A 71,481-nucleotide genomic window follows, 5' to 3' on the forward strand; every position below is an offset into this window, starting at 1 on the left:
CAAACATAGACTGCGTTCATCTGATTAGAATGCCGAGATGAAGCACACCCGGGAGGGGGGGGGGGGCGGGCGGGGGGCTACAATAAGAGAAAAGAATGCTGATGAAGAGAAAGCAGAAGACTCAGAATAACCAACTGAATTCCTCGCAGGCCGAACGAAGTTGCTGATGCGCGGTGTGCTTCGCTCCTCGCAGATCCACACCCTTAATTCTCATCTCGTCAGATGGTTCTAATGGATCTGCATGAAAAAAAAAAAAAAAAAAAAAAACCTTCTGAAATAAGTGCCGCTCAGTAAGAGCACAGATGGGGGACAATACGGCTCCTCAGCCCTCCGGACCCCCTCCCCCCCCCCCCCCCCCCCACGGTGTCAGATTCTCCGTAAATGAAAACTGTAATAGCTCGTCGGGAACATCTTCGAGGCTAAGTGCAATAGCGCGCGGGGGGGGGGGGGAGACGTGCTACCACGTGTTCTTTCACTTTACTCCCTCCGAGGCCCCCCCTGCCGAAGCCCATTGCGCAGTCATCGGCGTGCGTGAATCAAAGAGCAAGTTCGCCGCTCGTCGGATTAAGGTTGGCCGGATGCGGGCTTTCGTTGGGAGCCGCGCTGTGAAGCGTAGACAGGGAAGGGGGGCGGGGAGGGGGTGCGCTTTCCCGGGACGCGGGAGCCAATCGCAGAGCATGACAAGTGCACATGAGCATGTTTTATACGGCTAGTTTAGTGCCTCGCCGTGTTGACATCAATCACGTCGGGGGGGGGAGCGTGCCCTTCGAAAGCAGTAGGTTAAGGTACCGTCTCGCGTCAGGCTGAGAAGGATGGAGAACAGGCCTCTTTTTTTTTGGGGGGGGGGGGGGGGGGAGGCAGGTTCTGAGGCCGATCATACATCCCAAAATGCTGTGATTGATTCCCATGACGGAGAACAAATTCAGGGATAACAGCCGACAGAACAATATGCAAAAAAAAAAAAAAAAAAAGAAGAAATATGTGTATATCATCCTATTGGTGTTGTTTATATCATTTTTCTTTGTCATCCGCGGAGGGTTGTGCCTCCCTATGGACTTGTGTTGCACAGACAGAGTCACTTTGTTGCATTCGCAGGGGTTACGGAAAAAAATACCACCCACACCGACTCATGCGGCACGTCTGCATAAAACAAAATAATTGCATTGCATCCATCTCCTGGAAATCTACTTACTACTCTCCCTTTTATCATGTCCGCCCCCCCCCCCCCCCCCCCCCCCCCCCACACACAACCAGGGGAAAATACACAAACAAGAAAAACAATAACGCACAAGCAGACAACAGAGGGGACAAAAAAAATAAGCATTGTCTTTGAGGCGAGTGCAGACCAACCAAAGCCATCACAGGGTGGGTGGAATAGTGACTGCAGGCCACTCTCCTGCGGCGGCAGCGGATTCCTTATCGCCGCCGCCGTCTAATTAAGAGAATTCTCTCCGACGTGTGGTTTGTTTGTGAAAGTTTCGTTTTCTTTATGGATCCGGTGTGCCCGCACGTCGTGGTCTTTGATCCCAGCCGGGCGTCACTGCCGATCCCCTACGACCCGTCTCTTTAACCGTCCCCGGTGAATGGGATGTGTCCATTAGCAACTCTTTAACATCGCAGGGAGAGAGAGGGGGGATTATAAAAAAGAAAGCTGTGCGCCTGGCGGTGCAAAATGGGGGCGTGGGGCGGCGGGCGTTTCCGCAGCATTGGGCTTTGTTGCCACCGCTGTCAGGTGCAGGTGTGCATATTTCCTCTTCTTTTATACAAGATTTGTTGTTGAAAGGCGAGTCACGGAGTGCATTTTGATCCCAAAGGCCATAAACAGATTTTATTGTTGGTCCAGGGTGACTGAATCTTTTGATGTATTTGATTTTTTTTTTTCCTTTTTTTTTTCATCCTTCAGGCTTCTAGTGTCTCCATCACTCTGTCTTTTGCGGGGCTGGTTGTCTCTGAGGCAGCAAAATTCGGTGTTAATGCATCACTACCACTTGTCAGGCCTGGTATAATAGATTTTGAAGAGGATTTGTAAGGACACAAAGCCCGGAAGGAGGAAATTAATGACCCGGGGGCTACATTTCGGCCTTCACACATCTCACTGCTTTTTGATGCAGTCTATATAAGATCATCCAAAGCAACGGTTAATGATATATATAATATGACGGAGGGCATTTGGTTTGGCAGAGAAAGATAAATACAAACTAAAAAAAGCTAAACCATATGAAAGTACGGAAGGCTTTTCGGTGCTAAGGACCTCCGCTGCAACTTAAACGCTAGCATCAAAACCTTCATTTGGGAATTTTTGTCAGTGATCCCTTTGAAATCTAAACCAATTCATTAGAGTTTTTTTTTTTTCTTTCACTTTGCTCGATTATCCGTGTCAGCTTTCATGGCGCACTTTGAATTAAAGTGTTAAAGTGTTGAATCTGTGGAGCTCAAAAACAATAATATCCCAAAACAGGTATGACGTGACCTCTGAAAATCCCGAGGCAGCCATTTGATTGGCTGTAAATAAATGGCCTCCCAAACCCTCTCTGAAGGGTACAGTACTCGAGACGGACTCATTTTTTTGTTTTTGCCTAAATGTCAGACAAGTGGGCTTGTTACGGAAAAACAACCTGACAGCCTTTTAAAGATTTCTCTTTTTTCGGGGGTTAAGGAGTTTTGTTATTTTTCCCCCTCTGCACGAACCCCGGCGTACTTCTACATTCACAACACCGGTCAATGTAATGATAATAATTCCGTAGATTTGTGCCGGTCCTTCTCTATCGCTCTCAGAAGTTGCCACTCGAGTGTTTCTTTCTTGAGCTCGGTCCTTCTTTCACTGGAGCCTTTTGTCCCGCCCTCCTCCCTCTTTCTCTCATCTTCTTCCGACTCTAAAGTCCGTCAATGGCTTTGTCCCCCTCTTCGTCTTTTTCAATCTCACCCCTCAGCTCGATCCATTCTTTTGCAATGTTCCATTTCCACTTCCTTCAAATCCCCATATATATTCCCCTCTGTCTTTCCTTCCCGGGCGGTCCCCATCTCCATTCACTGTCAACTTTCTTTCTAGCCATTGTCTCACTCCGTCTATATTGTTGTACTTTAGTCTGCTCTGGTGTCTCTGGCTCTCTGATGCCATCAGACAGGAGAGCTTGCTGTAATGTGCATGCGGGCTTGAGAAGTAAAGCCTTGCGTAATAAGGCTTCGGAGGCTGGTTGAGACGTTTTTGTAGGTGAAGTGGGTCCAGAATTGAATTTGGGGTCATCTTCTCTCCGTTGTCGTGTCTTCTCTTTTTTCCTCTGCCGCCCGCGGCTTCATCCACAGATGAGGATGTTCCATAAACGTTTGGTAATATCGGAGTTTGAGTGACACATTTCAGCTCAACGCAGTGGCATGTACACTATTATCACTTTGAGATACCAGGAAACAAGGCTTATTCGAGGTGACTGCATGAATGGCCTGAGGTGCCACTCTTTGATTCCCAATTAAATGCTCAAATGCTTTAATGTATTCTTTGAGCAAAATATGAACCTCAGTTATTTGATGCTCCGGCACCTTAATACAGCGGTGAGCACCGTCACCTCACTAAAAAAAGGTTCCCTAACCAGCAACAGTATGTTACATTTACACAAACTGACCAGTTCTTCTCCCTGAGTGAGTAGGTTGCCCGATGTTACTGCTCTTATTATTTGATCATATGAACCCTTAATATTTGGTAAAATGCTATAAGTCTTTAGCGTTTAACACATTTACACAGTGCCACTTTTACTTTTTAGACACAATCTGTTATAGACGGTTACTGACTATTTCCCTTCATTAAATAATGATAGCTAGTGAATTAAATCATGAGACGCCGTCCCATAAATAACAGTCTGAAAATCTTTCATCAACCAGAATTTTTTTTGGTAGTCTTAAAGTTCAATTTGTTGTTTAATAATAATCTATTATAATATGGGACCATTCCGGAGTTTGGACGAGTGTCAATTTATGGACTGAGGCAAGAAAAAAAATGTTAAATTTCAGCTGTTGGACTTTAATTATGTGCCATGATGTGGTTGGTATTTACTCACATACCTGCAGCTGCCCTTGTGTGGTAATTTGCTATTCTGGCCGTGTGTGTTGGTCTTGTGGATCACAAATAACAATGTGATTAATTTTACTAAATGTCAGAGGGTTTAACTCTTGTTAGAAAATTAATTAACTACAAACTAAGATTACAAAGTTAAAGATCGGCTCCCCAGAAAGCCCCCGCCAGTGCTTTGAGCGGGCATCTTTGATGCACAGGATAATCATATACAGCCGTCTTCGATTACAGCCGAAGTACCGATTTTTTGTGACGTTGCCTTCAAATCACTGGTGCTTTGACGCATTCTCCGATGCACACATCGCAGTGTTTCTATAACGACACCAATGACTTTTTGGCCTGCTCGCACTTCAAGACACATCTCATTCTTTCATTTCATATTCAACGTGAGATTGATTGTTTTGTCTTCATATTGTCGGCGTTAGGTGCTTGATTTCTTTCTTGAGTGCCGCTCCGTAAGTAGCACAAGGATACAGTAACCAGAGTGCATCAGCGCGGCGTTTGATTATGAGACTGTTGGTCACCTGGATACACCTGAAATGGAGTTAAAACAGCAGTATTTCTTCACGCACAGGGGGGCAACAGGCAGGTGCTCATCAGGTCGCTGCGGTGGGGCGGCGTAGAGTAGAGCGGACCTCACTAAACACCCTGAAACATCGTGCTGTGCAAGCATGAAAGCTGAAGTTTGTTGTGAGGGTTATTCCACTGTCAATCATTCACCCCCGTTGGGAATTTGATAATCGTTTGAACAAAAGCCGAATACAAGCTCCTCCGACGCCACTTTGCAGAGTAGAGAATTGTACGCGTGATGCTGCTCGCCACAAATGCTAATGATGAAATGAAGGTGAAAGGTGCCCAGCTGATGTTAGATGTTTGCCTTGTAATGAGGACAACCGCTGTCTGTTTCACCTCGTTGTCCCTGTCTCCCTTCCTTTCTGTCTCAGCGTCCGTTACACACACACACACATAAACACACACACACACACACACTAGTAAGGCGTGTCTTTAGCCGTCCTGTGACGTTGTTGCTAGGTCACGTTAAAGGCCCTTCTGCCACGGGGTTCAACTAAAATTAGCCTTGTGTCCGACTAAACGACTCCCCTGCCCACACATACACACACACACATACACACACACACACACACCACCACGCATACACACACGCACACGCGTTGCCAGGCAATTACGCACTTGTCTGACATCAGGGTTTCTGGTGGGTGATGAAGATCATTATAACATCCTGGACAAGGGGATGTCAAAGCGTGATAGGTTGCTATTGGCAGGCGAAATGGGCCTCATTCGGCCTCTGAATTCATTCTTTCCTTTGATCATATTAAATGCAACCATTTGACCACATGGGGTTGACAAAACAAAAGGGCAGTGAAGTACAATGTGACCGTACATCCCGTGTTTGCAGCGGTTCCGATCCGTTGTTAGCTCAGATAGAACGTGCACGACACCCTGAGGCAACAGCAAAGATCCTTGGAAGAGAGCTGTGGCGTTGCAAGCCCAGAGCTTTCGTAGGGTTGATCAAACACATCAGAAAGATGGCGCAATACTGGTCCTGCCACATTGACGACAGTCAAATAACAGTGCGGACACTCAAATAAAGTGTTATTTATGTGGGGGGGAAGATGAAAGAAAGATCCATCCACAAAGAGACAAACGGCCTTGGCTTCATCAATGTTGTTTTTCATAATTAATACCCCTCTAATACAATGACCCATCCATCTGTGTAAGGACGAAGTGGAATAAAGGAACATGCTTCAAGTCAAGTAATGGGCGGAAAACAGAACAGAACTGTTTATACTGTGTCATAAGGGTCTAAATGTAACTGAAATAACAAATGGTTCCATATTATACATTTCTCAACAAATCAAGGCGATTGATGATTGCAACGGGACAGAGATGTCAAAGAATTAAGTTGTTTTGCAGTTTTTAGATGATCACATTCCTAACGTCGTGTTCCCGCAATAGCACCATCATGCAATGTTAAATAGTATTACCGGAATGCATTTAGAATTATATTTTCATATGACTGGAATTGCACAGTGAAGTGGGCAACAAAATGATGACGTGTAATTTACACGCGGTTTAGAAACCGCTTCAAAGTAATGAACCATTCAATCCGTTATAAAAAAAAATCGTAAAGCGTGGAAAACAGCAGATTAATGGCACGAGACTCCCCCAACAGCTCTGGATCTTTCTGTTCAAACCCGAGAGAAAATGCAAATGAACACAAATCACCCCCCTTTTTTTCACAAGGTTATTTCGTGGAAACATGCATGTTTCTCCGGGGGGGGGGAACTCAACACTGATTAGCACCATGCGTGCGAGAACGTCACGGTGCAAATGCGACATGTCATTTTTGTTTCGATGCCATTTTGAGCACCTTGTTCTTTTTAGTTTTTTTTTAGTTTTTTTTTTTAATATAATATAATAATAAATGTACACACTCACGAGTCACCTCGCATGACTGGCGGACCCCGTGTCTGCTCCCCTGGGCACCGTGGTCCCATTTACTGGAGAATGTATTCTATCAGACTTTTTAATGTTAAAGTGCAATAAAGTCATTTCACGCAATGTTGAGCAACTTTGCCACATTATTGTAAGGTCTCTGTGGCTTGTTAAGGCGGGACCAGACTCACACACACACACACACACACCTTCATGTACCCCCTCCGTGACAGGTAGATGAATAGAAATGAACAGATGAATAGCTCAGTAAACCCCTGTGTACATTCCGAGGGGAGTGGAGTCAGCGGCAATAGACTACGCCTTGTTTGAGTCTGTGGAATATGGATTTTGCTGAGATGTCACAGCGTATTTTACAGTGTGCCAACAGCACGTTGGGGGCTTTCACAGTCAAACCGATGTCTTCACTTAATAAAACAAAGGACACATTGACACAATGCTCGCTGAAAAAGTTACGGCTGTGTGGTTGAAAATAGCTTTTCGTTATGTCATCAGGTTTCTCCCCCCGTCAGGACGTTTTCACTGCGGGATCAAAATCATTTTTAAGACTTCTGCTCGCAAACTTTGCACAGCAGGCACTCATGGGAGGCTACTAAAAAGACAGTGGTGAAAGCTGATGAGCTATGCAAACAAACCAGTCAGGGGAATGCTCATTATTGTGCGTTTTTTTGGTTTGTTTGTTTTGTTTCTGTGGCTCCTCTCTCCCCATCCTCACTCTACTGTTTATCCCTCAATGGCAAACAGAGTTGTCTCATCTAGAAGTTGCTCATCTCTTGGTGACATTGCACTTCTCTCTCTGTTTGATATGCACGCCGAAACGTTGTTCTGCTCGGTGCCAATACTGACATGGCGAGTTATCAACGAGGGTTCCAGTCATTTCTCTGGCTCCATCCTCTCTCCCATTTCATCCGGCTTCTTTGTCAAAGGCTATTTCCAAGGGAGGAGGTCTAATGACAGCCACAGCAAAGGCAGGTTAGAAAAAAATGTGAACCTTTTAATGTAATATATCAATTTATTTTGTTCAATTGGAGCCTCGAGTACTGATGGTGGAACAGTGTCCGTCATTGTCTATTTGACTGACAAGCTCGTTTTAGTGGGCACTTTGATTACTTTGCTCCCATTATAGGATAATGGCGGCATGTACCTGTTCCAAACAAAGCAAAACGAGGTGTAGCCTTCGGAGTCTCTCTTAAATCTTGGGCCCAACGCTAATGGCTCTTCACTGGTTATTCCATTTTCACATTGCAATGACTTCACGGAAAAGGTTCATAAAAAGAGCCTAACCGTCTTCTGGAGAGCCCTAAAACACTCAACAACGTGTGAGTGGGACGGCCCTGTAAACCCTCACAGAGTCAAGGTCCGTGAGTCCGTTAGTGGAGATCGGTACCAAATCTGTGTCCACATTTGTTACTTACGTTGTAGTTAGATGACATCATGTTTTTGGCACTACCATCCCTTCAACTGGTTAGTTTTTCGCTGCCTTTGATTTAAAAACTTGAGTGATATGGGAAATTGCCAAAATCCAATACTCATTGTGGCTAAAACCACGCGTACGCTGGCTGGAAGCATGTGTACATGGGTGTCCATATTCTCCCTTTATGAATTACAGTTCATGTGAAAAAGCATATGCATCATTTATACAACGGATCCGAGGTGTTTTCAGCTCAGTAGATAACTGTTGATTCCATCTGTAATCAAAGAACTTGGTAAAAAAAACACACACACAATTACAGAATGATGCCCGGATAATATTGAACTTCCCAATCAGCGGACCTCCAGATCACCTTCACACAAGATTGGATGCAGTCAACCACCTCGGCACAGTGTATTTAAGCTTTCCCCTTCAGCTAACCGAATCCCCTCTGCCACCCGAAGGCATCCATTGTTAACTTCAATTAGGCACGACCTGGCAGCCCCAAATTAAAAAACACATACCTCCGTGCCTCCCACTCAGATGCAAAATAGCGGTAATAACAATAATATTAACGAAGCCCTCAATGACAATATCTGAGGAATATTTAAATGTTTTGCCCCAAAAAAAGCCATGATTCATGTATCTGTTGCCCGTAACGCCTTCGGGCGTCGCAGCTTCCTTCCAAACTTGTCAAATGTTGAAACGTTGAAACGATATTCAGGTTGGACTGTTGGTTTTTAGCCACATTTCTGTTGGTGAGTCAACACATGGTTTGGATAGTCATTAAAACAGGATTATAGAAATGTTGCAATTAATACAATTATAATCAGCTTAAACCAACCACCTGACTTAGTTTTGGCAGCAATGGTGTTATTGTCATCTGTGTTTCTATTATTATGCTCCCGTATTTGTTTGAGGAAAATAATACAAATACAAACAGAATTTTTTTTCTTCATTTTAACTTCCATTGTATCAATTTCCATGAGACCTCCAACAAAGTCAGGAACAGCACACAGCATTTAGTGGGTAGTTGCATTGCAAAAAAACAAATATGTGGGATACCATCCAAAAAATTCCGGTTATCTTCCATTGTTGAGCCATCTGTCATTTTATCATGCTTTGATTTGCACAAGTGTCTAACAGCTAGTTTAATGACTAATACAACTAACAGAGAAGGAAATAATTAATGGCAATGCTCATATATTCCACCCTCAGAGGGCTCAGCGTGCGAGCAACCGAGCGCCTTTAGTGCTTAATGCTGGTCTTGCAATTGCCGGAGTGAGGGGGCATCTATCGCAACCCCTAAACAAAATGGACAAGACAACTCATATCAAACGCATTTAAAGCCTTTTTGTTGCTCATTGCTTCACCCATGCGCATATGTGTGCATGTGTGAATAACCACCCACGTGTCTTTGTGTGATGGTACTGTACACTGCCGCGTCTGCGTGGGTGTAGTCGCGCCAGTGTGTGTGTGTGTGTGTGTCCCTAGTGCTGCAGTGCTGTGATCGTCCTGACCTAGAAAAGCACCACTGAGACAGAGAACGGAGACGCTCTGTGCGGTGAAAGAAGACCCTCCTCCCCCCCCCCCCCCCCCCCCCTAACCCTTCTCCCCTCCAAGCCGAATCGCTGCAGTGGAACACCGATGCTCACGTGCACGAAGCAGAAGTTGGCGTGGAACTGTCTTACAAACGAATTGGAAGCCCGCTTGCATCACACTTGTCTGCCGCATCAAAGACGCTCGCTGTTACTCTGCAGCAGATCAAACGCGATCGCGCTCGCCTTCCAGCTCTCTCCGGTTCAAGTTGCATTAATATTATATGCGTTGAAAAGCAGCGTCTTTCATGCATGTTTAGAAATCTCAATGCCAATCATCCTCTTTTAACACTGTGCACTGTGTCCACGCGGGTCATATTTTCAGTGCAGATTACTTTTCAAGCTGCTAAAGAGGACAACAAGGTACCGGCAGACCGTGCCTAATACACTCTCAGAACCTTTTCTGCGATAGCATTCGGTGTTCTCAGATATCTATAATTGAGCCCGTCCCCTTCTTGCAAAATACTGTAAACAGATAAGGAAGGTGAGGCGAAAAAAAGGGGGGGTGGGGGGGGCACATCTGTGATGTGTCCCGGCAACCGAGGCAGATGAGGAGAGGGTTCGACACAGGGAGGCCCATTCACAGCTGCACAATGGATGAGACACACACACCCTCACAAAATACACTACGGCACACGATATCCCCGCAACACCCATCGGGCCAAGAGGCAGGCGTATTGTCTCTGTGATGAAAAGGTCCTTCGCTCCACGCGAGGAGTCAAATGAACTTTGTTTAATTACAGCCCGAGCTGCCCACCGAGCCCGACAAAGAGGAGCGGCTCGTACCCCCAGGCGTCCCGTGTGCGCATTGTTCACTGACTGATGATGACCCGTGACTTATGAGCAACGTGACGCACAGGACTCAGGTGTTTCTTCGTTTTTCCTTTTTTTTTTTTTTTTTTTTTGTATGAAGGGGCATCCAATCATACACAGCAATCAGAAACACTGACATCTAACTGACCCATAATCTCCGTGACTCCACTCACGATAATGTCAAGTGCTTTGTGTATCTGGACCCCATTTTGAGGGAGAGTAAATTAGATTCTTGCTTCTTAAAATAGCCCTCAAAAAGCGGGAAGACTTAAAGTCTTCAGAACACTTCATTCTCTATGTGTAAAGGAGAAAGAACACCACAAGAAAATATATTCTTCTAATGTCAGACTAGCTTTAAGGTCTTTGGCTCCTTGGGGCATTTGAGACGTTTGTTCTTCTGAGATAAAACAGCTAAACTGCTACGCTGTCCAACCAATTAGCATCCTCTCTTTCCACAAACGGGATGAAAGTTGGCACTGTGGTTCGGTTTGGTTTGTGGCGAATGTTGTTGATTTATTGCACAGTCCCTCTCACTCATGCACCCTTTAGCCAAAGACGCACAAGTGATTACTCCGAGCGGGGAGGATAACCCAAACTTAACAAAACAAAGATATACTGTATGTTAGCCTTTGATATTTCTTGCAAAACAATCACACGCACACAGCGTTGCTCGTAGCCATGGCCGGTTCGGATCTCCGTGACAAAAAATGAATTGTAATTGTAAATGCGTTAGTGCCACGTACGCACTAAACAATTACATGACAATTACCGCCAAGCGCTAATGATTGTATTCAAGCCGGAAGGATTTCTTCAAGAAAACTGAGATTTCATTTTGTGACACAAAGCAGGACGAGAACAGTGTCCCACCAACACAAAGCCAGCCGGAGCTCGCTGAATATCAGATGGTGGAATGAATAAAAAATGATCTTAAAATAACTTCCAAAGAAGATTGTTCCATTTAATAAAGCACATTAGGAAGCCATTGTATTCCATTTGTCGCAAATGAATTTACTGGAAAATAAAAAAGAAGGAAGCAAAAACATTTTGGGGTATTTAGATCGCAGGATAATGATTTCTTGGCCAGGCGACATCCTGGTTGTGTTCACAGGCAAACTCCTGGTGTCAAAAATATCCCTTTAAGACTCAATAGCAACTGTGCCATGGAGGCATTATGTCAACTAAATGATGATGAACAGCTTAAATGATGTCAATACAAATGAGATATTTACCATCTTACAGGCTTTGAATTCATCTAAAAAAAAGAAGAAGCACCAAACGGAGTCTGCCCATAATGAACTTCCCTAAAACCATAAAAAGTTCTTCTTTTTTTTGCTTTATCCTTTGAGAAATGGCAGCCAGTTCTGATACAAATGATGCAAATGGATTTTTGTGTTATTTTGTGACACAAAAGGAAAGTCTCAAATGTGAGAAATATGCACAAAATAGCTTCGTAGCTGAATCCATTTTGTCTATCTCTCACAAGTAGACACATCCACTCATACAACACAGTATAATACAAACTCTATGCACTGGGGCCATCTCACTGCAGGGTCAGGCTGAGAAATGGACGGGGGGGGGGGAGAAAAGCAGTAAAAGATTCCGATAATGAATCCACGCAACAGAATGATGAACGATCGCAATGAAATCAGAATTGGTTTAATGACAGCATAATGAAGATGGGTGAAATTGAGGGTAGAAGGGAAGGGTTAGAGAACATGAAAGTCAAAGCAGAGAAGAAAGCGCCAAATGTAATGAAAGTGGCACAAGGGAAAATCTATACAAGACAGAGGGAGCGGAGAGAGACGGAATGGTAGTCCTCTCTTCTGCAATAAGCCTCCAGCAGTGAGGGTAAGAGGCAGAGAGGCCCGTATTCCTGACAGAGCCTTATCTCATCTTCGCTCTGGAATAAAACCCATTTTCCAGCCCCCCGAGACAATAAAGCACAAGGTTACCGAACCTCGCACCCCGTGACACCCCTATTAAGAGAGGGGGCCCTCGCCACCCCGACATAAAAATGCATAACACCGCCGGCCGTTGCCCGAGAGGCAGTGTACGACACGCGGGGGGGGGGGGGGGGGGGGCGCACGTCTGCTTTATTGTCATGCAACAGAAGTGTGTTAAATTCCAATGTGGCGTTAGAGCAGATAGTTTATTGGAGGTACACACTCCAGCGCTCCCGGCCTAGCTGCTGCATGTTCTGTTGGTGTTGGTTGGCATTTACTTCAGGGGCTGATTGCACCGCGCCGTTCATAAGCTGCGGCGCGTGGGTGTGCGCGTGTGTGTGCGGTTGTGAGAGTGCGCGCGCATGCATCGGAAAGCAATCGATTGATTTCGCCGTGCACACCCGCACCACGCATTTTTCCCCCTTCCCCTGGGATTCCTCCGCGTTGACGTGGATGCGACGAGTGGGCCCTCGAAATCATGTGATTCTCGAACTGTCGCAATGGGTGACAACTGTTTCCCGTCGGCCCCCCACCCCCCCCCCCGCCGTCCCCTCATCCGTCCATCCATCCGAGAGCGGCGTCTCTCTAAGCTTCGCCCGGGGAGGGGGGGGGGTAACGTGGAAGCAGCGGCGAGAAAGTCGTCAGGGGAGAGCAAGAAGAGGGGATGGATGGATGCGTTGCTTGGAGCCGGGGGGGGGAGGCCCGCGAGTGTTTCTTGTCTCATTCGCTCACAAAGAGAAGGCAGGAAAGTGAAAGGTCTGCTGTCACCAGAGAAATGGACTCTGGCAAACGGAGGGGCGGCTTAGGCTAACATTTGCCCACAGCCAGCGTTTTGCATCCTGCTTCCTCTCTGTCTGTCTCGCACACACACACACACACACACACATGGATATGAAACCATACTACTGAAACGAGAAGCAAAAAGAGAAGCAGCACACCACCACGTGCAGAGCATTGCTTCCTCTCTCTCTTCACGCACTAATGCTAATGTGGTGAATTAATCCAACTCACGATTGGCATCGTGGAGCAGTTTGTGCAGTTTGCATTGAGAGTGAGATGTCAAACCAATCTGCGATTATGTGGCAAAATTGTCCTCAGATTGGCTGAGGAGCCCGAGCTGCTCCGCGTCACGGGCCTTACCTTCTTCATCGGAGGAAGACGTGCAAAACGGGCCGAGGGCCAGCCACATCCCGCCTGAGGAAAAGAGGCTTCTCTGGCGCACAGATTCAAATGGAATAGCCAGACTCTGGCATTCACAAGTGCTTGAAACAGTGTAAACCATCAAAAGGAGTTATTTGACTGGGAAGTAAACTTATTTAGTTTCCTGTGAACTATTTTGCTTGGAAATACAGCTCTGGGAAAGCCGAGACAATCAGCGGCGTTTAGCACACACCGAGATCGATGTTGGGCAAATTTCAAAAAGCGGTTTTTGGGTGTGATGTGAACATTGGAGGATTGTGAGTTGGGACTTGGCACCGCCGTCAAAGATCCTGAGATTCTTTCCTTCCACCTGGAGAAGGAGCTTACAACGACGGTGTCCTTTTTACATGAGGACCACGCGTCTTGTTCCCGATCTGAAGGTCATCATATGGCTGTGGTATAGACATTGGCATACTATGCGTCATTTGTTACATATATATACATATATATTATAAATATATATGTATGCATACAAATCCGTGGGAAAAATGAAAGTGTTTGGGCCATCTTCATTCTGCATTCTACGCGATTGAATGCTGCAGGCGCCACTGATCTCCAAAGTGATTTAACAGCCATTAAAACTTGACTGCTATTACAGCGTGACCTATTCTCTCATCATCGGCAACGGACGCAGCGCTCGAAGGCATGATGCACTTGTATTTCCAGCACGTTGCCTTTGCGAAGTCAGAGTTTACAAAGTGTACCTGAAGGCAGCACTGTACCAGGAGACAATTTGCAGTGTGAAAAATAGCTTCACTCAGCTGGTGTTATTTGACAATGATGAAATGTTGGCTCTAGATTTTCTTTTAGGTGTTTGAGACAGTGCAGAAAACTGTAAAGAGGTGATGGAGGCTTAACTCCTTTCCCAAGCATTTGGGACTCAAGCCCAGCGACTCGGTGTGTTTCTTTGGCAGTGCACATGGGTGAGGTGTGTGTGTGTGTGTGTATAGAAGCCCTTTATCAGATCCTAGCAGAGTAGAGCACAGGGAGATCGATAGAGCTTTGGCCTGAAACAGGGAGACAGTACCTGGATCTCAGCCGCTCTCCACCCTGCCTCTCATTGATCTTCATTACCTCCACAGACTGAAGCTCGCGCAAGAAAGAGCTGGACGCAGTGGCCCGGACACACAGGAACACAGACTGTCACGTAAAACGTGCGCACACACACACACACACACACACACGAGCGCGGGCCAACACCAAGGCGAGCTCCAGTCACAGTAATCTCTCTTACTTTGTAGGGGACCTAAAGTGCAGCGAGGCGTTTACATCCAAATTAAAAACAGCTTGGCATCATCGGACACAAGCACAGAAATCCCGAAATCTGTTATCATTATGTGTAGTCATAGAGGAGTTAGTATTTCTTTCCTGTTCTCAAGATTTCAACAGTATCAACAGTACAGACTCTGGACGGTTTCCTTGAGCCAATCACAATCGCTGCTGTCAAACTGCTCTCCTCTCCCGCCGCTGTCAGTTGTCCTATCAGCTCAAATCAGACGTGACCTTCCTCCACCCAAGTCACCTCCAGTGAGCATCACAGTCGTGCTCATCATTCTTCAGCGGATTGCGGGCCCCCTCCCTTCATCGACACCAACACCAGTGTCTGGACTCCAGGGGGTCAAAAAGGCCTGACATCAGCATCACTACCCCTCGGTTATCCTACTTTAGGATGAAGTTAAAATCCCTAAAGACTAAAGGCAATGTTTACGCACGTACTGTTTCACCAGCTATCACAAAGTGCATCATTTTAAATGAAGATGATGAACAGTCCAACAGTCATTTTCTTTCTTTTTTTCACACTTTCATTATTCTCAGCCTCACGTGTAATTTCTGAAATGAAGATAAAAACCACAAATTCCATTTAAACTTCATTAAAAAAATGCTTTACTTTTTTCAAATGTATTCTCAGATCGTATGCTCTCATCTTTCAGAGTTTCAGACATGGTCAGATGATCAGATGTACCTTGCTTTTAGAATTGCTGGTAGACAACTGCCAGGGTCTGAACACTTTTGTTAAATTCTGCATTACTGCAGAAGGTTTGTTTGGACCAAAACATTTAAAATGATGAAATCTCTTTGCAGAGAGGCAGAAAGAAGGTAGAAAGTAATGTGTATGTGAGTTTGTCTTCCGCCTGTCATGTTGCTGCTCCCCACTGGGGTTGGTACCCAACACTTTGAGAACCAATGTCCTATGCCAACCACTGTCTGTATAAATTATGGACGTAGTCTTTGGGACCGCCCGTCAGGTTTTTGATGTCAAGCTCAAAGTGGGTAGCACCATTTGGGCAGAGACAAAACTCTATGCTTATCCAAAAGTGAGCAAAAAGAGGCGGATCTTTGGAGGAGCTGAGGCGGCCCTGGGGACTGCTACAGCATCCACCTCAGTCACTCTCAACGATGCTTCAATTTAAGCCTGGATACAATTTAAAAACCGGGCACAACGTACTAAGACAGAAACAAAACCCATTTTTTGTACGTAAACATGTTGACGCCTGCTGTAAAGTTGTGCATTTTAACGTGAGGCTTCATGGAGGTCGACTCGCTTTGATGGCCTGCAGCACGCCGTCATCTGAAGGACTACAGCTTCCGGCAATTCTCTCTTAGTTACATTTCTCAGGACCTAAGCTTCCACAGACCAACTCACACTGCTGGTGTAAACTGAGCAATGTAGGGTTGGTTTCCCTTTAATGTATTGTTAAAAAAAGAAGCAATTTTGGGGCGTAATGAGGATTGATTACTGATATTTCATGTTTGAACAGGTTTCATAATTATATCAAAGCAACAATGAACCGTACAAAGGTAAGCTGTTATGTTTTGATATAGTGCGATTAATTAATTACAATAATTGAATCACATACTCTTAAACGCTAACACATTTAACACATTATACTAGTTGAAATTTTAAAAAAAAGGAAGTGATTATGGTTGTTGTCAGTGTTGATTAGAAAATATTTTTTTTACACACAGCTCAGCATCACTCACATGGCCTAAAACTTTGTGGATCCAAATATCAACAGGCGATACAGCAGAGGTTGAACAAAAAGGAAATAATTCAAACCATGAGTCTGTTTACCAAAGCATTGTCTGAATAATAGATGTGTCGTCATTTACAGTAAATCCCAAGTGGGCACTACTTTGCTATTTCTTACAATAACAACAAAATTGGATGTAAACACAGTAGGTTTTAAAAGTATAATTACTGTATTCAATTCCATTATCGAAACGAATGTCCTTGATGGTGCGAAAACAAACAAGCGAAGTGAAAGCTTTTTTTTTTTAGTCAGAGAAACAGCTCAAAACGCCCATATAATCCTTTAAAGATTGTTAAACACTCGGAATCCCATACAGTTTACTGTCAACAAAAGAAAAACAAGTCCACACAGCCGGTAAAGACGCCAGGTCGGGCGCACGGATTAGAGACGTTGTTTGTGCATCGCTTTGGTGTCTCTTGTTCACCTTGTCTCCAAAAAGCCAGGCATTTAAAGCACGCGTGGGAAAATGAGTTTAAAAAAAAAAGGAAGAGGAAAATGCAAAGGAAAGGCAGCGAGTGAATGAAAGGTGGTTTATTGAATAACCAAAGCTCTCAGGTGCACTTCTCCCCCCCAACCCCCCCTGTGACTTAAGTTAATTCAATTTACCGCCTCCCACCCGTCCCATCGAGCCTCGTCTGGAGGTAGACGGCATCAAAGCAGAGCAGGAAAAGACTAAATGATCCTAACTCAATTGTCGGCGGTCCATCATTGATTGTTTGCCGGGAAAGAAGTTGGAAGAGAGAGATGAGACACTTATTTTCTCCACCTCTCCAACCCTCGGTTATCACTTTTGGGAAGGATGTGTGCGCGCATTTGCGTGTTTGCACCTATTAATGTGAAAAAAAGCTTACTCACGTAAGGCACACAAAGCGTCACCAATCAGGAGAAAAGTTGCATTAAAATTTAAGAGCGCTCTTCGTTCGGCCAAAACATTTTGAATGCTTTCAAATACTTAAAATGTGCCATTTTCTGTATAATTACAGAAAAAATGTGTGTAGCTGTGGTGAAGACACATTTCCTGTCTAGAATTAATACTGAACTGTATTTTGGTCAAAATACTGAAGGGCCGGAGAAAGGCCTCAGAAAACCGTAATTTACAATAAACATTTTATCAAATCACATGATAAACAAATAGATTGTGTAGGAAGAAGGAAACCGGTGCAGGGCACTCGCCTTATTTGTCTTTTTCATCCAGGTTGTATCTAGATGTATTTTTAGAATGTCTGGAAAGCAAATAAAAAAAACCTCTCAGAAGGAAAGGTGAAGGTGGTTGGTAATGTGATTCTCATTGTATCTCTACAGATGCCTCAAATCGGAACGAGGTCTGCAAGTGCTGAGAATGTTCTCTGCTGTGGAGAAGAACCACTTGGAGGACAACGAAACCACCGTCGTCCTCCAAGTGGACCGAGCAGGTGGCAACCTTCCAGTTTCCTAAAAGTAGAGCCAAAAGTGGAAGTTTCTTAAACTTGTATTTTGTTTCCATCGCGGGAATCGGACGACACCTCAGCGTGCAAAAAAAAGGAGTCAGATTGTCTAAACAGTAGAGAATGTCCTTCTCACTTGATTCTTAAGCATGATGTTCATATAATAAATCACAAGTAGGTACATTTCAGGTTGAAGCTACCTCGTGTGTGAAAAGGTTGCAAACGGGGCAAAAGAACAGCAAGGAAGCAACAGCAGGTCACCTCTGCCTGTTAATAAAACTAGAGACCTGTATCTTCTCCTCTACTGCTTCAATTTTTACCATCCTTTTGTTTCAGGCTCTATTATTATTCCTCCAAATTAGAGAAAACGTAATTGCTAAATCACTCAATACCCCTCCATCTAATATATCCACCAGCGTGTCAACCCGAATTAAACATCATTCACGTCCATCTGATCCATATCATTTGATTTAATGTTTACAATTGTGTTATAATAAATCAAAGAGCATCCAAGAAAAGAGAGGGAGAGAAATCCATAAATTCAGAATATAAACGTCCATAACAATAGGTTAGAGCTATTGCTAAAGGCGAGTCCTCTATAAAATACTTTATTTGAAATGTTTACAAGCGGGTGTCCGAGAGAAAAAGGGCTCAACGCCGGACCGGGAGATAAATGCTGTGGAAGCTTTGTCATCTGCAATAAGAAGTGCGTCACAGGTGAAAAAAATGGACTTGAAGAGCACGATGGAGCTGTCAATGCTGACATGGGTGGGTGGGGGTGGGGGGGGCAGAGAGTATCATTTCACTGTGATCGTTAAGCATTATTAAAAAGGTATTGCTGGAAGAACCTTAAATCTGAACACTTTATCGTCTCTTCTAACTTTGCTAGACATTGTTCAACAAGCCAGTTTGTAGAAATGCTGTTTGTATGCTGCTGGTCCTTCAATGGTGAGAAAAAGGTCAAAAGGAACCAAGAATATTTAGTACTTCTACTGTCTATTTATCTATTTAATAATGTGCAATAATACAGCAAGATAGTGCTGAATGGATGATAATGTCCTTATTAATCAAATAAGCAAGGTTGCATTTTTAAAAAGAATGACACGATTTTAGCAGCTGAATTGGGTTTAGCATGAATTCAATGACAAGAACAAGTCATATGGCAGTGGATGTTGTTAAAACGGCACTTTACTCGGCGCCTCACAAGCGGCGAAGTAGGAGACCGCAAAGAACAACATGAAAACAGGAAACACAAAAAAAATGTGTGATTGGTCTGAAAGAATAAAACCAAGAAAAACTTAACCTCAGGATCAGTGTGGATTGTAAAAAGTAAAGCACACGCTCTCTCACTTACTCACACACCATTAGCAGAACAAGCTTCTGTAGACGGCATAATCAAACTCCACCGAGCATGTCATGGCAATTAAAGGGGCAAGGCCCTGAATGTCTACCACTATTGTGTATGTGTTAGTACGTATGCATGCGCATGTTCTCACTGCAGGAGAGAACCAAAGCTAGAATCAAGAGGGAAAGCATCATTCAAGTGATAACAGACTTTTCTGCCATTGAAACATCACAAAGGACATTTTTACCTCTTTTTTTTTTTTGCATTCTGAAAGCTGCCTTTAATGTGGCTGACGAGGCGCTAAATGGGAGGTACAAAAAAAAAGCAAACCAATAAAATGAGTAAAAGATATTATGCAAAAACGTTATCTATATTCTCAAAACATGTTTGTTGGAGATAAAATGGAAGATGAGCACAGCCAAACATGTTGGTCAAAGTCCCTCATTGCATTGAGCTGGTCTTTGGAATATGACGGTGAGTTTTTGGATAAATGTTTCACCGTCCATCTGGGTTCTCTTTTCCAAATATTTGGCTAAACTGGGTGCATGTTTCAAACCTGTATGATCATCTGACTGCCGCCATTATGTCTCTCCACATGTGATTTGTTTTAAGTAATGCTTGGACACGGATCATGCATCTTTTCATCTACAGCAGAGCCGGCAGTCAGTTTGCAATTCACTTGAGACACTTCTTAAAAATACGAAATGAAAAATGATGACATGCATTCATGCAACCCTCAGGATGAATTCCAATCAATTACGATTTTGAATTCGTCAAAAACCTTAGTGTTTTAAACCCAGCATAATAAAAATCCAACATGCAAAAGGCACTGTTTCTCTGTCATGGAGGGACAATGTGAATAGAAAATAAGAATAGTACCAACAGAGAGGAATTTTTTCATTAACATTGATGATGATTTCTAACCCATAGATTTGTAGAATGATGCAAAATGTGAAAGGCAATGAGTTAAAATGAGTGTTTCACCCTCCCTCTGTAATGGAAATCATCTTTAGATTTACTAACAGCACTTCTGTGCCTCCAACATCACAACCTTTGAATTGGCTTTAAAGGAGGCGTAGAGTGAGATTCACAAATGAATGTTTGTAAAACATCCAGATAATCCAGAAATTCAAAAAGGAATCCCCCCCCCCCACCACCACCTCTAAAAAAAGACTCAATCAGACCCAATGGCACCCAATCAGTACAATATCTATCATAATATCAGCTTTGAATTCCCATCACTCGACATCATGCACTGGATCATTATGCAGGGTCACAGGCTAAACGCATCATTAATTATCACTGATATCGCTCAGATAATTCCTGAATATCGCCATGCATTATTCATAATACGGGAGGTTAATACAATAACATGTTTTCAAATGAAATGCGTTCTTTTATTCATTTTCATCTTTCGTGGGAATATAAATTACATACGCAATTTCAGTTGCAATTACTATCAGCCATCACAGGCTACTACGAGGAGACGACGTGTCTGTCCGAGCAGACAGGGAAACGGTGTGGTGTAGTTTTATATTCCAATCACCACTTTCTCTCTGCCAGACCCACAAACCAAAAGGAACAGTTGCCCTTTGGAATAGCGAAACCCGACCTAATCAACATCAGAGAAACAACCAGTGCCACAGAAATGTTTTCCAAATCTAGCACAGATAAGTGTTATCGGGTTTGCAATGACAGAACTAAATAAACTAGAAATGTGTAGTCATTTCTGAAACAGTGGCTCTAGTTTATCACTTAAAAGTAAACAAACGCAGGTTTCTCATTAGTCCAATGGATTTTGTTGCCATGAATTACTATTTTCTCTCGCAAATGTAATCAGCAGCAGCTTGGATGAGAATAAACCTTTAAATAGAGTTGTTGTTTTTAGAGTTACTTTTTATGAGGGCTTACTTTTGAATGTTTCCAGTTGATTGATATTTCAAGCCCTCAGCCTGTAGATCTTGAATATGCACCTTTGGGCCACACAAATGTGATTAAAACAACACTGAGGCTAAAATTCTCTTTTTGTGCAGCATTGTCAGAATACTATGGAAGCCCATTTCCGCCACAAAAAAAAAAAAAAATGGGTTAGAAAGTCGAAATTATGACTTAAGAAAGTCGAAATTATGACTTAAAAAGTCGAAATTATGACTTAAAAAGTCGAAATTATGACTTAAGAAAGTCGAAATTATGACTTAAAAAGTCGAAATTATGACTTAAAAAGTCGAAATTATGACTTAAGAAAGTCGAAATTATGACTTAAAAAGTCGAAATTATGACTTAAGAAAGTCGAAATTATGACTTAAAAAGTCGAAATTATGAGATAAAAAGTCGAAATTATGACTTAAGATATGCGCATGCGCAGCTTCCGTGACGCGGCCCCAACGTCGCTGGTGTATACGCTATCCAACTCTCAATGAGGTAACTATTACGGGTGACTTTTTAAAAATATAAGATGTTATACATGACCATACGTTATCTTAAGCAGTTCACTGTTAACGCGAAGCACGTTACAAGATAGAAGTTAATGTAGTTTTGGCTACAATATATTTTCACCGTTGATGAACCATGTTCCCCTGAGGTAACGTAACGTTAAATGTTTGTAAACGGAAATGAAAACTCAGTAATCAGCAATGTGTTCGGTGGTTTCTCAAAGGAGGATAACATCAACGTAGCGCTTTAAACAATATTTGGTACGTGTTGAAATATCCCATGAACGTCATTACAACGCAATGCGTTGACCCGGTGTTACGTGCCTACTGGTTTTTGAACCTACTGGTTTGGCTACGCGTGCGTGTTTGTTTTGCCCCGACAGCGGCAGATGTTGTCGGCCTTTTGCTGCCCCAGCACAACAAACACGCACGCGTAGCCAAACCAGTAGGTTCAAAAACCAGTAGGCACGTAACACCGGCACGCGAAAGCTATTGTTAGCATGACCAAGACACTCGTCATTGTACGGTCCTTTTTTTGTCTATGGCCCGGGAAACGTCAGTGATGTTGATTCATACACGGAAATTAATACTGTTAGTAATCAGCGATGTGTTTTCTGTATTTCTCAAAGGGGAATGACGTGACTATGCTGGTAACTGAACATTTCTATTAAAGCACAAAGGTGTGGTATTTAGACGTTTGATTTAAGATCACATTTGAGGTAAACTTTTATTCAACAGAGGTGTTTGAACCTTCACAAGATGGAGGACCTAAGTGACTACTTAAGGTCACGGCATGTACATGAGGAAGACATACAGCGAATGGAACACGAGAAGGTAGCTGATCTAGGGAATGCTTACATTTTGATTAAACATTAAAAAAAAACTCAAGTTAAGAACAGCTTTATAAACATCTGGTATCGCAAATGCAGGTTATTCATCGTTACAATTTATTTCACAGAGCATAGAATTAATAAAGTATTCCTTCGTTGTAGATTGATTCCAGTGTCATACACCTCATGACAGATGACCAGCTGAGAGAGTACCTGCCATCCTATGGTGATCGTCTGGCTGTGTTTGGCTTCTGCAGACGGAGAGAAAAAGAACCGAGCAGTCGCAAGTCAAAGATCTTTGAGCGACTGAGAGGAAAGCTCTCACAAAACAAAGCTGATCATGTATTTCAGAGAAAGCATCAAACCACTGCAAAGAATGCTCAAAAAACTCAGAGAAAAATTGAGTTAGGATGGATGAATTTCCGCGATGGGGGATTTTTACAGATGCGTGCCAAAAAGGGAGGGGGAACCAGAAAAGAGAGTGTCCCAAAGAACAGTAAGAAACAGAACTTGATTGAAAAGGCTACCCTGTTGTTTTTTCCAGATGGAGTAAATGCAGAGGGGAGCTGTTCAGATTTTGACATAGATTTAACTGACTTTCAGCAGCATTCATTGGATGATAGTATCACTGTCGGGGAACTCTACGAAAAGACAAAGTTACCTCTCCTGCGTTTCTATTTAACAACGAAGAAAAAAGACATCCATCTTGAGGAAGAGAACGGTGATGTCACTGAGCAAAAAGGGGAAGAGACGAATGACAGATCTGATCTCTACCGTCCTTCTCCAAATACTCCTGGAACAGACAATGTGGAGATAAATGTTTCTGATGTAATTTATGTTGGAAGCAGCACAGAATTTGCAAATGCAAGTGATGAAAGTATGTCCCTTCTTTGCACCACAGTCAACCATACCGATGCACCTACCTTGCCAGAGCATAGCACATTACATCATGCGGATGCTTTAGAGGATAGTGGCATAGTAACTTTCCACACAGAAACCATGTCTGGGATGGAGTACTCCACTCTTGATGACACCTTGGCTCTCTCTCAGGACATATCGTTTGCATCAGCTTTGCTTCCTCCCATGGATGTTTTGCAGGACCAAGCCAGTCAGGGAGAAAGAGTGAAGAAAGTTATTGTTCTTCATCGTGGACAGATTCTCAGAGAACTTATTCTGGTGTTTTCTGAGGAAAGTATAATGGAAGATAACATTTGCTTTCAAGTTATTCTTCCTGATGGAAAGCTTGAAAAGGCTTTTGATGATGGTGGTGTTTTGAGGGATGTACTGTCAGAATTTTGGACTGACTTTTATGAGCAGTGCACCATGGGAAATGGCTTCAAAGTGCCATACCTACGCCATGATTTTGGTACACAAGAATGGGAAAGTGTTGGACGAATAATCGCATTTGGCTGGCAAAGAGAGAAGTACCTCCCTGTGAAACTCGCACCTGTTCTTCTGGAGCAAGCTGTTTTCGGCTTTGTGGAGAGCGATCTTGTGGAATGCTTTTTCAAGTACGTGTCAGAGTCTGAGCAGGCAATCTTTGAATCTTGTCGTTCTGATTTTGAAAATGTCGACTTTGAAGAATTGTTGGAAATCCTGGATATGCACAACTGCCGGAGGGTTCCAACAGCACAGAGCATGGAGCAAATCTTGAAGGAGCTTGCTCACCAAAAACTGGTTCAAGAGCCTGCTTTTGTGATTGAACAGTGGAGCCACATGCTTGTACCTGTTAAATCAGAGCTGAAAGGGATTGCAGCAGTCTATGAAGAGCTACACCCAACATCACGAAAGATCACCAGATCAATCACTTACCCCATCACCCAGAATGCCCAGGAAAAACAAGTAGTCAAGTATGTAAGCGCATACCTGAGAGAGTCAGACACCCAGCATCTCTCCCGTTTCCTCAGATTTTGCACTGGGTCCGACTTGTTCACAGGAAAGAAAATCACGGTCAGCTTCACACAACTCCAGGGATTTCAGAGAAGACCTGTTGCCCACACATGTGGCTGTTACTTGGAGTTGCCAGTCAGCTATGACAACTACCCGGATTTTCGACATGAAATGAACAACGTTTTAGAAAGCAAAGTGTGGGTAATGGACATTGTCTGAGCTACACAGATGGTAGCCAACAGGAAGTGGACTGCCATCAGAGGTTTAAGTTAAGGATTTCTAGGTTTACAGATTGTTGGCTTATAAAGGACACAAATCATCTACTGAGTGTCAGTTTTAACATGTTGCCCATATTTTTCAGCTTGTTCAGCCAATTTCTAATCTTTTCTTTGTTTAACATTGTTTTCAGTTTACAAACATGTTCCTTTAGGTGGTATGTTTTAATACACCGGGCTTAGAGGAAATCTCCTTTAAGGAAATTTCAAACTGTTATGGTTGTTAAATAAATCACATGTGAAAATGTGTAGGGTAAATTGATCGAAGTGAAAAAACGACAAACGTTTCTGTCAGAGTTCTATTTGATACATTCACAATTTGTGATTAAACTTGAAAAAATGAATAATTAAGTGTTGTAAATCTTTTTACAAATAGTGTAAGGACAACAGAGTTTGTGTGTAGATATATTATCTACAATTATATTAACATCCATAACATGAACCATTATTTTCACAGTTGCAATCATAAGTTTGCAATTTTAGTCCTGGAATGAAACGGAATCTAAATAAACAATTTTTGAAATTTGACACTGGCAAAAAAAGTTTAAGGATTTAGTTCATTCTTTATCAGATGCCTGAGTTCAATATACAGGTTCACTGTTTCAAACACATCATTGTTTAATTTCAGGTTATACTCTGACATTAGGTCCACACAGATATGAAACACGTCTTCATCGCAGGGGAAGTCCTTGAATACACACTCTTCAAGGCAGACTTGAACATTCTCTAGGTCCACATGGTGCAAACAATCTCTGCCTCCGAACAGTTGAGGGACTGCATGCAGTATGGAGGGACGTCCATGAGGTGATCGGGAGTTGTGGACTCGACGGACTCTGTGGCTGTTCCAAGTCAATATTACCTCATTAAGTTCCTCCTAAGGACACACATAATTTTAAGTCACAAAAAGGTACAGCATTTTAAAAACCTATTCCTGGTTGATGCATTGGCGTAAGGGGCCTTTGTACACACTAGTAGTTATGAAGAATACACACACTATCCCACGTTCAATCATCAATAATAATATAATAATGATGATGGTGGTATTTATTAGTGTGATCTTTCTCGTGGTTATATGGTGGGATGGCGCAATACAATATTAACACCTGCAAAATTTAAAATGCTAAAAATGTGTTGCAATTTTTTTTTACAGCAATCAAAATGTGAGTGAACCTAAAAATGAGAAGGGTCTTTTACATCATTATTCAATGCCATTTAATTACACAATCTACAAAGAACATAGGAAATTACTGTCTTTTACATGGCTCCTTAACACATTATTTGACAACCCTCAGTGTGTGTGTGTGTGTGTGTGTGGGTGGGTCATTTACCTGTATTGTTTGAAGAAAGCAAAACTGGATCAAGGACTTATCCAAAAAGTCGTCTGAGAAGTAGCCATCTTCTCTCAATTGGTCAAACAGGTCCATCCAAAACTGGACACACTCACTGCGCAGGGTCAGCCACCAACGCTCAATCCGCTGGTTTCCTGTGCTTGGACCAAAGGTTACACAGTCCGTCTCAGCTTGGTCCCCGGACAAATGCAAAAGCCGCTGCATTTCAGCCATATGTCCATTTTCAGTTCCTAAATCCAGTCTTAGTCTGGCAGGGCATCCATCAGCATTGATCACAGCATCCATGAAGTAGCCGGCAATGATCTTTGGGTCATTGTTTGTTTTGTAGGCTTCAAGCCAAATCATCTTTCTTGAAAAACCGTCAATGCATCCACTGATAGCAATTCCAAATGGCTTAAGTTTGTCATAGCCATCAATGTGCCAGACATAGTTTGGACCACAGCTGTGGTAAACACGCCTTCGCAGTCTGTTTCTTGACCTCAGATCAACACCTTCACCATCCAATAACTGAAGCAATATTCCAACGGTTTCTCTGTCAGTTATAATGCCATGTAACCAACACTTTTGGTGCATCCATCTGTAACCATGACATTGACCAGAAGTTTCCAGTTGTTGTTCAATGAAGGTTGCCACCTCAGCCACATCGGTTTTATTCTTCCTACGCCAGAGCTGCTTTTTGTTTAAAATTCTTTCAAGGGTGCGTTTGCTTAGCACAATCCCATGTGAAGAAGAAAGCAATTGAAGGATTTCATCTGTTGTAAAGCCACGTTTAAAATAGTCTTCAATATACTGAAACTCCATTTCTCTGCCGGTAATCAGCTATGTTGATGTTGCTGTAACGTCATTCCCCTTTGAGAAATACAGAAAACACATCGCTGATTACTAACAGTATTAATTTCCGTGTATGAATCAACATCACTGACGTTTCCCGGGCCATAGACAAAAAAAGGACCGTACAATGACGAGTGTCTTGGTCATGCTAACAATAGCTTTCGCGTGCCGGTGTTACGTGCCTACTGGTTTTTGAACCTACTGGTTTGGCTACGCGTGCGTGTTTGTTGTGCTGGGGCAGCAAAAGGCCGACAACATCTGCCGCTGTCGGGGCAAAACAAACACGCACGCGTAGCCAAACCAGTAGGTTCAAAAACCAGTAGGCACGTAACACCGGGTCAACGCATTGCGTTGTAATGACGTTCATGGGATATTTCAACACGTACCAAATATTGTTTAAAGCGCTACGTTGATGTTATCCTCCTTTGAGAAACCACCGAACACATTGCTGATTACTGAGTTTTCATTTCCGTTTACAAACATTTAACGTTACGTTACCTCAGGGGAACATGGTTCATCAACGGTGAAAATATATTGTAGCCAAAACTACATTAACTTCTATCTTGTAACGTGCTTCGCGTTAACAGTGAACTGCTTAAGATAACGTATGGTCATGTATAACATCTTATATTTTTAAAAAGTCACCCGTAATAGTTACCTCATTGAGAGTTGGATAGCGTATACACCAGCGACGTTGGGGCCGCGTCACGGAAGCTGCGCATGCGCATATCTTAAGTCATAATTTCGACTTTTTATCTCATAATTTCGACTTTTTAAGTCATAATTTCGACTTTCTAACCCATTTTTTATTTTTTTTTGTGGCGGAAATGGGCTTCCATAGAATACAGACAGTTTGCTTCATTCAAATTTAGGTCACCAATATCAATGTCACAATGAACACTGTAAGAGATCGGGATCATCGAATCTTGTTTTAAGATCAATAGTTTGGGTAAACAGACTTCTGGCTTCTTATCCAGCACAAAAAGCCAAAATGGCCGGCCCTTAAAAAAATGGCCGACACTGACAGGCATATTAAGATGGTTTGGTACAGGGCCGGGTCTAGACAGGCATGTATGAGGGGGCAGCCACAAATCTTGAGGGGGCATTGTGCTCCAGCACCTATTTTGGGGGATTTAGTTTGAGGGGGCACAACATTTATTCGAGGGGGGCCAGGCCCCCTCTTGCCCCTGCCTAGACCCGGCCCTGGTTTGGTACGATTTTATTCAGATTGTACGATCAACTTAGTGAAAACCAATATTGGCTGAGAGCCATGAGGACATATGCGGGCCAGCAGTCACATTTGTACCAGAACTTTGACCCGTGTCGCTCTTTTTACACTGAGTACAATGAAAGGTTACTTGATCTGCTGTCATTTGCAAGGCGCTCGGTGTAAATCAGCTCCCACACAGTCCTGTGGTTCTTCTGGCAAACCTTTCTTCTCCACGGACCGGTTTCCCAGCGAGACAGGAAAACGCAAAGAGAGAGAGAGAGAGAGAGAGAGAGAGAAGATGGCGACCTCGTCTAAAGGGGCATCCTGACATCACCCGTGGTGGCGGTGGAGACGTGGTGCTGTGGGAGGTGGAGTCACCTGCTCTGAGATTTCCGCGCCGGGAAATGACACCAAGCTTGAGCGCTGACTGCGACGGTAATGGGGACGGGTCTTCTGGGTGGTGCATGGTGGTAGTGGTTGTGGGGGATGGAGGAGGAGCAAGAAGAAGGCGGCGGGGCGCTGGTTCGGTGATCAGAGGATGGCAGTGTCAGCACGGATGGACGCAGCATCGTTTCCATCAAAGTAAAAACGTTTTTTTGTAGCATTTAGCAAGGTATCATTGTCAAATAAGCCTCTATTTATTGATATACATGAGTGTACCTCAATAAACATCTCTTGGACTTTTGACTTCTCCTCGATCTGCGTAGTTTGAAACCAATGTTTGCGGTCGTGAGGCTCCCATATTTCTCGATTTTTCTTTAAATTGAACTGAATTGAAAGTCTCAGTGCGCTTCGTTTACCAAGTGAAAAACTCCTTGTTTGATTTCCCAAGCAGATAATAAGCTTGTCTAATTGACCAGTTTTATTTCACACATTTCTAACGAGCCAGTCGCTATTTGCTGAGCCATCAGTCTGAGCCCATTTTATCTTTTTGGGGTTCGGGAGATAGAGACTTCACCTAAAATGTCATATAGGAAGGAAAGTTCCAGTGACACATTGCTTCGTGAGTGGTGCATTTCATTCTTTGGGCCCTGGGAACACTTGTGAACCCACATTTTCGGGCAGGTCTCTCTTAAATTGTTGTCACTAAGTCTGCCCTGCAGCCTCAACAGGAGAGTTGCATCTGTATTTTTCAGGTCGCACCAGATATATTCTCCCAAAAAGGAGAATTTCTATACCTTTCAGGCTGATTCTGCACTACCCTTACCAAAACTCTTTAAAAATTCATCTTGGGGAAGGTGAACTTAGCACATTTGGGGTTTTTTTTAGACAGGTGCCTTGAAGAATAAGTAATGACTCCAAGAAGGTTGAATGACCAAAGACATTCAATACATTTACAGCATCGACAGCCTGCGGAGGCCGATTCTAATCATTTGGGTCAAGAAAGATATCAACCGGATGTCTTTTAGGTTCTTCCTAATTATAAGAAAAACAAGGAGAGATTGTAATGTTTCTCACGTGGCGTATTGTGTTTGGTGCAATGAATGGAGGAATAAAAAGCAACAATAGAATACAAAAAAGCCTTTGGTGTCAATGGACCTTATCTGTTTGCTGTGATCACTCGTAATGCTTTGAGGACCCATTATTATTACCTTCCTAATTGTGTTCTTGCTGTTTTGGACATGTTGGGTCATACACAAGTTCAAACACATAGGTTGTGCAAGAGGACTTGTTGTTGTTTTCTTTTTAAAAGGTGTTTGTCCAAACGCGGTGCAGCACAAACAAACCCAAGCACGTCATACTGTGTGCAGTTTGTGTGCACTCAGTATGGGAGCTCCTGCCCGGGTCCTAATGGAGGAAATTGCCTTTGTGCTCTTCACATATACATCATTAGTGACTATTAGCAAGGTAATGAGGAATTATTTGATGATTTGGTATTGAAAAAAAAAAAAATGCTCTGAAGTGTCTTTTTTCTATCATATGGATTAATGGATGTTTTTTTTGCAAACAACAGCGCCGATAATGACATGCTCTGGAAGAGCATGATATGAAATTAATAAACCAGATAAAATGTCTCACAATCGTGTAGGGACACCAGCAGGGAGCTTATGAATAAAGGACCCTGTTTCTCACTGAGATGGTTCCCTCAGTAAACATTGTCAACACGACTTGATGATCTCAATTGCTCAGCCTGACTTTCATTTCATGAATTCAGTTGGAAGTTTAAAATAAAAATAAGACCACACAGCAGAGTATGCTCTCTGTGATTGACAGGTCGCTCCCACGACCAGGTTACGGACGTCGTAGGCGTCCCTACGTCACTCCTTCGTTATCCCAATACGATCCAGACGTTACCGACACAACATGCCGACCACTCGAGGGGGGTTAAAAATGGCTGATGTGACGACGACTCGGTCCACGTCTTGCGAGTCAATTTGATGTCATAAATGCTTTTTTTTTGCCCTAAACCGCGACAAACCGTGAAATTTACACAACGCACGTAAGAGTTGCATTTTAACAGCTACAGGTGCACAAACGGCATCGATCTCAAATGCCCTCAGAGTTTGACTTAGCTAGGTGAAAGAACGCGTTGGATTCTTCGCGTCCATGTCAAAATGGCGGTTCGTGAACAATGCCACCAGAAGGACTGACATTTTGGTGTCTTGACTGATCACGAAACTAAAGCGGGGACGTCATCGCCCCTCGACAAAAGGCTCGCTGGTATTTTAAACGTTGGATCTGTTGCTCTGCACAGATTATCTGGAATAGCTGGTTCTCAGTCGGGCTGTCAGGCGCCCATCTGTAGCTTTTCTTGGATTCTGCCTTTCTTCATCACAGATGATTTGGCTGCTTAGTTTTAATAGGGGGAGATGAGATCCTCTGCTACTCCTCTGTCTGCTGGACGTGTGTCCTCTTTCCTTCCTTCCCTACCTCCCTGACTCCGTCTGACAGAAAAGAATGCAATGAAACGATGGAGCATCAGCATTCTCTAGAGGCCGAAGAAGGGCATAACACAGTCTCTGCACACACATTCTTCTTTCTCTCCGTTCTGCTTACTTGCAGTGCAAAATCCTATAATATTGAGAGCACGATACGATGCTGTGCAGCATTTTCTACCCTGTGCATGGTACAATCGGACTAGAAGGATATAACAAGAGGAACCTTAACTGAACATTTTAACGTATTCTTTTGTCACACCATTTTGGACCTAACAACTTTTGACAGTGTTCGATTTCCACATATTCATGTTCTAAACTTGACATGTACCTTTGGTCGCCTGTTTGCTTCCTCTTACTGTATTTGGTGCATTCATGCCAATGACTGCCAGTAAGTGGGTGTATATCTCTATGAAAGAAGAAACAATGAATTTCTGAATGTCCCTCCCTCCTGTGGAATGCAATAAAGACTATAAATTTGTTTCTGGATTTGTGCTTATTTTGATACAAGTTGAATACAGGTGTGATCTGATCTCATTATGATCCCATAGGGGATTTGGAGTAGGTTTTTTTTTTTTTTTTTTGCTGACATCAGAAGGCTTGTAGTAAGTTTCCTTTTGACAACTACTTAGAGTTGTTCGACTGGTGTTTATCTTTCACTTTTTCTTTTGCTTTGATAATTATCAGACTTTTATTTTGAAAGGCCCCTCTTTTTGTCACGGTACAATCATAGCCGGCTCACTTTGCATTCTGATGCACACCAGTTTGTTATCATATAAAATCCAGGTCTGTCAGCTGTCTACTCTGTCGCCTGCCGGTTGTTTTTTTTTTCTCTCTCTCTCTTGGGTCTAATTATCGTTCTCACATCATTTTCTGCTCCCTTGTCACTAACGGTCTGCCACACTCTCTATTTCCCTATTCTAAAAACAACCTTTTTGCTGGTCTGCTCCTGCAAAACAAGTCCAACTTGAAACTGCCAGAATGCATGCAAGAGCATGTGGGTGTATCCGCGTGACGCTCCGCCCTTGCCTCCATTCCTCCCATTCATGGAACTTGCAGCCGCTGAACACCTCAAAGTAAACTGCCTTCCAAAAAAAAAAAGCCAGGTGAGATCGGGTCAGTGAGTCAACGCGAGGCCACGGCGGGGAACTTCGCTATCACGCCGCTTCCCTGTGTCTAAGGTAAGAGGCTGTGTCTTTACTTTTAAAAAAAAAGTTTCAGATCAAGAGGATACTTTAGTTCAGATACATTGCAGGCATTAAAGACAGTGTGAGAAGACGGGACACAGAAAGGGAAAAAACTATCGCTACTTCTCCTTTGTGTGTGTGAAGACGAAGGATAAAAAAAAAAAGAAAGACGGATAACTGGAAGCTGTGTGAATTGAACTAAACTATGTATTGCTTGTGTTTTAAAGCGTTACCTTGAGAAATGAACGCTGGAGGTGTAACGACCCAATGTGCAAACAAAAAAGAAGAAAACAGAGCTTCAACCCCACCTTGTTTAGAAGCAATGACTCACACAGACAATGTGGTGGAAGGGAAACAAATGTGCAACTCGCTTAACCTGCAGAACAAGTAACAGTTACGGATCTATCAGAGGTGCCGTATCAGATGGCTATCTACACGAAGCTCTACACATGGAGATTTTGCAATGAGGACGGCGACAATTCAGACGTCGTAAAATGTCAAATGTAGCATGGTGTTGTCTGACCACCCCGGGCCTATGATGTTTGCGAGTTGGACTCTTAGCACATCCAGGAGAGCTGTATTTGCATGGCACCGAGCGGGAATGTTGGAATCAAACGCATCCCAGACACCTGATGTTTTTCAATTGGGTAAGCACGGTGCGTCTCATCTGTCGCCGCGAAAGAGAGAGGGACAAACACGCGGCGAGGAGACAGACGAGGCCGGCCGCCGTCGGCACGGAAAGCAACATCGCAATCTAAAGCAAATGGGAAAAACAAATTGTGGTGCAGCTTTGCCGTCGCCCTGAGACAAGATATACCGTTGTCTTTGAGGTTTTTTTTCTTCTTTTTTTTTACTATCTGGCGCTGAATGTCGCCTCAAAGTTTGTTTATGCCAGAGTGTTTTGTGTGAATTTCAGGAGAGAGACCTCACACTGATAAATCATATGCTCTCAATAACACCTCTGGTTGCATTCCCCACTTCAAAGGGGGAGGTGCACATTGATAGAGAGGGAGAGGGGGGGGGGGGTATCTGGCTTTCCGTGGCCTATGTCGTGATTGTGAATGCCTTCGTTCAGATTAGTCTTCGGGCTGTGTAAATTTGATAGTTAGGACTTCACCATGAGAGAGAATATATCAACTGATTCAACAGCTACATGGGATGCAGAGATGCCAATAATGCAGAAGTTTAAAAAAAATGTGCTTCGGACTAGACGAAAGTGTGCCTTCCGACTCTTTCAAAGCGCCACATTTCCTTTAGAAAACCTTGTGTTTTACTGCAGCCGAGTCAGTCGTCATTCCTGGTTGTGGTTCTGGTTCTGACGTATGTCCCCCGTCCCTTTGGCAGGCCCGGCAATACAGCCCGGGGTCTCAAGCAGGGGGAGCAGCGCGGGGGGGGGGCTATCACAGGGCGCAGCGGAGCTTCGGGCTGCGGGTGGAGGGTGGCGGTGAAATTGAATCAGGGTGTGTTTGTTTGGTGGGATGGTTGCAGCTCGAGGCCAACTGGAGTTTCTGTTGAAACCTTGCGATTTTATCCGATTTAGCGCCGGATCCAACCTGTTTGTACCGATGACAAGCATTAAGAATCTCGCTGATGGCCGCGTGCGCACGTGAAGGTCATATAGAAGCACTGGAATGAATCCTAAACGGGGGGAAAAAAAAGTTGCACACAGAAACTGAATACTCATTCGAAGCGTGCATGCGCACAGCTATATGCAAAAACCACTTCATACGCACTACCCAAACCCTAGAGAGAGACACAATGAAACCAGAGAAATTAGAAAGTGCACAAACACACACAGACACACATGCACTCACACAAAGAAAGAGAACATGGCTGTGCAGTTGATCTACAGAAGCTCATCGTTAAACTGAATCCACACGGTGGTATTTTCTGTCCCGGAGTGCGGGTACCGTGGCACGATCAAGGCTCTCCGATGAAACGCCGTCGCCTCGAGGTCCTTTGAAGAACCCAAACCGCAACGGGCTCGCCGTGGTTACGGAGGAGGCTTTGGCGGCCTGATCAGCCTCGCTGTTCATTTAGCTGACTAATCGAGTTGAGAGCATCGGTTGGTCTTTTCAGCAAAGGAGGGCTCCACTGATGATTCACTCAAGGATGTATTATGACGGCGCTTATAAGACTGAGCGGTTCACATATGGATCTGGTATGACAGGGAATGTCTGTGTGGTTAAAGATGTTGTTTTGTTGCCTCACAACTGATCAGCACTTCTTAATGGTTTATTTTATTACTATGGTTTTTGATTGTTTCCCAATCTTTCAGGGAAAGGGAATTACACCAAAAAATTGTATTATAGTAAGCCTTCTGAGAACATAATAGGCGATGCCATAGTGGTGTCATCACTGTTAGGTCACCTCGGAATTGTAGATAAAACTGATACCAACATTATAACCCTTTGCTTATTCCCATGCACATTTTGTATTAAAGCATTAAACAAGCTGATTCAATAATGTTCCCTCCTGAGCAGCAGAAAATAGTGTTTTGCCATCATCAAAAAAAAAGTCATTGTGATAAATGGATTATGGAAATACTTTTTATGAATACTAGTTTTTTTTCCATTTTTTTATTGCAACCCTTAAAACTTTCTGGGTTTTCGTCGTGTTGATGCTCATGGATGATGAGAATCCATCCATTTCATAAAATCAAACACATAGGGTGAAGATCATCCCACCCCCGAGGCAGCAGTCATGAACTGGTCCGCTTTGGAGTCCCTCCTCAGTGGGGTCAACAAGTACTCCACCGTGTTCGGCCGCATGTGGCTCTCCATGGTCTTCGTCTTCCGGGTGCTGGTGTTCGTGGTGGCGGCCCAGCGGGTGTGGGGCGACGACAGCAAGGACTTTGTCTGCAACACGGTCCAGCCGGGCTGCGCCAACGTGTGCTACGACCACATCTTCCCCATCTCCCACATCCGCCTGTGGGCCCTGCAGCTCATCTTCGTCACCTGCCCGTCCCTGATGGTGGTGGCCCACGTCAAGCTACGCGAGAAGAAGGACATGCAGTACACCGCCTCGCACGAGGGCGCCCATCTGTACGCTCACCCGGGGAAGAAACGAGGGGGGCTGTGGTGGACGTACCTGGTAAGGATGAAGGAGACAAAATGTTCTACTTGGAGTCTCTTGCTTGATATGTTACACGTATATATATTAGAATATTGTGCAAAAGTTCATTTATTTCAGTAATTCAACTTAACCGTCTACCAGGACATTTTAGAGCACTTCATGCTTCCTTCAGCAGACAAGATTTATGGAGATACTGTCTTCATTTTCCAGCAGGACTTGGCACTTGCCCACACTGTCAAAAGAATTTGAATTTGGGGTTTTCATAAGCTGTATGGCATAATCATCCAAAATTGAATCAAATAAAGGCTTGAAATATCTTACTTTGCTTGTAATGAGTCTATATAATATATTAGTTTCACCTTTTAAGTTGAATTACTGAAATAAATGAACTTTTTTTTGCACAATATTCTAATTTTTCGAGTTTCACCTGTAAAAGAAGACACTGCAGTGCTTTGTCCTTGACCGGAATTATTCAATGTGGAAATGTCAGCTTCTATTCTCTACGGCCAATCGGAAACAAGTATCATCATCACTCCAAACGGGCCTGAAGATGAGCTTGCAGTGGTTCAAAATGTTCATCCTATTTCTTACAAATCCTGCGTTTGAACATTTGTCTTTCTCCCATAGTTGTTATCCTCAGCCTAGTAATGACATCACATTTCTATTTCTTCCTGGGTGGAACTTTTGTCAAGTTTATTTTTAAACCTCCAGAAAAATGTTTCCCCCAGGTTTAACCCCTCTTGAAATCTCTTCATAGGTGAGTTTGATTTTCAAGGCAGGCTTCGATGCTGGCTTCCTCTACATCCTGTACTACATCTACGACGGCTACGACATGCCCCGCCTGTCCAAGTGCTCCCTGCAGCCCTGCCCCAACACGGTGGACTGCTACATATCGCGCCCCACTGAGAAAAAGGTCTTCACCATCTTCATGGTGGTCTCCTCTGCCCTGTGCATCTTAATGTGCATCTGTGAGATGATTTACCTCATCTGCAAACAAATCCAGAAACTCATCAAGAAGAAGTACAATGCACGGCAGAAGCGGTTTGCCGAGAATCATGAGATGACACCGCTGGCTGTTCCCAGGTCAGAGATCAGGTCCAGGATGTCGCTCAGTGTCGATCCTGCGGCTTCTATCCAAAATCTCAGCAACGCCAGGAAAGAGGAAAATGACGCACAACAGAGTCGTGGCCTTGTTGGAAAAACTGTGCGAAGTACTCAAAGGTCCACTGCAAGCATTCATCAGAGCCAATGAGGAACTGGTGCTCCACACCAAAGAGATATCCATCAATTCAGCGATATCTGAGGCAGCATTTTATAAATAGAGAGAGAGAGAGCGCATGTGTGTGGATTTGAGCATGTCTGTGTGGCCGATGGTTCAGTTTGTTTGAGATGTTTTTTTGAACCCTCTCCCCGAGAATAAACACTGCCCCCTAACGTATGAAAAAAGATAAAGCATGTGGCAGCATTTCCTCGCTCTTATGTCCCACTGACACACAAAATGCATGAACACATTGTGGAATGATACAACATATGTTTAAAACAGCATTGATCCCTGGGGGGGGGGGGGGGGGGATCCCGGAATGAAGATGTACACAACAGGTGGGTTAGTAATAACTTCACTTTGCACTTTTTAGCGATCAGTCGGCTCCTGACATAAGGATCCCATGTCTGGCTGCTTCTTCTCCCCCACCGGATGGTCACCACTGTGTTTAAATACAGGGAGACAAACAAAACCTTCATTCCCTGCAGCTGAGGCCCATTATGCCTCCACCTGGCCCCCGTTCCCTGAGCCACTCCCCCTCTCTGGCCCCTCTCACGCCCGCCACCACAATGTTTTATGCACAACATTGTTTATTCTTTCATAGTGAAAAGAGCCCACATAATATAATGATGACATGGGGACCGCAGAGAGCATTTACATCTTCCGCCGTGACCTGAAGACACACCTCTTCAGACTGTACACTGACGAAAAACAAACAAAAACTAATTGTAGCATTTAAATGTATCATTTATAACAAGTTGTAAATTGGCTTATTTGATGAAATTGCACTTTCTGGTTCTCTGAGTTGTTATCCCTATGATTGAAATGCACTTATTGTAAGTTGCTTGGGATAAAAGCGTCAGCTAAATTTACATGTAATGTAATGTAATATGTATTTTGTTGTATTTATTGTTGTAGATATATAAAGTTACTAAACTTTTTAAATTTTTATTTGTATCTCAATGTGTTCACATATAGTTCGAAGAACAACTTACAAAAAAATAGGACAAAAAAGATTAACACAGATACATGAAAGGATAAATGATGATGTGTGTACAAGTGTAAATATCTTTATATTTTACAACTTTAGTCAATTTATTGTATATGTACACATACTTAACCAATAAACCTTATTCACATTCACATTAGTAATTTATAACTATTAATTAAGGGTTGGTGTGTGACAGTTGGTATGGGGAGGGAAACCTGTTTAGTTTTATTTACATAAATATGGGGTTAAAATAAATCCTTAGCATAACATACGTAAGATAAAACCCAAATAGACGCCCAGTAGATATTACAGAATAACACTGTAAGTGACTAACTCAACAATAAGTATTTGACTTTAGTCATGAGGGTGATGAGTTTAGTGATTCACCCGTTTGCGTTCTGACGTCACCACTTTGCCACCGTGCTGTCCAATCAGCAGCAGGAGGCGCGGGTGCGGTTGTGACAGACCCGGAAATGCACCAATAGATGACAACCGCGAGCGGGCCAGTCCCTCATTTGTATCCGCCTTCACGGCTGCTTTGCCGAAGTCTGTCAGAAATGAGTTTCCACTACGGCCAGGTATCGAAACACGGCATTTTGTGTAATGTCTTTGTGGTTTAAAATAACGTGTTTGTATCCTTAAATGTCTCTAATATTTGTTGTATTGCCTTGATAGTACGTAACTGACGTCTTAGGACATAACAAACACAAGTGACGTTAACGTTAGCGATTCATTTGTTCGCTGTAATAGTTGGAAATCAATGCAAATAGTTGCTACTTGGTAATATTTAGTAGTTGATGTTGCTGTTTGTGTGAACGTTATGTAGATTCAGATTTCGCTAAGATTGAAGGAGTTAAAGTCATAACACTATGTAAATTAGCGTTGGCCGGGTTTGTCAATGATGTCTTTTTTTCCTGCATTTCATCCGTCTTTTCCAAGCGAAGTCTCGCGATAGCTTGTTACGTTACTTTATTGCTGTCAGTAGTATTCTTCCAATGTCTCACGGTACAGGTATTAAATGGTCTTTTATCTCCCTCTCAAGAGGTATTATCAGAGGCTCCATCTCCCCACACACAGCTTGTTTTATTATTTGCTATTATCACACAGTCCCAGTGAACTTCTCCCACCTCTCTCTCTCTCTGTAGGGCTACCCAGGAGGAGGCCCCCGACCACAAGGTTCTCCATACGGGGGAGGCAGTGGTCCATACGGGCCGAACCCCTCAGCTCCATACGGCGGTGGACAACAACAATCAGGGAGTCCCTATGGTGCTTATGGATCCCCGGGTCAAGGAGGGCAGTATGGGCAACCACAAGGGGGTTCCCCCGCCGGGCATTATGGGGGTTACGGCGCACAGCCTCATGGAGGACAATATGGACACCATGCTCCAGCAGGTAACTATAGGCCGAGACCGGCTTGTTCGGTTTGTGCCTCTCTGTAGGATTACACGGCTGGGGGGGGGGGGAAGACACTAGTAATACTGAGGGGGGGCTGACTGGCATTTGAGACATATGGGTGAAATGGTGTGTTGTGTAGGTGTATGCACATGTGTGATTACATTGTTTCGTGTAGCATCGCAGCTAAAGTCCTATGTCCTCTGTTGCTGTCACTCGTCACCCCCCCCCCCCCCCCCCATTCCTTTCAGCCTCCACTCATATCATATTTTCTAACACATTTCTCTTCCTCCATGTACTCAGGTAATGGCTTCTGGCCCCGACACTATCTCCCTCTTGGGATGACTTTTCATCAGCGCTTGACCCTGCAGCTGCCTTTTTTGTCTTTTTTTCTTTCCCTACTTATGGAACACTGAGTGTTGGGGACGGAATTCTTCTTCAGAATCGTTGGGGAAACCACACTGGTTGGGAATAGTAATCCCCATCTAAGCTTTCTTTCCTCTTCCTGGAAAAGGAGATGAATGAGATGATTATTGGATGATTTACGCAGTGGCAAACCAGAATTAAAAACTCAACTATTTTTAATACCTTTTTCTATTATCCGAAAATTACTCCTGCATGTATGAAAGCAACAGCATGTATAATGTAGTTGAGTATTTTATTTCTACGGCATCTTGTGTCTATAAACAAGATCAAAAGTTCGAAAGCAGAAAAGAATCTTGCGGCGGTGGACGTCTTCAAATTCATTGAGAGCCAACGCTTCTCTCTTCACCATCCTATTACAACTCTAACCCCCCCCATTCTCTCTCTCTCTCTCTCTCTCTGTAGGTAACGTCCCCCCGGGTGTTAATCAGGACGCGTACCAGTGGTTCCAGACTGTCGACACGGACCACAGTGGCTTTATCAACCTGAAGGAGCTGAAGCAGGCACTGGTCAACTCCAACTGGTCTGTTTTCAATGACGAGACCTGCCTCATGATGATCAGTAAGTCCTGCAGTTGCGGCCAAATAAAAAGCTCAACAGGTTAAGCGTGAGGTAGCTCCACGTCGTGGTTATAAATCCTTTTGATGGTGTTTCTTGAGGAAAAATCATCACGCACAACTTTGAGAGAACTAATCATCTCCAAAATGGATACATTTCGGAAGAATAGAAAGACATCGGTGTGGCGGGACAAAGAAAGTAGGCTGGTTTTAGAAGTCTGTAGCCCTCTAAATTCCAACAATGTGTATATTGAAATCTCTTGTATTTCTAAAAAGGCAGTCCGAAGTGGTAGCTCGACATTCCACTTGTGTGCTTGCCACGGTGACTAATAAGTTCCATTTACTAGCAGAGTGCTGTGTCAGCCCTGGGTGCGCAGGCTCGTGACGATGGACGCCCTGGATGCCAGCAGGGTCGACCAACCACCGAGCAGAGATGTCCGAGCCTTGTTTTGACTAAATGCCCGTCCCTTCCCCTCCCCGCAGACATGTTTGACAAGACGCGCTCGGGCCGTATGGACATTTTTGGCTTCTCTGCGCTCTGGGACTTCATGCAGCGGTGGAAAGCGCTCTTCCAGCAATATGACCGAGACCGCTCGGGCTCTATCAGCGGCATGGAGTTACACCAAGGTAGACCCCTCGTCTGTCTGTGTGTGTTTTTATTGAAGCTACCATAAAACAAACAAATTAGATCCTTTTGGAAACAAACGAAAGTTTGGAGTTTCCCTTCAAACCATATTTTTCCCCCCTGTTCTTCGTGTATTAGCCAAGCCTGGAAGGAAAGTTTTGGACCCCTGCTGTGTTTGCTCTGTTCTCCAGGCCTCGCGCAGATGGGCTACAACCTGAGCCCGCAGTTCTCCGAGACGTTGGTGCAGCGCTTCGCCACGCCCGGCGCGCGACCCGGCATCCAGCTGGACCGCTTCATCCAGGTGTGCACCCAGCTCCAGAGCATGACGCAGGCCTTCAGGGAGAAGGACACCACCATGTCGGGCAACATCCGCCTTAACTACGAGGACTTCCTCTCCGGAGCCGTCACCAGGCTCATGTGAGGCCCCCCCCCCCTCCCCTTTCACTGCTCCGCCACAAGTTTCCCTCCATCCCACATTATTCCGTGGGTTGCTGCTGTGGGGGACGTGATGCGCTCCATCGCGCGTTTGAAACAAGTTCATTGGCTGATGAAAGGGCATCTAAAGCCTTCACCGGATGGCTTCACTTTCACCGGGAACAGGTGGGAGGGTTTCAAAACGGGCCCATGCTAGAGAGCCCCAGTTAATTTAGTTTTTTACATAAACTGCAAGAGAGGCCTTGTTCACAGGTGTTTTTCTTCCGGATGAGTTTACTATGGATGCAGCCGTTAACGTGTTCCTGTGCCATTGAAATGATATTCAGCATCTCTGGAGGGTGTCTCTATGCAACGGTTGCACATTGGATTGAACATTGCTTTATATTGTATTGTGTATAATTAGCCAAAATAAGGCCACTTTTTTAATAGTTGATTTATTCTACTCCCAGATTTGCTGGGTATTTGATTAGAAAAATATAATTTATGATAGTTTTCTGCTCGATGCATTCCAGTAAGCCAGTATCAACCATAAATAAAAACATAAAGCTGTGGGGAAAAACCAACCCAAAAGAATAGAAAATGTCCCGTGTTTCCTGCTTTCCCATCAATGAAAGGTTTTGTTTTTTAATGTACTTTATTAGATTAAAAACACTGCTGACGCAGTCTCTAATCAGACAATATCATGGTTTCTTGTGCCAAAAATAAATAAATACTTTTCTTTCAGAATTTGATGTCTGCATATTTTTTAAACATGATAAAATCCCTTACTTCACTTTAAAAAGATGCTCACTGTAGTGTTTAATCTGGATTTAAAGGGCAACTATTTAGACTAAGTAGAGTCTACACTTAAATGGCAAGTATTTTTGTTCTAAATAGAAACATTAAATGGAGATAAATCACCTCAAAATTGATATTTTATCCAGCTAAGGTGCAGCTGTCACATCCAAGCCCTACTTTTGAACTTTGCCCCCAAAATGTCCCAAATCAACTACTCTATTTCTCCTTTGTGGGGCGGATTGGCTGCACACAAGAGCAGAAGAGCCTCTGTCTTCCCCTTCCCCATCTGGCGCTTCTCTCCCTCACCATCTGCTCCTCTACTTCATCTCAGATCACACGCCACATCTGTGTCGAGAGGCCTCCTGCTTCTCCTCGTCTCTCCAAGTCCACCAAAAACTCCCCGGTGCATCCTTTTTGCTCGTATGTCGCATCCGGCTCGGCCCTTGCCCCTCGGCCTCCATTTTAATCCACGGCTAACTTTTGCTGCCCCGTTGCTCAGTGTCACGACCCCCCCTTTTTAAAACCATCGAGTTTGGGGACATGGAAGCGGGACAAGAGGTGCATGCTGCTGTAAAGTTCCCACGCAGCAGAGAGCATTGCAGCAGCTTATGTGATCCAGCAGTGATTTAACCCAAGTCCCGATTGTCCTTTATTGTGTATTGGAGAGGATTTCCCACAACTGACCATGCTTGACATTGGTAATTACCTTGTGCAAGCACCGGGTCTGTTGGGCTTCAGTTAGCGAGGATGTTATGTTGTGATTTGGAGTTACAAAATGGTCATGTTTAATACAAAACTCTTGGCCAGTGCAGCTCTAAATCTCATTTACTAATAAGCAGGAACTGATTTAATAATCCTGGCACTGGTACAGTGCTTCGTGGTAAGAGCAGAACTGGCACAAATAGTGTTGTTTTACCCGCCGGGGATGAGCACATTTCACTTTGTCTGAAAGGACTTATCAATTACCATTTTTGGCAACTACATGATGGACTGCGGAGAGGGAGGAACTGCTTAAAAGAATAATTTCCAAGCATGAAGTACGATCACCCACACAGAGACACGTTAATCACAATCATTTCAGCAGTGTTTGGAAGTAATGAGAACATAACAATTTGGATTTAGTTCCATTTTTTTTAACTATCTCCCTGTGCACAAATGGCCGATGAGTTGGAAGCGGTCATCCTCTGTTCTGACTCCTTGTCGCTCCATGTCGGGCTGTATTATAATAATAATTGCTGTAGATCCGTCCTGCGCCCTGCACACTGCAGACAATAGCTTTGTGGTAAATTTTTTCCGCCCATAGTCAATGCTGCAAATTTATGGTTTCCCGGTGGGTGGCTGAAACAAACTTTTTCAGCATTTCTCTTAAGCCTTTAAAGTAAATATACCGTAAGCCAAACTTCTAGAAGAGTGTTTTTAAGCGAATCACTAGAACCTCTAGAAGTGTCTGTCTATACAGCTGTGCTTTAAAACCTATAAAAAGCTATCATGACATTTGAGGGATTTGACATCAACTACAAAGACTTTGTGTCTTTGAGGTTCTTTGATAATGAAGCATATTTTTCTTAATGCTTAATAAGATATAATTGAATAAAATGGAAATCATTACTTTGTGAGATTGTTGTTTCAGTCAATTACTATTATTATTAAATTGAATATATGTATCTCATATGATTTAATAGAAAGTTTAGCCTTGCGTTGTATTGTGTATATATACTGTATTTTAACAAACTTCTTGCAGTACCAGCAGATATTATTGATTCCTTCTATATGTCCAAAAACAAACGTAAATGGGTGTTTTGGCATTCCTCATCTCAAGGCCGTGTGCCCCTTTCACCACTAAGGGGCGCTAAAACACCGAGAAAAAAAACATTGCAACAGATCGAGGCTTGTCAGCCAATGAAATGTAACCAGGAAGGTCACAGACAGTGTCCCGGATGTTGCGTTTGTCCGCTGCGGCACCAACGTGCAAACTGTAAAGGTGAGTGAATAAAAATTAACTATTGCCATTATGAAAATTATACAGACACAAAAATCTTTGCCCATAAAGGGGGCGCAGGTTTATAGAAGGCGTATCACTACGCAGTTGGTAATATCTGGTATCACTTAAGTTAGCGTTGTCTATAGTTAGCTCATTGTGAGGTAGCCATTGTGAAACCGTTCCATAATATGACTTTGACGCAGCAACTTTAGTTAACAGTTATTGACATTTATCAATAACACTTACGGCATATCATTTCAACATGAATGCATACTGGCAGATGCTCTTTGAAGTTCGTTCCAGCCCTGTTCTGGCCTGCTTAGTATTGGTTGGTCCACGGCTTGCCGAACTCCATAACAGATATTAACATACGAATTGTATTTATTAGTTGCAAGTATCTAAACCTAAAGCCTTTTAAAATTCAGTTTTTAAGTTAAAATTCAATCAGCGCCCTCTCTGACTTCCCGTTTCTAATTCGTGTAGGAAGCCACGCACAGACACAATGTAATTCTAATCTAATTTGGAGATGTAAATGTGTGCTGATGATAGCGTAGCATTGCTAGCTTTGGTGACACTAGCGCCGTGCTAACGTTGTGTTAGCATCGCTAGTAAGGCCAGGGCTCATATTCAGGAAACTGTGGACGCATATATGCAATAACAACAAAAAAACCTTTGTACTATTTTTCTTCAGCTCTTATAGTTAGGTGTGCAGCTAAGACACCACGAGGGCTGCCTAAGATGGCCCACTTGTGTCATCAACTTGTTTTATGTTAGCAAACACAACTTATCCATGTACCAGTTATTTCTGCATACAGTTCCACTCAATAAAGTTTTGGCATATGAGCATTTCATTGGTTTAAGATGGTAATGCTTTCATGTTGGCTTACAACTTCATTATGTATTCTTTATTTTTTTCCCAAGGGGCCGAAACAGAGTGCAGACATGTGGCCTCTGTTTTGGACAGCGGCACGGACCTATGCCCCCTACGTCACCTTCCCTGTGGCCCTGGTGGTGGGAGCAGTGGGCTACCACCTGGAGTGGTTCATCAGGGGGACCCCTAAAGCCAGAGAGGAGAAGGGCATCCTGGAGCTGAGGGAGGAGAGGAAGCTGCAGGAACAAGAGGGTACGGACGGCACCCAGGTGCTGAGCCTGAAGGAGAAACTGGAGTTCACACCTAGAGCCGCTCTGAACAGGAACCGACCTGAAAAGAGCTAACGTGCACTTTCCCCTGTTTTCCCCACAACGATTCACCCCCATTTACCTCAGCCGTACATCCTCACTATGTAAATATCTACTTCTTTTTAGAGGGAAATTAAAAGGATCCTCATTTGGTTTGAGTCAATCACATCTTATATGTGCTGTATTGGATCTCCTGACCTTCTCCTTGAGTCACACGCCATTTCATTTATTGATGAATAGCCATACCAGGATACTATAATTCAAAAACAGCCGAAATTGAGACTGTGGGGGGAGGGGGGGGCAGAGGTCTGCACTGATGCTATTTGTTCTACGGCGGTTTTATGTACATGTAAATGTGTTATTGTGTCTCTGCTGTTAAATCACACACGAATAATTCATGAGATGTCAAAGATGAAAGAAACAAAAAAATATATATATCATGTTCTGAGCCTGTCGGAAAGTGTTTCTCCTTTTAATCATTTCTGAATGTGAACTGTGACTGATTGAAGATAAAAGCAAAGGAAGAGAGGAGGAACAGGTCTTTGTTGTAATTCTTTTTCATCTCGTATAACCTTTTGATGGTATGTGACAAAATAAGCCAACAGTGTGTGAGGTCTCAAGATGTTTAAGCTGCTTAAATTCCTATTGTCTGGCACATCGACACAGTACTTTCATTTTAGGAAGTTGGGATGGTGTTCAAACTACAATTGTCCTTCTAAAACAATTATGATGAATAAAGGAATGTTAGCTGAAAGGGCTCGGATCATTTTTACCAGGTTCTCTTTTCAGCAAAGTAATGAAATACGTTTTAGAAATCTGACCAAATAACTGGTTCCACTTGTTATAAAAGAATAGTTCTTTCAGGGACAGCAAGTTACATCCAACTCGAAGGAAGTAATGACTCATTCAGCTTCGAGAAGGAAATTCATTTTCATGGAGAAAGTTTGATGAAGCGAAGAATTCCGCCTTAGGTTATGAAGATAAAGTCTCACATTTCCTCAAATCGGGGCTTAACATGTATTTGCAGCTGTTGTCTGAGCAGCATGTCCTTAATCAATTCCACATTTTACAGAAATAAAGGCTGATTCACCGAGAGCAAGTTGAAGAGTTTTTAGGGAGAGCCATAACAAACCAGACAATTTCAGATACAAGGCATCCTTTCAGATTGAGAAATGATCACACCCCGTCATGGCAATTAGCTCCGTTTCATTTTGGCAATTAAATGGTGCACAGTAAACTACACAAAATGAAAAACAACCTCAACAAAAAAATCAAAGATCAAACACAAGATACATCTGACTGTCAAAAGGCAAAAAAAACGACAAAACACAAATGATAACGATGACGATTCTATGTGGAACATTTAAACCATCCAATGCAAATGTAATTGAATGTTTTGTTTGACACAAAATCTTTCTGTGATCCAAATAGCATACTTAATGGATTTTTTAATGGATTTTGAGAGGCTGCAAAGTCTATCTACTATCTATTTACTTAATCAAAATGTCTTTAATTTAAAAAAAAATAAGGTTGTTGAATAGACAATTTTTGCATTCTTTTGAATCCATGTAGCTTTAACTAAATATTTAAATTTAACACGCCATGTCCCTTTCTCTTCCCCCCCCCCCCCCCCCCCCCCCAGGCTTAGGCTGGCAACCTCGTGTTTGTCGTCGCCATGAACCGTGGGTAATCCATTCAGACCAACTGGCAGACTTAAGAAAATGCTCGTGAGGGCCACAACACGTCTGCCAGAGAGACCCCCCCCCCCCCCCCCCGAGCGCTCAGCGGGTCGACAGCGGGACGGCCAGCCATCCCTCTGTGAGTTCAGCACCCGGCCCATTACCACCAAACCCGATGCCGAGCACCAGCCCTCTACCCCCCCCCCCCCCCGTGGTGCTTTTATTTCGAAAATGAGAGAGCGCTGTTTTTAAAGCAACGAATCAGTTTGAAAGGAACCCAGCGAGCTGGATGAGAGTGAACTGGCTCATTTGGGCCCCCGGTGGCAGCAATGAGTGAACCCGGGTCTGAATCTCAATAAAGCGCGATGGTGATGGATGGAGTTTGCGGTGGATACGCATGATGTGCGGCGTTTCTGCACTGGCTGATTGAGTGTGCAGTATTTTCAGTGTGGCCCTGAGCGATGCATTTTCACACAGATTTACAGCTGCCTGTGCAGCAACCTCTGCTTTTTAAAATGCATTTCATCGCCAAATGGTTCTACAGGCATGTTCATGTGATTTTTGGCAAAAACATTCTTCTCGATGCATGCATGAACCAACAGGAGGTTGAAGCTCCCTCCATCCTTTTAAGGGCACCTTTCTTCTCTTTAATCTGCAACAATCTGCCACTAACGTCACAGATTTACACATTTAGTCCAACAGAAACAATGATTCACCATCGTACGCTGGGGATTTTCCTGTGTAATGTTTTTAAAAATATGTGTTGAAGGAATGTGAAGGAACTCGATGTGAGCTCCTTTCGGCGATGTGGCCTGTGCCCAAAACCGGCTTTGATCTCCGCGTGTAGGCCACAAAAGTGAGATTTCTTTTCCCGAGAATTCGATCGTCTTGGAACCGAGGGGGGGTTATGAGGTCAGGGGAACAAAGACTTGAATAAGAATCCTCCGTCGACTGAAGACGGAAAAGTAACCGGTGTCCTAAAACGCCACCAAATGAGCTCTTGTGGTGACCTCCACGCACTTAAGAGAAAACTAATAGTTCTTTTTTTTTTTTTTTTTTTTTTAAACTGTTCCTCCACACCCTTGTTAAATAATGAACCAGAGGGGTCCATCTCTCCTCCCCCCCCCCCCCCCCGCCCCCCCCCACCGGAGCTCTCTTCATGGACAGTTCCCTTTCCACAGTGAATTCGCTGGTGACATTCTAGAGATCAAGAGGCACGGATACATTGGCGCTGGAGTGCTGGATGCTGTGCTCCCCTCTCTCTCTCTCTCTCTCTTGAGTTTGCTATCGCGGTGTGCGAAAGGTGTCTGTGTGTGTGTTTGTGTGTGTGTGTGTGCGTGTGTGTGTGCGTCGGCGTGGGAACAATCAGAGGACAGGTCGGCCTGTGTCACAATGGCCAGCAGCTACGCCGTACTGTGGGAACCCGAGCAGCGAGGACCCTGGGAGGGGAGGAGGATGTCGGGAGGTGCTCCATTGTTCCTGCTGGATGATGATGGGGAAAATGGGTGATGCTGCCTGTTCCTTCTTGTTTTATTTTTTTATTTTTTTAAAGAGGTCCAATCCAACATCCTGAGTGGACAGGCCGGAGACGCTGTTCCTTTTGCCGCAGGAACAATAGAGCTGTCCGCCTGCTGGAAGGGCACCACGTTCACTATTAAACCCCCCCTGACCCCGACACACACACACACACACGCAGAATAGAGGAATACAGGTATTGCCGTACATATAAACGTATACACAGACAAGAAGGCTTGGCATAAACATGCAAAGGGGCTCACGCAGAGGTCAGACTTAACACATTTCGAGATGTTCTTTTCACATGGTCATTAGAGGATGAACTATGTTACTTGATACTTAATGAAGTTAGACTTACGTAAGAGGTTAACATCATTACTTTGGGTTTAGGTGCAGCTTGCTAAGGATTCCCATCCATCCAAGAAATCGAATAACGGCCATTTTTGTATTTCAAATTGAAACTTTCATTCATAGAAAATACTTTTATTATGATAGAAATATAATCAGGATGGCGGCGTTGTCCAAGTATTGAACAGCCGCAGTACTGGGAAATATTTAAATACCTCTTAAGGTTGGGTTTCTGGCATTATTCACTCCACTTTTAGCTGGTTTAGCTGGGAGGGACTAAATATTTGGTCAATAATTAAAGTTTATATTAAGCACACTAACCCCAAAAGTCTCCAATCTAAGTGCTCAAAATAAACCTGAAATTCAATTTCACAACCAACCGCTGAAGAAAGACACAAGCATCCCTTGTTGCATGCCCCGCCCCACCTCACACACACACACACAATCACAGTCTCTCTGTGTGTGTGTGTGTGTGTGTGAGAGCTATAAACGATGCCAGCCGCATGAAATGACTCCCGCCTCGCGGCCCCCGGGCCCTTTGCCCGTTTTCCCTCATCCGTCGCCGGCCTTTGATGCCGCGGCCCGCGACACTGAAAAAACAAACAGCGCGAGGGGAGCCCGGACCGGAACACAATGCAACAATGCCCACCGCCGTCCAATTGTCAGGGTGGACGATCCCAAGCGGCCGATCCTTCGGGGAGAAACAATACTGGAAACAGGAAACACCCACTTCCTATGCCGAGTTTAAAAATAGCAACCCGCTGAAAGCATTTTGGTCTTCTTGTGCCGAATAGCACACATGCCCAAATCCAGGACTGGGTGCTGGGGAGGGGACATTGTTATGGATACGGAGAATGCAGCGTGTCCGCATTGTGTGAGTTTACATTGAGTGTAACAAAGGGAGTTGGCATCCACAGCGCTGTAACACACACACACACACACACACACAGTGGACAAGAGGCACATCACTATTATTATTTGACATTATAGTCAAATAAAGAGATATTTGACAACCTCATTTAGCCCGTAGTTTGCTATTTTCATTCATTCATTCTGTATCTATCTATTAATACATAGAGAGACTGAGTTTCGGGACGGGAGGTTCAAACTGGTCATTCCTCTCTCCTTGAGTGAACGTTTGTGTGTGTGTGTGTGTGAACGACTTCTCTGCCTTTTCAGGGTGTTTCCTTCAGATACACAGGGTTTCGAGTGGGCAGGCGCCATGACAACCGGGAGACTTACAGTAGGTTGACCCTTTGAAGACGGCCTGGCGCCTGGTACGGACCTCGGCTGTAAGACTCTCCCTGGGGGAGAGTTGCCTCTGGGCATAGCAGTCTTTCTTGTGAGCCTCTTGCTGGTGCTCTGAGGCTACCTAAGAGCACTTTGAAGTGCTTTACAGTCAAAGAGCGTTTTTGTGTGTGTGTGTGTGTGTGTGTGTGCGCTCATTCACCCAATGTGAGACTTTGCCTTGTGGATCCACCAGCAGAGTGAGGAAATGCATCAGCAGTGACTTCAACAATGTGAGGAAGCGGCGGCGGATCCCAGGGGACTCATGTACAGCCCTTAAGGACGACCCGTCGCACAGATTGAGGGCCTAATGACTCCCCCCCCCCCCGCTTTTATTAACCCAGCTGTGCACAAACAACTGATCTCCACTCTGACGTTTCTACTGGAACGTCTTCTGAGGGAGTCCGATTTTGGAAATGGTCAAGACGGGAATGTTGGGACCAGGTAGCGAAAATCGTCACTTTCATCCGTCCGGTCCTGGCACCGACTGTGCGGAAAAAGCAATGGCGGCTACGACCTGTAATGGGAAGTGTGAAGGGAGTTTACGCCGCCGGCTCCGGTCGCCCCAGTGCAAATCTGTTTCCGTGACCCGCGTGGCTTTTTTGTGTGAAAAATGGGGAATGCCAGCCAAGTTGTGGGGAGCAGACTTTGAACTGGGCAGCTTCAGCGGGTCTCTTGTTTGCATTGTATCTGCCAAATCATCCTGGAACACGGGAAGAGGTGGTACCCACAATAAAACCAAATTCCACCCTGAGGACAGATAAACTCCTTTTTTACTATTATTATTATCATCATCATTATATCTGTTGTCAGTTTTTCAGTCACTTCCTGCATTGCTTCTTCTTGTTTGGCCTACAACAGATACCCCGCTTATCGCCACGGGGACCGATTGGCGATATTGCAGCGTGTGCGTGCGGTACTGCAGATGCCGCAAAAGCCCTGAAAAGAAATATGGCTGCTTTCATTGCCCCCTTTGTTGAAGGTGTTTGCCTTTCATCAGCCGCTCTCCGGGAAAAAAGAAAAAAGAAAAAAACAGCATTAACAAGCGCGACTCCCTGGAGGATGTTAAAGAGGTTCGGCACAAAGTGATGTTCCACCTTGTGTGAACTTTTACTGGCATATAATTGATGCCTCCATCCCGCCCCCCCCCCCCCCCCCCCCCCCGCCCCCCCTGTACTGCCAGCTACGGATTTGAAAACAGCCATTAAATCAAAATGATTTCCTTCCATTTGCCCCCTCAGGAGGCCATGGTCACGATAGCCAGTAAATCTCATTCACTTCTCCATACCTCCGTCTCTCTGTTATTGCCGAAGCGCTTTCCCTCCCCTTGAGTGATTCAGTGCCTCCGTATTGTGACAGTATTTGGATAGAGGTTGGACACAGGAGTTGGACAGAGAAGCGATACACACTTCAGAGACATTTTTCCCCTCACACAGAAATCTCGGGCCGATATTCTGAAAGGGAAAGAAAATCAAACCTTTTCTGTGCACCAGAGACCGATTTGTATTAAACGTCGTCTCTGTAGCATCGTCGCGGTAAAATTATATGAAAGACATGATTGACCTCCTCAATTGACGGTCTCATCATTAATTTAAACGTTAAACTTTATTTTCCACAAAAAAATAAATATTAAAACCGGTATTTCTTCAGAATACTTTAAACATTAAATACAGTTTTCACATAATCAAGTCATTTCATTTAATTCAGTTTGCACATATCTGTACCACTTTCAGTCCATCCAATATGCATCATAGATGCACCGGGAGTTCTTCCTCCATTATTCAGCCTTCATGAGCTAGTATGCGGTGGTCCTCTCCCTCCCCGTGTTCCTCATGGCTAAATCACCATGGTTACCGACGACGATAAGTCATTTACAATCCCAGAATTCCTCTGGTTTGGCTCTCCTTCTATTTAACCTTGTCTTCCCCGGGTCCACATCCACGAACTTGAGGGACCCAGTCTTACTGGGTGAAAGGGGGACGTGGGGGGGGGGGGCAGACATTGTGCGTGTGCATGTCAGCATCCGCGCGGCCACTATCCTCTCGGGAGCAGAGCGGGATCCAGAGACCAGTACATTCCACGGTGTGGTCGGAGCCATGGGAGAAAGAGAAGGGAGGAGAAATACGCTTGAATCTAGTTAAAGCGCGGACCCCTCCCCCCCCCCCCTCCCTGTTGCACTGTTTCTTTCCACTGCCGCCAAGGCATCGTTTGTCTGTAATCCCATCGTGGTGTCTCTCCCACTTTCTTTGCCTTGGGGAGTGTTCTCAAAATGTTTCCTTTGAAAAGGTTCCATTTATCTGGTAAATCTCTGTTTTTTCCGCCTGCCTCCGAGGCATCCAGTTCCAGTTCAATAGTTGTTCTTCCCCCCGCCCTTGTATCTTGAACACTCTGTTTGCACTCCTAGCAGTCGAGTGACAACAACACACCATCATACATAATGCTTCTGCTTAGAGTGTTCCTTATGGGCACCCTTGGTGTTTTTCCCAGGGTGCTTTGCGTGTGCCTTATAATGGACTCTTGGGCAGTGCTTCTTCATGGCCCCCATGCAGTTCACGTAACTGGGAAGCAAGTCGCTCCCAACCTCGCCGGGACCCCAGCTGACCTCGACACCCAGATCCCCGAAGCTCTCGCGAGGTCTGCCGTAGCACGGGGCCCCCTCCCCCGGCCCGGGGGGGTGGTGGACGAGCCCCCCCGCATCGTGAGACCCGGACGGTTCCGGCGGAGGTTCGGCAGCGGCCGCCCGTCTAGCCGGTACCTGCTGGGGCCGAGGCAGGTAGTCCTGGGGCTGCCTGCGGTAGTACTTCGCCAGCCGGTGGGAGACGGCGAGCTGGAGGAGCTCGGCGAGGTTGAGGAGCAGCGAGATGCCGGCGATCACCTGGGTGTAGATGGTGAAGATGGTCTTCTCCGTGGGTCGGGACACGAAGCAGTCCACGGTGTGGGGACACGGGGACCACGTGCACTCGAACTTCGCCGCGATGTAGAAGCCGTCGTAGAGGAACCACAACCCCACGATGAAGCCCACCTCCAGGAGCACTTTGGACAGGATGCTGAACGCATACGCGCACAGCAACCTCCCCTTCAGTTTAGGGGGGGCGGGCGGAGACCCCTCGGCTCGCCTGCCCCCCCCGCCGCCGCCCTGTTTCTCCTTGTCCCTGGTCCCGTCGTCACCGTCCCTTTCTGGTGCTCTCCCTCCCCCTCTGCCTCCAGCACCACCTGCCCCCGCCTCCTTCTCACCTCCCGCTTTCTGCTTGTCCTTCCCGGCCATTATGGCCACATATCCAAAGTAGAAGATGGTCGGCGTGGAGACGAAGATGACCTGGAGGACAAAGTAGCGAAAGTGGGAGATGGGGAAGGCCCTGTCGTAGCACACCGCCGTGCAGCCGGGCTGCCGCGTGTTGCAGACAAAGTCGGCCTGCTCGTCGTCCCAGGCGGATTCGGCGGCGGTTCCCAGGACCAGCATGCGAAACAGGAAGAGCACGGTGAGCCAGACGCGGCCGACGCCCGTCGAGTACTCCTGGCCCTCCTCCAGCAGGTGCTCCAGGTAGGACCAGTCAGCTCTGGACATCCTCTGCTCCTATCGGGACGACGAATGAAGAGAGTGAATCTGGCTCCGACACCCTAGTTCATGTGTCCTTTTTTCCAAAACCAAGTCCTCCAGGGGTTTTAATGGGTGCAGAGCCAAAGCAAACACGTTTAATGAGTTCTGTAAGCAACAAATGGAGCCACGTTGGTCCAACCCGTTCAGTATAGTGGTGTCGTTATTTGACAGGGGAACATGTGTATCTGGCTGCCTGTTAGTTCTCATGAAGTGTTCCATGAGCTCACACCGTTGTTAAAGGTGGGCTCCAACTCCTCATCATCCGGAGGTGAAAAACAAGGCCTCCGCATTCGCTAAAATTGAGTTAAACAAAAACACATGGCCATTTAATATGAAGGGAAATACTGTGCGCTTTCACAGTAAAACGGCAGTAAATGAGTTTAAGAGAAACAAGCCTCTTTAACATCACACAGGATTATTATGTGCAAACATTTATGAATCAATTAAAGCGTAGCTCAATTCATTCATCCTGGGACCGACTTCATAACACACTAACACACACACACACACACACACACAACTGAATAAACATCCTGTGTGGGAGTTGAGACTCTGCTGTGACTCTTTTTGTTGAGACTATTTTTGTTTTCTTGTTATTTCTTACCCTGTGGGAAAAGAAACTGTCCTTAGAGTGAAAATACAAACTTTCGGACAGGAAGAGACCAGACAATGGCTGGTCAGGGGTTCTGGTAAGATAACTGTATAACATTGAGTATTAAAGGTACCCCACAATAAACACCTACAGCTCACCACACACGTTTGCTGTCCAGTATAAAATACGATTTAACCAAGAAATATTGGACAGTCAGGTCAAGTCACACGGCTTTTCACACAACCTTATGATTACGTTAAAAGTCATGTTGTAGTTTTTAAACCACATAGAATAAAACAAATGATCACACAACTTAATATTAACGACTGTTATTATATAATTTATTCATCTATACACACACACATATATATATATATATATATATATATATATATATATATATATATATATATATATATATATATATATATATATATATAGATTCAGAACTCCATCCTGTGAAATAATAACACAAAAGTAGGATGGCCCGGCAAAAGTTGTGTTGTGCGCCGTAAGCCCGTTGATATTAATATTATTGTTCTTAGTGGGAATAAAAACAACACCATTGCTATGGAGAAATAAAGCGACACGTGATTACGTCTTTATGAGACAGCATATAGATGGTTTGTCTTTTCGGGGGGGTTCTTTCCGATCTAGTTAAGTTCCCCGTTTGAAAAGGTTCCTTACCTTTCTCTCTCGTCTCCTTGTCCTCGTGTCCTCGGCACTCGGTGTACTTTCGGCGTCCCGTTGCGTTGCGTTGCGCGCGCCCCCGGTAAACTGCGATGTGCGGCTCCGCTCGCTCTGCGCCTGCCTTCTTTAAAAATAAAAAAAGGCACAGACGTCGTCGGAAAATAGCGGGGAGAACTTTCCCATGCCCGCTTTCTCCGGCCGTCCCTCAGGAACTTGGTCCAGGAAATGGGACGGACTCTCGGAAAAGTAGCTGCGCCGCGCCGTGTGGGTATTTCACTCGGTTTAAAGACCACCCGGTGTCGTTATTTACCCGGGTTAGTGTCGCCTGACTTCGCTTATTTGATGGTGAGAGGCTTATTGGGATGTCGAGGTTGGGAATGGAAAACACTGCAAGGAGGTGGCTTTAAATGTCCAGCAGTTTTTAGGCAAAACACGAATAAACGAGACCATAATTAAAGTACTAATTCATACGCATTTTTTTACATTTATATATTTGTGTGGGTTAATTTTTATTTTACATATGTAGATTCAGGATTTTGTATGGACACGTGTAATTTTCCATGATGCCGCGCAATGGCGCCAGTCACCTTGTTTCCGGGAAGCCGAACACAAGCCTGTAATGTGGATCTAGTTTTTTTTTTTTAGAATATCATTTACGTAGTTGACTGGATTTGTGGCCCAACTCAAAACGCGTGTAGCTCTCCGTTATCCTGGTTTTGATGTTGTGGAATATTTGTCTGAATTCAAATTGTGTTTGATACAATCAATGAGACAATTTAATTATACCACACCTGAGCTACTTAATAACTTGACTTTTGCAATTTTTAAAAAAAGTATTTGGTTTGTTTTCAGATTTGGATCCGACCACATGCCGTCAATCTACCCAACTTGTGACCTGCTGACCTTTGACACGACCCTTCCATGATTCCAAGTAAGTGTTTAACATTGTGAATTCAAACAAAATGCTCTTATTTGGGTTCAAGCCACAAAGTAACTAATAAACTACGTTAAGAGTTAAAAAAAACGTAACAAACATCCCTTTGTGACATGTGTTTTACTGTCTTTGTGCGATCATCCTCCCACACCCGGAGCATTATCTCCACTTCTGTTTAGAGCCTGGTGGGTTTTCATTGTACTGACTTGGAGGTTTGCCTCATACAAGTGCCGGAAAGTGCCGTGTGCCACTGGTTTCAGATGTGCATCGTGAGTGTTCATTGCACATCCAAACCAGGTTTAGTCTAATTAGTGGAAATAGATAGCATGCACGTTAGAGCCCTATGCTTTGAGTGAGTGCAGCCTTAAGTGATTTAGGTTCATCTTGTATTTCGCTGATGGCATAAAAAGATTGGTAATACTATCAGTTTTGCCCCTTTAGTATCATAAAACAACCTTCTTAGTTGTATTATAGATTATACTCTTATCGGAAAGAACTCGCTGCTCCCGTGCAAAATGGTGATCTCATTGCGCCGCCTGTCCATTTTTTTTTATTATTTTTTTTACGTCAATTCTCATTGAAAGTTTAGAGACAATGCAAAACCTTGAGGAAGACTTTGCCAATATATACCGGGTTGAAAAGGGCATTGTCCCCTTAGGAGGGTCGAACGGAGTACGCGCTGTAGATAAAGGTTGCTGCAAGACAAGATTTCATATCTTAGATCGAATTTGGCACCGCGCTGCTGCACTCCAACCCAGTGGCTTCCTCGCGTCCGGCAAGAAACCCTTCAAATACATTTTAATACATTATAGAAAACATCCATTTTAAAAAAACAGCCCCGCTAGCCATAATACAGTAGAGCACCACATCGCATGTCATAACATCTCGTCTATTCAAATCCCACTGCGAACGGCCACTTATTGCCCGCTGACACCGTGCCCTGTCAAATGAAAGTCCTTGATGAGCATTAATCTCCTCACAGTCGTTCCCAATCAGAGCTTCCGGCGTCGTGCGTGCCAATGTGTAGACCGTGGGGCGCTGGAAGCGTCCACTCGGGAGGCCCGCCGCACTGAATTGGCAGTGAATCTTCCTGACAAAGCAGCATCGTGCTCTTTCTTTGGTCATTACACCTTACATCCGCACTAGATGAATGGCGAGGAGAATAACGGGACTGTTTCCGTTCAGGAGATGTGTGTGTGTGTGTGTGTGTGTTAGGCCTTTCTGGGCTTCGGTGTGTCTCCTCGCGCCGGTATATACGGTTATCAATGAAACTAATAGCCAACTTCAATCAATTCCTTACCGCTGCACGCTTTTTTACATGCACTATTGTATTTCGTGACAGATCTGCCACAAGGTGTAAATCAGCGATGCAGACGCGGGAGTTGGACGGTAGCACTCGTTTTGGAAATGGATTACATCACAGAATTATGAGCTTGAGGATGGAAAATCGTTCAGGCGGGTCCATCTTCTTCCTCAAAACAACGAGAACACGAAAACAACAAAATGATTGGCTTCATTAAACTTGACAGCTTAGGTTTTCTTCAGAGGAAAAGAAAACACGGTAGTGAAAGCCAACACATCAAACCCATGGCTGTGATTTATCTTTACTAGAATAAGTAACTTGCTTTGCTGAATGCTTAACTGCGAACGTCACCTGTAGAAAAACAGGGTGGAAACCCCCTGTATTTACTGACATGACACGGTTCTATTGATTTCAACATTACGTTTTACTGTGACGGAACGCGTGGTGTTTCCGCCATCTCAGTGCATCGTTCAAGGTCATTGATCCAGACTGAAATACTTCATGAAGTATCCGAGGACCTCCCCCGACGATTTTAACTGACTTTCGTGGTCCCCTTAAGATAAATCAACAGAATTCAGTCCTCTTTTTTATTGCTATTGATCCGCCAGTTGCACCTCAAGGTCGAAATGTTTTTATTACTGGCTTGCCAGGACAATTTTTTTCTTCAGAAATGCATGATTCCTGGGGGATAAATCCTGACGGCTTTGCTAAGCTCCTGACTTATCTTGTGCCTACTCCATGTCAAAAATTCCTCTTCAAATGACTAATAGCTACCTCGTGGACTGGTGAAATTCTCTAATCCTCTAACTTTCCCGCTAGCCTAAGGACCATTTAGAATATGTGTACAGCCTCAGAGAGATGCTATAACGTGGCCGAAGATCCTACATCCCATCTAAGTGAAATAGACATGTAACGCTCCAAACGTAGGAGCCCTGAATTTACAACAACATTCCCTCTGACAAAATAATATATGTCAGAGAAAGAAGGAAAAAGAATTGTCTGACTGTGCATAAAGAGAAGTCCCCGGGGAACAGGAAGGTTCTCGTGACATGTAATATTTTGCAAAAATAATGTGCACAGCTCGGTAAAAATGTCACTGCTTCTTTTAGGGGTATACCTCATGTGACATAACACCGTGTGCCTGCATTGTGTCTGCCTTTGTTTGCATGGTAAAGCAGAACAATCCGTCTGCCAGTCTGTCACATTAAAGGTACATTTACTGCAGAGATGGTATTGTGTGTCCATCACTTCCTTGGCGGTTAGTAAAGATGTCAACGTGATATGAGCTGCGGGCTGCACAGCCTCGCTTGTTTGATGAAATATGCATGACATTAGCGGGGCTGTAGGTCTTTTGACATGATGTATGTGCATGTTGAACCCCGTTAGGCTGACTGAGGCTGGTGGGAGAGGGGGGGTTGGGGGGGGGGGGGGGTGATATCACACTCAACTAACAGGGTCTGTGAGATCTCCACTGCGCCAACTAAATACAGCTGCACAGTGCATCGCATACACTCGCCATCGTGGTTTCTTCCTTTGCATCATTTTCTCCACCCATGTGTAAGCGCAGCGTCATGTCTCACTGTTGGATTTAGGCTCCGTATCCAATCGCGAGCGTCGCCCAGATCTCCCCTGTGGTCTACTTGGCATGTGTCTCCCAGCCTTGTCACGCCTAGGGACCCGCGGCGTTATTGACCCGCGGCGTTATTGATCTCAGGCAGCTCGGAGAGACGCCATGAAAGTGCACATTGGCAGCTGATTACAAAAAAGGGAGGCCAGGGTTTGATCAGCAAGTTTCCCGCACATCAAGAGGCCCAAAGGGGAAAATCCTCGGTTTAAGCGCATCACTAATGTCTTTTTTTTTTTTTTAAGGTGATGAATCCATTTTGTCCAGTGGGGATGATGCACTTAGACCACAGGTAAACATGCGACTCACATAAGCACAAAAAGACAACAACTTCTATTGGGTGTTCGTTGGATCCCGTGATAGCCCCCCCTCCTTTTTTTTTTCCGAGAATGGTATTCTTGTTTGTAACCCGATTTATCATTTTGAATTGGTATTTGTCAAATAATCTCTTTAATTTTGCAGTAAATGGAACACAATATGTCCCTGCAATTTGTCATGTTGTATGGTTGTGTATTTGTAAGTGCTAAAAGGTTGTGCAAAAAGGAATATGCCTTAGGTTACGTTTCCTAAAGATTGATTCTTATGGAAAATAGCTGCTTTGGTAACACTCAGACGATAAGAGTAGGGTTGATTATAGTTTTTTTCAAAAAATCCAGGCAACATTTCTCGCCCAGAAAATAGCATTTCCGTTTTATTTGTGGCCCGCTGCAATTCTGGCGTTCAATCTGCCGATCTGCAGGAAAGGGGCGAGTTTGCGCGGTTTTAAACAAATGAATCAACTTGTGAGACGACTTCATTAGAGGTCAGGCCCTTTTTGGCATGTGGCTTTAGCATAGTTCAGACGAGTGCTAATGAAGATACAAACACGTCCGCAGGTGGCCCGTGAGGCAGGTGGCGCGAGGCCGAGCCGTAAACGACTCTGGCCTGGTGATGAATGCCCTGCCACATACATGACGGTCTGGGGCCGTGTGTTGTGTAGAAAATGCGGACATTAAACTTTGAACCCAGTGAACCTATAAATATTCATCAGGCTGCCTTTCAAGGACAAAGGGCGCACGGCTACATCTCACTGGCCTCGTTGCCGGGGCGGAAATGGACAGCAATCGATTAGCGAAGATGCCACAAACCTAATGAATGGCAGCGCTAAAGTGACAACCGCAACAATGCTTAAAGGCCCAGAGGGTTGCTAGATGCCGATGTGTGACATCAGTGTGGTGGGGTTTTGCCTCTTTTTTTTTTGGTCCTGAAAGTCAAGAAATGCACACCTAGTGTTCGGCGTTCCGGGGCTGAACGGTTTAAAAAAAAAACACGCAGACAGCCAGACGCTCGCTCTCGCTGTCGGGGGCCTGGATCAGTGTTACTGACCATGGTGCTGAAACCCAAGTCTGCCAAAAAGCCAAGCTGCTCTAGTTGCACAGCTGTCACCGCTTTTAACGAGTTAACAAGACTATCTTACAAAAACAATGACGCGTTAAAATGTTGTGGATGAGTACAATTTACTCGCATTACAGCGCAAGAAGCCAAATCCTCATCTACAGAGCTTCAGCAGTAAATGTGTGAAACACTGAGTGCCAGTGCGACAACAAAAACAACAAATTATGCTTTTAAAGAAATTACCTTTTCATTAGACCTCAAAGTCATATTAATTTTAAAAGGTATTTGAAATCATCATGTAATTAATGTTAATCAGCTCTAAAGGGGAGTTTACTCTGTTTCACTAATAAAGGGGGAGCTGAAAATGTTTCCCTTTTTAAACTGGAACATGGCAGCTGTAGTTCAAAATGACATTCAAGATAAAGAAGCCCAGAGCTTCCAAGGAGCCTCGGTCTGTTTCTGTCTCTGCAGGAGCAGCCGCGCTGAATGCAGCACAAGAAATTAACACTCAAGGTGTTGTTCGGCGCGCCTGTGAAAGTGACGCTCCCCGTTAGGAACTGACAAAAAAAAGAAAAAAAAAGAGCTCCAACGACCTCTCGGCTGCACGCGCGAATACTGTATGTACACCTATTCTCTTTCCCTCACACATTGTCATGCTGCAGGAGCACACGTTTAACTATTTTCAGCAGTTCATCCGAAAAGCTCAGGGGGATGCAACTAATGCAGGTTGTCATTTCGAAGTATCAGCTTAACATCTTTTTTTTTTTTTTTTTTAAGATCAATCAATTTTCATGTAATCACTAAATGGCCTGGAGGCCTTTAGGAAACAAGTCTTTATTTCCTCCCTCTCTCACTCTGTTCTGACCCATTTACAGCAGCTCATGTCTAAGTTAAGTGCCTTGATGGACACGTAGACACGGGTGAGGTGTCAGCATCCTCTGCAGTGTACTGTGTTCGTTTTTGTAAATATTGGATCTTCAATCAGATGGGCCAATACAGCTGAACAAATAGCCCCCCCCCCCCCCGCCCCGTATTATCCAATAATGCGTATTACGTTCGCAATATCGAGTAGGTTCAGGGCAGTATGTTCAAGTTAGGAACAAATCGTGACCACGTTGGAAACACGTGGCGCAGCCTATGGGGAATCCAAAGCAGCTCGTTCCCAATAATTCTTTTTGATCAATGGATTGATTCACTCGCTGTGCGCCGGTTGTGTTTGGCCCCTCCTTGAGCAGTGAAGAGAAGAGGGACCCCTGGGATCCCGCGGACCAATCGGGTTGTAGTTAATACTTCAGTGGGGAGCGCTGCACGTGAACGAGGGAGAGAGAAAGGGAGGGAGAGAGAGAGAGAGAGGGAGAGAATGCAGCACCGCTGCTTCCCACTGCTGTCTCTTCTTCCTCCGTGCTCCTCCACGCACAGCGAGCGCGGAGCCGCGGAATAGGCGTGTGTATCTCCTCCTGTTACTCCAACGAAGATTGAAAACGTCGCACCGAGACTTTAAGGTGAGGGTTACTCATGAAGCGATCGGATAGGAGGGGGGGGGGGGGGTTGTCGAACGCTCGTTCCCCGTGCATGCAGTTGCGCGCAGGCGTGTGTCTTTTGACTGCACGGTGCAGATACCGACTGAGTGTTGCTTTGTGTCGGACCCGCCTTGCGCAGCGGGGACGGTTCGGTGCGCTCCCACCGGGAGTCCCAGCTGTGAAAACTTGACAGGAGATTGGGGGGGAGGCCAAGTTGCACCATTTGCGAACGCAGGACGACCCCCCTCCTCCCCATCAACAAACCCCCTTACGCCCTCCGAGCCCCCCCCTCACATACCCGCACTTCTAAACGTAGCAACAGCACATCTTCTTGGGCTGGCCTTTTAAAAAAAAAAAACTCGGGAGGGTTAATGGACACATCGTGCGTAAACCGCTGCGGCCGGTGTGCGTCCCGGAGAGGATTTGGCACTGGCTGCAGAAGAAGTGCACGACTGTGCGTGCGGTGTCGCGCGCAAAGAGCGGTGCACGTTGGGACCGGGAGCAGAGGATGTCTCAGTCGGGACCACCAGCGGATGATAAAAGGAGGAGAGTTTTGAACGGCGCAGCCGTGGCTCTCTCGCGCACGTTTGGCAACGCAAAGACGACGGCTCCTAACCTCTGACTTATCTCAGTAGCTGCCTCTTTTCCTACGTGTCAAAGCACTGCCTCTGTAACATAACCCCCCCCCCCGGGCTTACTGCATTATGTGCCTTTAGTTGACTCATCTTGACGGTCTGTGGTAAGAGCAGATGAATCGGGGATCGTGGTTGGCCTATCCCACCAATCACACTCTCCCTCCCATGGTGATGTCACCTCACACATGGTAATTGTGGGGGAATCACAGACAGCTTTGAGTTGCGTTCTGGCTATAAGTTGGTAATGTGTGTACAAGTATGTGAGTTGGTGGAGGGGTGCCTTTATTAGCCAATGCATTAAAAGGCTTGGATGCCTTGTGTGATTTACATTGAATATCTCCCATTTGGTTACATGAAACCAAATATCACTGAATAGCAAAGTGGAGTGTTGACTTACTGACCAGGTACCAGAGTCAATGCAATACATTATTAAAGCTACACCAGGGCATGAAACGCAGCTCTGCGACTGGCCCTGAATACTGTAACCCATCTTCCCCTCACGTGGTTTGAACCGCGAGCTGAAATCAGTGCTGTGTGGTGAGTGTGTGTTTCACATCCAGTCCGCGCTGCTATCCCACCGTCGTAGACGCCCTCAATCATCCGCACTTCTCTGCCTGCAATATGTCAGATGGGAAAATTGTCTGATGAAACCGCAGCTTTGATTATACGGCAGGACCCTCCACGAAATGGAAAAGAAGGGTCAGGTTGAAAGGCCAGTGAGCTGTAAAAATGTGGTTGATCCCCCCCCCCCCCCCCCCATTATCACATCTTATACACATGTTCACAATAAGCCTCTACCGAACTTTCAGTGTTTATGTTACATTTCCATTTTTAATCATAAGTCTAACTCGTGGGCTGAAATAACTACTCCGAACACTGAATAAAACCCCTGACAATCGCAGATTTTTGGAACAATTCCCAATCTTCTTCAGTCTAATCAAACCGTGAGGCGGACATGCAGTGTGCAAGTATAACATTCTGTTGGACTGGCACACATCGCATGAGATCCCATCATTTGTTTTCACTATCACATAAGAGCCCCCTTAATTCATGGATGCATCAAGATGGAGATGAAGATGAAGCAGCGTTGTGTACCCGGCTGTAGAACAGTCTTTTTTTTTTTTTTTGCTGTAAAGAGGTTTTTAAGGAAGAGATGTCGTTTTGAGTGAAATAATCAGGGGACTGCATGTCCTTGTCCTCATTCATTTTTTAAAATAAAATCCCATCTTTAAGGGAAGCGAGGTTCCAGCACCAAACCAGGAAAACGGCAGGATCGACTTGAGTCACATCTGATGGAACTTTTTTTAGTGACAAGTGAATTATGTGACTAGGAACTCAATGCTCACGATGACGAGGCCAACATGCTGACGTTCAGTACCATCTTCATTCCATTCGTTCATGTGAGCAGCAGAGGCTGCTGATGTTAATGGGAATTAGTTGTTCAGGTATTCACTAAATAATTGGACAAAACTGGACGAAGCTGAATGATGAACGGGACGCGCTTTGAGGTGGCTGCAGGTGACTCGACTTGAACGCGTGCTGTCAGGTCGGGGTTCTCTGCACATATCCCCGCCCAGCTCTTCTATCATCATCTCTTCACCTCTCCTCCTGCCCCCCCCCCCCCCCCCCCCCCCATCCTCTCAATCCCCACTCAGCGACGGCTCACATAAACCACGCTGTGTTAAGCCATAAAGAGGCCATTTTGCATACTGCATATCAATAGAACATTCGACTCGGATACTGGTGGGTTTAACGGGCTCTCACAACAAGCACATTTGCGGCCATTCATTCATATATATACATATATATATATATATATATATATATATATATATGAATGCGCGCCATGCTGCGGCATTCCATGCGCTTGATGGAGGTGAGGCTCGAAGTCGCCCGTTGGCGGAGACGTCGACGAGTCAACTTTTATAACGGTAGAAGCAGCCATATCATTAAACTGTGATCGTGGCGGCAGTTGAAACCAATCCAAGGTCAATAAGATTTACAGATGTGAAATGAACCGCACTCTAATGGGATGAACGTCACATCGGGAGCCGCCCGGTGGCGTGATTCTCGATTTCAATAAATCAGGATAGCAGCTTTTCTTTTTTTCCCGGCGTAGTGCTCAGCTCAGGTTCTGCAAGGGCCAACATGAAGGATTCACGTTGTAATCTGGCTCGCCTGCTAATATCCTTGTGGTAATTAGCGGTGTAACATTTACCTTTTTGAGTTAATCAGTGGCTGTAACATTTGTCATTTAAAATGTTGTCTGTCCTCCAGCCGTATCTGCCTCACTGAGCCTGACAGAAAGGAAGGGGGGGGGGGGGGGAGATTACTGCGGTTATGAAACGCGGGCCGGAAAAGATGAGGTGATTAGATGCTGCAGATGTTATTGAGGCTAAAATAACCCGGTGCATCGGTGGCTTTTTGAATGCAGAGTGGATGCAGCATTTGATAAATAAATTCAACTTTCCTCAAGCTCGTCGTGGACCAAAATGAGCCATCAACACGACGGATAAACACACTTTTTTTTTTTTTTTGAAGGCTTTTTAGTCCCACATAAACTAAACTATAAAGGAGCCACAGGTTCACGGGGAGGCTTCGAGTTTTCTAGAAATGAATTCATTTGATGGAGACGCGAAAAGGATAGAACAGTTAAAGCGGCACTCAGCCCATCTTGCCCAGACGCTCAGCTTGTTAAAGACATGAGTAATGTCTTTCGTGGCTCTTAAGGGAGCTTTTCACAGTCCGACAGACTAACCCTAATGGCCTCGGCATGGGCTTGCAGTCTCCAAATGTAAAAAAAAAACAAAAACTAACCAACTGTAATGTATAGAACCAAAAAGCCTGTTTTAATACATATGGGGCTATAGTGTTTGAAATGCATGGTTATTCAGCTCACAGGTGGGTCCATCAGAAAGACGGATGGATTTGAAGTTTGTAAATTCAGAAAGTCACCAGCAAACCAATTACACGCACAGCGACTGAGCCGCTTGTCAAAGTGACCAATATTGTCCTCGTTGGCATTAAATAATGTCAAGCCCGCTTCCATTTTGCATAATGCCCCCTTGACATTTTCTAAGGGTGTTTGTATGGATATTGTCGCAATTCTCTTCTTTTTATTTTTTTTTGTTGTTGCGTATTTTCCCCCTCTCTCTGTTGGCAGACACACACCATTAAAGTAGCGAGGTCTCTATTGTAAATCCAGCAAAAGGGCGGAGAGTGCGTCGCTTTGATACCGCGCTTCTTCCGCGTCGTTCACACTTCTTTTGTATTTGTCAGCACTCCCACTCACATCCACAACTTCGTTGTGGCTATAATTGAGCCGCTCTCACTAGTTATAGTTAGCACCTCGCCCCCCTCCCCCTCCTCCCCCTCAGTGATGAGTATTTAATCACAACCAGTGGCGGTAGGATAGCGGGTCAACCCAAACCAATGATCTCTATACTGGAAGTAAGAGCTCACGGTGGATGTACGCCACACTAATCATCCCTGCCCCCCCCTCTCTCTCTCTCTCTCTCTCTCTCGGACCGCCCCGTATTGGGGGCGGTCTCGTGGATGGGACCTGGGACGCAGCTCGCAGGCGTGCGGCAAGGTTAAAGAGGCGAGGGTAATTGCTGTGACCTATCTGGGTGGAAAAATGTTTGCTCGTGTTCCCAGTGTACTCTTCCCCCCCGACGCACTTGGGCATGAAATTGTTCCCCCTTCCACCCTAGCGACCCCCCCCCCCCCCCGAAAAAGCCCGAGTCCGTCGGGCCACTTCGAGCCCAGGCGAGTTGGCCTTTCACGTGCTGGCCTGTTTGCCTTCGGTTGCCCGCATGCGCGTTCATTTGAGTGGTTGTTGATGTGTGTGTGTGTGTGTGTGTGTGTGTTGGTGTGGGGGAGGGGATATGTAGGGTGGGGGTGGGGGGCAGCTGGCTCTCTCCATTCCTAGCTGACTGACACAATGAGCGAGCGAATGCGGCAGTGATTACCGGACTGCGTGGAGAGCTGCGGCCCCAGTGATCAGTGAGCATATCACGGTGAAATTGTGGGGGGGAAAAGTGAGTAAGAGCTGATTTTACTGGCTCAAGTGCTGTGGAAACGTTGCAGCGTGTCCATTCAAAGCGGGAATGTGTGTTTGTGGACTGGTGTGTTTTCATCTGGCCTTCTTTAATAATGAATGAGTTACAGCCATTGGAGTTCAGCAAGTCATACAGTATAACAAATATGACTATATTGTGTGTGTGTGTGTGTGTATACTCACAATAGAAAAATGCAATAGGGAAGGATATACAGCACATGTTTCCTGCTGTGTTATGGGCTTGGGAAACGTTGCCCATGGAGATGTGTGTTTGCACTCCATCTTCTTATTGTATATCCTATAGTATTTGTGGAGGGATATACACACACACACATCAGTTGTTCCCATGGTAATTGCGGGAGAAACCATATTGAAAAGCAGCTGGCTCGCAGCTGTGAAAAACGCCTTGTTTTCTATTTTCCTTGCATTGCTGCATTGATGGGACCCACTGCTGCCATTAAAGATGTCATCCATCGTTGTTATTTATGGTGGAAGTGAGTGCAAGAAACATGTGTGCAGACAGACATGTCTTTAATTAAAATGTTCTTAAAATGCCCTTTTTTTTAATCAAAATGGACGTTTGGACCTCACAGACTCTTTTATCAATTTAAGTTTAATAGTTTAATAGAGTCCACCCTAAACAATCCTCAACCGTATTTAAAAACTACATTTATCATTTCAATTACGTTTAAAATACCGAAAATAATGTATTTAGGTATATTAGTTCAGATTTCCCTTTTTTTTTTACAATTTCTATTTCCATTTTTCCTTGCACAGTAGCTCACTTGCGTTAGCCAATGCCAGGCCTGTAAAACCAACACACTTTGGCGAGACCTTTGCCGATTCCCTCCTCTTTATCTATAAAGTTTTATCTTTGCAAAACGGTTGGTTTTCTCCAAAAATCAAAGAAACTTAGACTTCCCCCGGGAACGGAGAACTACTGATTGATTGAACCGAAGGATGCACATTCATGCAATATGTGAAACTACTTTCAAACTTCACAAAGAAAGAGGCATCAAGACGCGCTAATGCTAACAGCCCGAGACTAAAGCTAAATGTCCTTGTTGAAAAGCCAGCATCCTCCTCTTTTGACGTTGTTGAAGGGTAGTTAGCTAGTTTCCGGGGGGGTGGGGGGGGGGGGGTTATTGTGGCAACGAGCAGATACACCCTTTTTAAATCCATTTCCTTTCAATTTTCCATTTTTTTTCAAATTTAAAACACAAAAATTCCCATGCCACAAAACACTGCTCAATTGCATGTGACTCAAGGAGAAGCCTCGAAACAAGTTGATTGATTGGATGTTGAATTATTGCTCCCCAGTGGAAAGTAAATGGGAAAGACAAGAGAACGACTTGATGCCAGGCTCAATTTAATTTAATTGAACTCGATATTTTTACGGTCGAGGCGAGGCTCTCCCCAAGTGTTTCACCTGCAGATGATCAGCAGGGTGTCCAAGCAGGAGGGGGGGGGGGGGGTGAGGCGATCTCAAGAATTGAAGTGGGTGGGTTGATGGCCTAATGGAGTGGATGAGCAATCGCGCCGATGACTGGGATAGCGGGTCATGTGACGAAATGGGCGAAGGCGGGCGAGCAAGGTGGGAGGGAGACGGATGTGGAATGATCGAGGGGAGTTGTCTTTAAATGCCACATCACACGGTGGCTATTCTCTCCATTTCCCTCCGTTCACTCTTCAAGGAGCACCACAAAAAAAAAATGCCTCGGTGCCTTTCTCCACTTTTGCTCAGTTCCTTCTTCCCTATTCTGTCTTTTAGCTTTTATTTTCCAATCCCATTCGGTGCTTCCTTCCTCTTTCTTCCTTCCTTCCCTTTTTTCCCCCTCTGCTCATTCATCTTCTCACTCTCTCCATTCCTCCCCCCCCCCCCATCTCATCTTCTGCCTATTTCCCTAATGCCCTCTTAATACATTACTTACGATTTCTAGATGTTGTCCCCCATTTTTATTTAATTCGTCTAACCTCTCGGCTTTGATCTAATAGCCCGGCATGCTTAATTTCTCCCCTCCTCCTCTCTCCTCATCCAGTCGCAACCTTCACCTCTCCGCCTCACGTCATCCAACCCCCCCCGCCCCCACCCCCACCCGTCGCTCTACCTCTGCGTGTTCTCCTCCGCCTTTTACACCGAGCGGGTCCCTTGCCTTCCTCTCCGGCGGGCCCTCTCAATCTCCCGTGAAGCGGGGCAGGTGGCGGCGCAAGTGCAAAGCTTTCAATGGGATGTGTCCGCACTCAGATTTAAATAGATAATGGCAGAGCCCCGGCGCTTGTTGGGCTCTCTGAATAATGCAAGAGCTCCTGAAGGCTTTGTTGCCAGGCATCGCCGACATGCACATACGCCAGCTCACCAGCTTGCAATATTGATATCAAGAGAGTGAAAGTGGCAGTTATTTTTTTTTTTTCATTTCCCCTCTTTCATACGCCAGCTTAGTTCGTTATACAACAAAATGAACCCCTCTCCCAATTAGTACAAACGATAAGTATCCTAATTCGTATGACCCCCCCCAAAGAGTGCTTTCAAGGACGGACGCACGAGTTCCCTTCAAGCTGCTGTAGTGATCGTGAAACTGTGACCCGATGGCCGTTGAGTCTGCAGAGGGAGTCAGCAAAGGTTCCAGGGGGCCGGACATCGCACTGCGGGGACCCTGAGGGACCCTGTGGGACCCTGTGGGACCCTGAGGGACCCCGACCTGCAATGTGACGGCCCACAGCTAATGAGGAAACACCTGATTCGGTGAGAATCAAACTAAATACAGAGTGGAGCTCATTTATGATACAATATGATACAATATATTGTTATTTTAATCATTACGGGTTGTGATTGTCCGTCATAATCCAAGAGCTCCTGAGGGCTTTGTTGCCAGGCGTCACCGAAACTATGACCCGGTGGCCGTTGAGTCCGCAGAGGGAGGCGGCTGTTTCCCCGTTTCCCAACGTGATCTGCGTTGGTTTTCTTTTTATTCGACATCTCACCTGAAGCAGTCGGAGCTGATGTTTTTATGGTGCATTTCACCCAACCTCCCATTATCTAGAACAGCTCCTACCTCAAAATCAATTTCACTCTTCAATTGCGGAGGATTTTTCCCCCATCCCTTAAATGCGCCCGGAGTAGAGGAGGAGGCTTCTGGAGGAGCTTAGAGCGAGGAAACACACGTGTGTCCTATGCGGAGAATCGTTTGTCAAGTGGGGGGGGGGGGGGGGGGATGTAAAAATGCAACGCTCCCCCCCCCCCCACGTGTGACACACAGCTGTGCAGCACACGTGTGCGTTTGACAGTGGTTAAGCTGTGAAACTAAAGGTCTCACATGTGTCAGCTTTTCATTCCTCTGTCCTCACGTCACTCCCTCGCCTCCTCGCTTCCTCTCTCACACATCTTCACTGCGAGGAGACGAGACGCGAGGAAGAGGGAGAACAAAAACAGGCCGTTAGGCAGTCAAGTCAACGTCAAACCGCGGCTCTCTTTATAAACTTAACGCTGTTTTATTTATTTTTTGTGGGCAAGGACTCTTTTTATTGAACAGACGATATAACGCAGATATAAACTCTCAATAGCTGACGTGTGCAAAACACTGGAGGAGTACGTACAGAGCGCCACAGGTTGAAGCTTCGAGCCACTGAACGAGCCGCGTTCTTTGACACGTCGGTGTCATTGTGTAGTAAGAAGGAGGAACCCAGCATTTTCTCTTTCAATAGTCTTTTTTTTTCTTTTTTTCTCCCGTATTCTGCATGTTTCATGGAACCAATCAGAGTGGTCATCGTGTAAGGTGACACGAGGCCAGAGATTGCTCTGAATGTAAAAAATGTCGAACCAATGTCAACGATGTCACTGGAAATTGACTGAAAGAACAAATTGCTGACACACGAAAAAAAAATTTGGCTACGCTGATGGCAAAATGATTAGCATTTTCTGTGGCTTAGTCCAACCAAACGGTGGTAAAAGGACAAGTCTGGGTCCGGTCAATTAGAAAAACTCATAGTTCGGATTTCTGGTCCAGCCTGCACAATCCTTCCAGACGATGAATCTTTTTTTGTGCATGATTTGACCTCCCTTAGGCTGCAGGAGCGTGTCATGCACTTCAAATGAATTTTTGAAGAATTTGGATAAAAACCGGATTACATCGGTGACACGTTAATGATCTTTTGTGTGGATCAACAAAGATAAGATCACCAACATCACCTAATTCTCCTCTTTCCTCTCGTGCAGGCCGATGTTATCATTCGGGCCGAACGTCGCGCTCTCAGGGCATCACAGGGGCGATCGTTTAGCTGTCCCACATGCGACTGCTTCAAATAACCAGCGGTGTTATCAATTCTGTCACAATCACTCATCTGCCGGGGCAGCTCGTCTGACGTTGGCTGGTCAATCATCGTGCTCGTGCAATGAGATGGAAAAATGGAGACTTAACTTGAAGGGAAACAAGCTTTTTTTCCAATAGATTAATTAGCCCATGCACACTTGCGTTTTAGAGGTTAGACGGTTTCAATCAGGGTCATCGTCTGATGCTCAAGGAAAGAAGGGAACAACCGTATAGATTTGTGGTTGTGATTTTATTCGGGTGTTTTCTATATTCTCCTCTTTGCCTTGAGAGCCTTCTGCTGGATGGCACTTCCTGCTTTTTCTACGAAACACACTTTCTACAAAAGGACGGTCCCACGCGGGGACATTCTTGGGAGCTCGCTGTCTCTCCGACCGTCTGCCTGTCAATGAAGAAGAGGAAGGGCCGGTAGGTGTTTGATCAGCGGCGAGGGGGGGGGGGGGGGGGGGGCTGAATCACAGTGTGATGCGACGGGGAGATTGGTGCTTTACGAAAAAGAGGAGAGGCAGCAGAGAGGACAGAGAAGTAAAAGCCTCAGAGGTCTCCCTCCTTCCCTCCTTCCTTCAACGGGTCTTTTTTTTGCGAAACAAACCCGCGTGCAGACACAAAGGCGCAGTCCACAGTCTTATTTTTTTTTCTTCTTCTCGTGGGGGGAGTGTCTTTTTTGAGTCAGAGTGAAACACGCGAGTCGGATGAAGCAAGAAAATCCTGTCATGCATTCGGCAATCCATCAGAGGTGTGGCGCAGTGTCTGCTATCGGCGGCTATCAGAGCTGACAAATGCGGGGGGGGGGGGGCCCTGAAAGCTCCACTGTGCACCGCCGAGCCTCCTGCAGGATATAATGTTAGGTCCCGTTGTACCAGGAATACAAAGAACTGCATTTATGAAGTTAGCAGAATAGCAGAAGTGAAGAAATAGGACATTCGCTGGGATTGAAAAACAATGACTAGTGCAATGCCAATCATTTCATGTCAGACTTGATGAATGATAACAGCTTTGTGGGTAAAAATTGATGACATTTCAAGGTCCATACTTCTATTCCTGCGCAGAGTAGAACTGCAATCTTTAACATTTCATTATAAGCGGCAACCGCTGATATCCAGCCGTGGCCATTTTG

At 44.8% G+C, this 71,481-nt stretch overlaps 4 protein-coding genes across 5 annotated transcripts; 3 read left to right on the top strand and 1 right to left on the bottom strand.

Annotated features, from left to right (window-relative positions):
* Positions 1-32,045: 32,045 nt before the first annotated feature.
* Positions 32,046-36,835, top strand: gjb9b (gap junction protein beta 9b). Of its 2 annotated transcripts, XM_062558703.1 has the most exons (3): positions 32,046-32,178; positions 34,855-35,277; positions 36,017-36,835. In XM_062558703.1, exons 2-3 carry the CDS (start codon positions 34,888-34,890, stop codon positions 36,509-36,511), a joined length of 885 nt encoding a protein of 294 aa, XP_062414687.1. In that variant the 5' UTR covers positions 32,046-32,178; positions 34,855-34,887; the 3' UTR covers positions 36,512-36,835. The 2 variants fall into 2 exon arrangements, with proteins under 2 accessions (XP_062414687.1, XP_062414686.1); XM_062558702.1 differs by lacking the exon at positions 32,046-32,178 and having other exon boundaries at positions 34,771-35,277.
* Positions 36,836-37,981: 1,146 nt separating this feature from the next.
* Positions 37,982-41,669, top strand: pef1 (penta-EF-hand domain containing 1). The gene is made up of 5 exons (XM_037474509.2): positions 37,982-38,089; positions 38,657-38,903; positions 39,732-39,887; positions 40,367-40,510; positions 40,700-41,669. The coding sequence occupies exons 1-5, from the start codon at positions 37,997-37,999 to the stop codon at positions 40,927-40,929; spliced, it is 870 nt and encodes a 289-aa protein (XP_037330406.2). The 5' UTR covers positions 37,982-37,996; the 3' UTR covers positions 40,930-41,669.
* Positions 41,670-43,569: 1,900 nt separating this feature from the next.
* Positions 43,570-45,415, top strand: smim12 (small integral membrane protein 12). The gene is made up of 2 exons (XM_037474546.2): positions 43,570-43,701; positions 44,623-45,415. Exon 2 carries the CDS (start codon positions 44,644-44,646, stop codon positions 44,914-44,916), a length of 273 nt encoding a protein of 90 aa, XP_037330443.1. The 5' UTR covers positions 43,570-43,701; positions 44,623-44,643; the 3' UTR covers positions 44,917-45,415.
* Positions 45,416-51,063: 5,648 nt separating this feature from the next.
* gja4 (gap junction protein alpha 4) lies at positions 51,064-54,933 on the bottom strand. The gene is made up of 2 exons (XM_037474483.2): positions 54,587-54,933; positions 51,064-53,283 (listed from the first exon to the last, which is right to left on the bottom strand). The coding sequence occupies exon 2, from the start codon at positions 53,272-53,274 to the stop codon at positions 52,138-52,140; it is 1,137 nt and encodes a 378-aa protein (XP_037330380.2). The 5' UTR covers positions 53,275-53,283; positions 54,587-54,933; the 3' UTR covers positions 51,064-52,137.
* Between the last annotated feature and the right edge of the window lie 16,548 nt (positions 54,934-71,481).

This window comes from Pungitius pungitius, chromosome 17, assembly GCF_949316345.1.
Source record: "Pungitius pungitius chromosome 17, fPunPun2.1, whole genome shotgun sequence".
Classification (NCBI taxonomy): Eukaryota; Metazoa; Chordata; class Actinopteri; order Perciformes; family Gasterosteidae; genus Pungitius; species Pungitius pungitius.

What these genes read in the sequence shown, in the direction of transcription:
- gjb9b (XM_062558703.1), top strand. Translation starts at nt 34,888, where the DNA reads ATGAACTGGTCCGCTTTGGAGTCCCTCCTCAGTGGGGTCAACAAGTAC. An exon ending in GGCTGTGGTGGACGTACCTG is followed by an intron (nt 35,278 to 36,016) that starts GTAAGGATGAAG and finishes ATCTCTTCATAG; the next exon opens with GTGAGTTTGATTTTCAAGGC.
- pef1 (XM_037474509.2), top strand. Translation starts at nt 37,997, where the DNA reads ATGACAACCGCGAGCGGGCCAGTCCCTCATTTGTATCCGCCTTCACGG. An exon ending in TGAGTTTCCACTACGGCCAG is followed by an intron (nt 38,090 to 38,656) that starts GTATCGAAACAC and finishes CTCTCTCTGTAG; the next exon opens with GGCTACCCAGGAGGAGGCCC. An exon ending in CGGCATGGAGTTACACCAAG is followed by an intron (nt 40,511 to 40,699) that starts GTAGACCCCTCG and finishes TCTGTTCTCCAG; the next exon opens with GCCTCGCGCAGATGGGCTAC.
- smim12 (XM_037474546.2), top strand. Translation starts at nt 44,644, where the DNA reads ATGTGGCCTCTGTTTTGGACAGCGGCACGGACCTATGCCCCCTACGTC.
- gja4 (XM_037474483.2), bottom strand. Translation starts at nt 53,274, where the DNA reads ATGTCCAGAGCTGACTGGTCCTACCTGGAGCACCTGCTGGAGGAGGGC.